The 70,124-nt window shown below is 34.7% G+C and overlaps 7 protein-coding genes and 1 pseudogene across 13 annotated transcripts; 5 read left to right on the top strand and 3 right to left on the bottom strand.

The window, feature by feature from the left end:
* Positions 1-170: 170 nt before the first annotated feature.
* On the top strand, positions 171-3,577 carry LOC118059685 (tropinone reductase homolog At5g06060-like; annotated as a pseudogene).
* Positions 3,578-9,991: 6,414 nt separating this feature from the next.
* LOC118059684 (protein phosphatase 2C 37) lies at positions 9,992-12,132 on the top strand. The gene is made up of 4 exons (XM_035072616.2): positions 9,992-10,599; positions 10,683-11,009; positions 11,282-11,387; positions 11,491-12,132. Exons 1-4 carry the CDS (start codon positions 10,162-10,164, stop codon positions 11,829-11,831), a joined length of 1,212 nt encoding a protein of 403 aa, XP_034928507.1. The 5' UTR covers positions 9,992-10,161; the 3' UTR covers positions 11,832-12,132.
* A 6,951-nt stretch (positions 12,133-19,083) lies between these two features.
* LOC118059682 (protein HESO1) lies at positions 19,084-26,008 on the top strand. 4 transcript variants are annotated; one of them, XM_035072611.2, is made up of 11 exons: positions 19,220-19,503; positions 19,629-19,718; positions 20,960-21,072; positions 21,175-21,335; positions 21,834-21,998; positions 22,580-22,752; positions 22,834-22,929; positions 23,456-23,525; positions 24,518-24,648; positions 24,873-24,983; positions 25,109-26,008. In XM_035072611.2, exons 4-11 carry the CDS (start codon positions 21,197-21,199, stop codon positions 25,703-25,705), a joined length of 1,482 nt encoding a protein of 493 aa, XP_034928502.1. In that variant the 5' UTR covers positions 19,220-19,503; positions 19,629-19,718; positions 20,960-21,072; positions 21,175-21,196; the 3' UTR covers positions 25,706-26,008. The 4 variants fall into 4 exon arrangements, with proteins under 4 accessions (XP_034928505.1, XP_034928502.1, XP_034928501.1 ...); XM_035072614.2 differs by lacking the exons at positions 19,220-19,503; positions 19,629-19,718 and adding an exon at positions 19,084-19,208; XM_035072610.2 differs by lacking the exon at positions 19,629-19,718.
* Positions 26,009-27,786: 1,778 nt separating this feature from the next.
* LOC118059683 (large ribosomal subunit protein eL33w) lies at positions 27,787-29,878 on the bottom strand. Its single transcript, XM_035072615.2, has 5 exons — positions 29,731-29,878; positions 29,532-29,567; positions 28,802-29,030; positions 28,664-28,706; positions 27,787-27,968 (listed from the first exon to the last, which is right to left on the bottom strand). Exons 1-4 carry the CDS (start codon positions 29,760-29,762, stop codon positions 28,665-28,667), a joined length of 339 nt encoding a protein of 112 aa, XP_034928506.1. The 5' UTR covers positions 29,763-29,878; the 3' UTR covers positions 27,787-27,968; position 28,664.
* A 1,261-nt stretch (positions 29,879-31,139) lies between these two features.
* Positions 31,140-37,020, bottom strand: LOC118059681 (probable methyltransferase PMT11). Of its 2 annotated transcripts, XM_035072609.2 has the most exons (9): positions 36,100-37,019; positions 35,515-35,664; positions 35,157-35,427; positions 34,712-34,822; positions 34,158-34,317; positions 32,477-32,734; positions 32,261-32,383; positions 31,915-31,992; positions 31,140-31,794 (listed from the first exon to the last, which is right to left on the bottom strand). In XM_035072609.2, exons 1-9 carry the CDS (start codon positions 36,748-36,750, stop codon positions 31,587-31,589), a joined length of 2,010 nt encoding a protein of 669 aa, XP_034928500.1. In that variant the 5' UTR covers positions 36,751-37,019; the 3' UTR covers positions 31,140-31,586. The 2 variants fall into 2 exon arrangements, with proteins under 2 accessions (XP_034928500.1, XP_034928499.1); XM_035072608.2 differs by having other exon boundaries at positions 32,261-32,734; positions 36,100-37,020.
* Positions 37,021-39,313: 2,293 nt separating this feature from the next.
* On the top strand, positions 39,314-43,826 carry LOC118059680 (BTB/POZ and MATH domain-containing protein 3). Its single transcript, XM_035072607.2, has 4 exons — positions 39,314-40,079; positions 41,406-41,754; positions 42,017-42,293; positions 43,434-43,826. The coding sequence occupies exons 1-4, from the start codon at positions 39,697-39,699 to the stop codon at positions 43,649-43,651; spliced, it is 1,227 nt and encodes a 408-aa protein (XP_034928498.1). The 5' UTR covers positions 39,314-39,696; the 3' UTR covers positions 43,652-43,826.
* Positions 43,827-59,264: 15,438 nt separating this feature from the next.
* LOC118059679 (ultraviolet-B receptor UVR8) lies at positions 59,265-65,203 on the top strand. Of its 3 annotated transcripts, XM_073411862.1 has the most exons (12): positions 59,509-59,636; positions 60,359-60,436; positions 60,518-60,591; positions 60,700-60,784; positions 60,917-61,048; positions 61,138-61,380; positions 61,558-61,794; positions 62,091-62,134; positions 63,133-63,315; positions 63,732-63,822; positions 64,495-64,538; positions 64,797-65,203. In XM_073411862.1, the coding sequence occupies exons 2-12, from the start codon at positions 60,385-60,387 to the stop codon at positions 64,917-64,919; spliced, it is 1,308 nt and encodes a 435-aa protein (XP_073267963.1). In that variant the 5' UTR covers positions 59,509-59,636; positions 60,359-60,384; the 3' UTR covers positions 64,920-65,203. The 3 variants fall into 3 exon arrangements, with proteins under 3 accessions (XP_073267962.1, XP_034928496.1, XP_073267963.1); XM_035072605.2 differs by lacking the exon at positions 60,359-60,436 and having other exon boundaries at positions 59,266-59,636; XM_073411861.1 differs by lacking the exons at positions 60,359-60,436; positions 60,518-60,591 and having other exon boundaries at positions 59,265-59,636.
* A 1,361-nt stretch (positions 65,204-66,564) lies between these two features.
* LOC118059678 (uncharacterized) lies at positions 66,565-68,428 on the bottom strand. Its single transcript, XM_035072603.2, has 2 exons — positions 67,934-68,428; positions 66,565-67,315 (listed from the first exon to the last, which is right to left on the bottom strand). The coding sequence occupies exons 1-2, from the start codon at positions 68,277-68,279 to the stop codon at positions 66,777-66,779; spliced, it is 885 nt and encodes a 294-aa protein (XP_034928494.1). The 5' UTR covers positions 68,280-68,428; the 3' UTR covers positions 66,565-66,776.
* Between the last annotated feature and the right edge of the window lie 1,696 nt (positions 68,429-70,124).

Raw genomic sequence — 70,124 nt, 5'->3', positions numbered from 1 at the left:
TTTATTTTATTTTAAATTAATATATTTTTGTATGTTATTAAATTATTTTAATGTGTTTATCTTAAAAATAATTTTTAAAAAATAAAAAAAATATTATTAATATATATTTTTTAAATAAAAAACATTTTAAAAAATAACATCAATCATACTCAAACAACACACGCAAACGTTGGACGAGCGTAGGTTTCCTAAAGACACACACCAATACTCTGTCAAATCAGAGAGAAAATCAATGGCCGGCAATGGCAGAGAGCAGCAGTTTCAAAGACTCCAGATGGTCTCTTCATGGAATGACTGCTCTTGTCACTGGTGGTACTTGTGGAATCGGGTTCTCTATCCATCTGTCTTTAATACCAAAGTTTAAAACTTTCTCATTTTTTTTCTCTTCATGGATTTTGAAGTCTTCTAAGAAGCACATTTCTTTATAATTCAAAGATGACCGATTATCTGGAATCACTTCTTTTTTAATCCTTGAGCGTGTTATCTGTGCTTTTTGTTAGGAATGCAACAGTGGAGGAACTTGCTGGGCTAGGAGCGAGAGTGCATACATGCTCTGGAAATGAAGAAGAGCTCAATAAGTGCTTGAAAGAATAGGAGGCTAAAGTTTTTGTGGTCACTGGGTCAGTTTGCGATGCATCTTGTCGTGTCCAGAGGGAGAAGCTTATAGAGGAAGTGGGTTGTGTTTTTGATGGCTAACTCAACATTATTGTAAGTAACCCTGTAAAAACTTGGTCTTTGAAACATCTTTGCAGTTTCTGCCGAAATTGGATTTTTTTCGTGAATTGTTTTACTCATCATTTAGGCGTATGGTTTACAGCTTGTGTATGCATTAGCAATTTTGTTTGAAGAGGTTGCTAAAAGTGGCGCTTTGATTCAGTTCCATTGATTCATATCTTTTAGGCATTCATCGGCTCTTTGCCACAAAAGCGATCTTTACATTTCACCCTTGTTGACTTTAAGGTGGCTAGTTAATTGGAAGCCATGATTTTGCATCTTTAATTTTTATGAATAAATTTCTTTGGTTTGATGACGTATGATTTTGTGTCATATGTCTGCTCAGTTCTTATGCTATTACGTCGTGGTAGTTCAATTGGGAATTTTATGGCTTGTGCCTGAAGGAGAAAGGCTTGACTGTTCAACTGGATAAGTTCTGTTCCAAATGGTTCTTGTACTTTTGATAAACAAATGCTGCTTAGATGACCCATGATATTGTAATAATGATCTAATTGTTATTTCTGTCCCTGATGTTGCATCGTTCCTACCAAATATCTTTTTCATTCTTCTTTGTACGCTTTTGGGTGCCTATGAACCCCATTTATATCAGCCGCCGGAGATAATTATCCACTCCTATCCCTCCCATTTGCAAGAATCCGTGGAAAGAGAGTTATTGTTTTCTACTTTTTCCCGAGATTTAATGTGGATGATATGTTATTTAGGTAAACAATGTTGGCAAAGTTATCAGGAAGTCTACCACTGTTTATTCTGCTGAAGAATATTCAAAAGTCATGGCGACTAATTTCGATTCTGCATACCATTTGTCTCAAATTGCACATCCTCTTCTAAAAGCATCTGGAGCAGGAAGCATTGTATTCATTTCCTCTGTTGCGGATCTTATGCATTTAGGTACTGGATCGATTTATGGAGCAAGTAAAGGTGAGTAGCTGTTGAAATCTAGTATCCTTTTCAAATAAGTATGAGTGAGAACTTGGTGGTTGTGAAAAAGTCAAAAGGGCTTTCTTCCAATTTTATATTCACAGGGCAATGAATCAACTTGCAAGAACTTTGGCTTGTGAGTGGACAAAAGACAATATCAGGACGAACTGTGTTGCACCCTGGTATATCAGAACCTCGCTTGTGGAACACGTATGATTTTCTAACCTTCTTACAGTATGATTTATTTATCTTTTGTCTTTTGAGAAACTCTGGGAAACTCTTTTTTGCATATAGATGAATCATTTGAAACAACGCTCCCAGTCTTTCCTTTATGGTATGTTAGCATCCTTTTGAAGTATTAGCACGTCATCATTGATGTCAAAATTCTCATCAAGACCACTGGCATTGTTTTCTGCTATAAGTATTAAGTAGCGAAAGCCACCAGATCATCTTGAATTAATTATTTAATCCAGTCACGGATTGGTTTAAAAGTTAAAGCCATTAATAACATGGAGAATGGTAAGCGGCAGGCAGGTAAGTTAAGTTGCCATTGATATCTAGCATTTGTATCGATCAGGATTTTAAACCTAACCCATTAGCCTTTGAACATTAAAATGGGTTCTTGCTTTAGGAAGCTTGACAAATCTCTTTTATCGTTTTGGTGAAATTCTATGGAATACATTATTGCAAGAAACCACTCATTGCTCTTAAGAACCCCAAGGGTCTACGTAGAGGTTCGTCAAGTCAGGAAGATGCCTCCTAAACTGAATTTCCACGCATTAACTCTTGCTTATAGACCTCTTAATCATTATCAAGGATCAGTTAGTTATCTAAAGAGCCCATATACCTCAATCGCTAAATAAATGTATATAATATATGATGTTGTTGATAAAAATCCTAGTGTAAGTAGGATTCCTTTGTCAAAAAGGATTTCTGTTGGACTAGTTTATTAGAATCCTTGTTGAATTAGTTAGTTAGAATTCGTATTACATTATGATAGTCAGAGGATTAATCTCCGTATAAATATAAGGGACAAAGTATTCAGAATTTATAAGTTTGTTAAAGAGTGTAAATTAATCAATAAAGCTTGAGAGGTTCATCGGAAAACTTGTGTGTTTTATTTCCAACAGATGCAAGTCACAAGATTCATGTCCTTGGTCGGCTCAGATCTTTTATGGTAGGGCATCTTAGTTAGCTACAGTTCATCAGTCTGGCAACACTTACCAAGCAATAACCAAACTGAATTTTGTGGTCTTTTGACAACAATTCAGTTTTTCTAGCATCATTACCCACTCGACATTCTTTTTAGGACGGCATGTCTACTAAACAACCATAATCTTAATTTGGCATAAAGTCTTGAGATGGGAGTGCGTGTGTGATATACATATCATGAAACATGGTGAATCGTTGGAGTATGTCGGATGTTGCATGACATATTAGCTTTAAGAAGAATTTGCATATAAGATTCGAATAACTGATTCCACAGCAACTTTTCTAACTGTCGTATGGTCTTCTCTTTCCAGTTGCTCGATGACAAGGTGTTTTTGGACGGAGTTGTCTCTTGAACCCCTTCCCTGCGCGATGGAGATCCAAAGGAAGTCTCGTCCCTGGTGGGATTTCTTTGTATACCCGCTGCTGCTTACATAACCGGACAGGATATTTCCACTGATGGAGGATTTACAGTGGATTGAGAGATAATCGGCTATTTTCATCGGAAAGGATTGCAGGCGTAACCTTATATTGCTCTGCACATTTGTAATTTCCCAACGTTTCTGTTTAATCAACCAAGGCCTTTTACTTGGAGCGCTGTTATATTGGCAGCACTCAGCCTTCTCTAGTTAGTGGTTGTGATTAATCTTGCTCCAAATTTTTATCTCTAAATTTTTTAGCATTAGCGATCAAAGATATATGGTGTTTCAAGTTTTTTCTCGTTCTTTCTTTCCCCTTAACTGTCAGAGTAACCTGTTCTTCCATCCTTTATGGGATTCGAATCCAAAACCTCTAAGCTTTTGGGTATTACTCTTGGGAGACTTTTGGTGTTCTTTGCTGCCGTTTGAAATCATCATGAATAAGCAAAGATTTTCAACTTGAACTTCTTGGATCGTGATTTCGACGTTCGATCGTCCAATTACATCGGCAAATATAATCAGCCAATCAAGTATCTGTCCTTTTTTTTATATTTTTGGACCGTTGTCGCCCTCGTCGAGTCTTTTTCTGTGGGCATGCTTTCATGTGATGACCCACCTCCACTCTCCATCACTGCCCATTGTTAGCAAACGGGCTCGGGCTTTATCCAGGGACAATGATTTCGACCCTTCTTTTTTTATACGAACTTAATTCCCACATGCCCCATGCAAAGAACATAGAAAATAGTGAAAATAAAGAAAATAAAAACCAACGACTCATCCATGCATTTTTATAATTAAAAATGGATTCTGCTATTTTCCGAAAACTAATATATATATATATAGCAAAACGGACACAGAAACCTTTATGGCTTGCATCATATGAGTCAGATACATTGGATAATCCCCGGTCTCTTCTTGACTAACTTTAAAAATTCTCTAGCCATAAATAATTGATTTATGTCGCCACATGACCTAAAGTTTGAAATACCATATAGTATTCAAGCACGCATTATACATACGTGTCATGAAATACCACAGTTCTTTTGTTTTTAGCATTAGGGCATGGAGTACTTTCTTACGTTAATGTTATTTGGAGAAAGAAAGAGATAAAGACAACAAAGGCACAAGCAAGAAAGAGGAGCATGCCAGTTTGGCAGTTTCCGTTTCTCCGCTTCTGGTTCGTAAATGTAATAAAGCAAAGGAAAAAAAAAATTAGGTTAGGTCAGCGACTGACAGGCTTGCATGCAAGCTTTCTTAGTCACGTGTCAGCTGGTTCGTCTTGCGCCACCCCTCACAGGGAGGTGAGAAATGAGCATTATGCTTGCCAGCTTTTATGTTGCACGTGGCATTTTTATATGGTGGGTGATCGTACAGCCCCGGACCCCAGTTTCCATCTCCATGGAGTCTCCGTCAATCAGCTACCAGACTGAGACTTAAAATCAAAACAGTTTGCAGGACAGGTTTAATTAAGTAATTGTCTGCCGTGCCGTGTAATAACAGCGTCTGATATCAAACTAGCACATTTAGATAAAATATTTTGAGATAGATCACCATAATAAAGCACAGATAAAATCTTAATTTATCGAACTCTAAACTTATAATTAAAAGTAATTTTATTTATTAATTATAATCCTAAATTGATTATGGTGTTTTGTAAATGTTATCAATCTCCTCTAGTGAATGAACTTGTACTGAATTTGGTGTGATAATTTGACGTGTTATACTCAGATGCCGGTTCATGTATTCTTCCTTGTAAATTATAGGATGCATTAAATTTATTCATGCATCCCACATTGATATATTCTAAAATTAATGATCAAATAATGAAATGCAAATGTTGGCTTGTATCTATGAGATGTGCTACTTAAACTGTGACTATAATGACAAATTTTATTTGAATTGTTATTTTAAATAGTTGTTCCACGATTCAAAACATTGGTGTTTTAGAAACTATGTTATTTTTTTAATTTTTTTCAAAACCTAGTCATTCCCTGATAACTTTCTTCTGGCTGTATTGTTTTTCAAAAAAGTTCTTAATAACAGGGTGCTTCTCTTCACTGTTTAAGGTTGGCGTGAACAAGTAGTTGCTGGGATTGAAGGTTCCCCGGATCTTTAATTGTTAATTTTTTTTGGCATGAACATAGCTGGAATACGCCAAGTTATTCCATATATAGCTGAATCCTTGTTATATGTGTGTTTTTATCATTTAACAAGAACATAAAATTTTTGTTTTATTTTTATCAGGATCTTGAGTTATATAATAACTGTCTTTCATTTCTAAATCTCACTCAATTCTTCCAAGGTTTTTAATTTGAGATTTCTAGTAAAAATCGCCATCTTTACCATCTAAACTCCTCTAATTTGCCAGGATTTCATGTTTTAACTAATTTTCGTGAATAATCATAGCGTCTCGATCGATCGCCTCGAGTCCTTATCTTGTACTTGACAGTCTCAATCATTTTTAAAAATATTTCTCTAAATATATTAAAATAATATTGTTTTAAATTTACTTTGATCATTGACATGTCAAAATCTAAAATAGACCAGGAATTTTAAAAGCAAGCCTGGGCACGTGGGGAGCACGACGGAGGGTATCCCATTAGTCAATACTAATGAATTACTTTCACAACATGAGGTGTTGTGCACTCCAAGACGGAAACACTTCCATCTAGTTTTGTTTTTCCGTGTCAACAATCACGACGCCGTCTCATTTTTTGCTCGAACAAGAATCAAATTCAAAAACTTATAATTGTTCCGCCTCTGGTAAGACATAGAGAATAATAATTAAAAAAAAAGTATTGATTAAACAGAAATAAGGGACACAATGCCCCCTTCAAAACTAATAAACCGGGGTCGGCATCAATTGCAAAATGAACAAAACTTGGATGGATGATACCTATCCAAAATCGGGGCACACGGCGGCAAAATGGGCAGGAGTGAGTGCTCGACACGTGTCTATGCTCGAGGAAACGAGAGGGTTTTGCACCTTCCGCTCCACGTCATTAATAGACACGTGTCTGCTCATACAGTTACCAAACATAAGATATTCTGCCGAGTGTACCGTCATTTGATGATGACACGAGGTTCCATACCTTTCAGAATTTCTTTTCATTTTTAAATTGTTTTTTTAAAATATATTAAAATAATATTTTTTATTTTAAAATTTTATTATAAAAATTAAAAAACAATTTAACTTTTTTTCAAAATATACTTCAAATAAAAAATAAAAATATTCAATGCAACAATTTAATCACTACTGAATATATCATGTTGGGTGTTCTATCACGCTCTTTTAAATAAGATAAATAAAGTGTTTTTGTTTTTGTATTTTAAAAATATTTCAAAAAATTATGTTTTATTTTATTTTTTATTAGATATAAATTAATTATTTTTTATAATTTTAAATTATTTAAATATACTTATATTAAATATAAATAAAAAATTATTATTTTAAATCATTTTCAAATAAATATATATTTGCAAAAATAACCTTCGCTAAAATGCTACTACACTGGATCGCAGAGTAGCCTATCACCCACCGCACTGTTTTTCCCTGTTCTGTATTCTGACAGGGGTAGCAGTGATTATTATATATTCCAAGGAAAAGTAAAATGGTACTCGTAATTGTTTATTATTTATTTACCAGTAAGAGGGTGTTTAAAGTTTAAACCAGCTTATCTCTCAGTCAATTTTTATTTTTTTAATTTAAGAGTACATCATCCATGCCTGCTTAATGCATTTATATAAATTTAATAAAAAATTATGGCAGTCCTAATGTTTAGATCCAAAAAGTCACGAGATAAAATAAATCTTCTTATTGCTAGTTAATATATTAAAGTTATATTTATATATTTAGATAATGAGTTATTATTGTTCGTATCGGGCACCCTGTTGTTCAAAACCAAAACTCAACATTTTCTTTCATGAATTATGAAATATTTTTTTTTTATTGAGATTTTGTATGTGACGAGCTTGAAACATGAAATGTAAGATAAAATTAATATTTTCTTACTGCGTTCAACAATATTCACGGGTAGTTTTGTTTTCAAAAGAAAATTTTATATTTTCGATCAAAAAATTATTTAAAACATGCCGACAGAGGCAAAGGAATTTATTAAGGTTTTGCTTCTTGGTTGATATTTGATTAAAAAATTATTTGTTTTATTTGTTTTTTATTATGCTATTTTTAATTACTAGCAATATATAAAAATATGCAGGGAAAGTATTGTGGCAATTGAAAAATATTTTCCTTGCATGTTTTGGTGAGATAAAAAAAAAACATTTATCTTTTTTATTCTTTGATTTATTTTAAATTAATATTTTTTAATTTTATTATTTAATATTAATTTTATTTTTTATCAAGCTATCTCACTCACGCGGACACGTGTTGCAAGTTTTAAGGGTTGATTTGGTCAGTTAAGTTTTTTTGTTTTCTTGTTTAACTTTTTATCATGGTTTCATTTTTTAATGCTGAGTTAGTTAAAACTTAAGCTTTATAATTTGTTTATTTATTTTTTATTGTATTATTTTAGTCTCTTAACCTTGAAAATAATGTTTAGTATGCTAAGTCAAGTTGACTCAAAGGTTTTTTAATTGATTTTTTTAAAATATTAATATTTAATAATTGATTGATTGAGAATTGAGTTTTATAATATGTTTTGATTTATTTTTTATAAAGATATCTTAATTATACGATCAAGATCATGGGTATTGATATCTTAACACCAGTAAAATGATGTTATTGTTTTATATTTTCTTAATGAGAGTTTTATTTTTGAAACTTTGCCTTGACTGTAAAAATTTATTTTGATAAATTATATAACAATTATATAACCTTATAGCATAGTTACCTTCGTGACAGGTAGAGGTCACAGGTAAGTAAAATGATTTTTTTTTTTAAAAAAAAAAATCAATGTTGTCTTGTCATTTATTTGAAAATCAAATAAAGTTATAGTTAAAGAACTGAAAATGATATTAAAAAATTATATTGATTTTTTTTAACATCCTATATAAACTATAGTTATTAAACCCGGACTGGCCTAACATGTAGACTGAGGACCTAGTAGCTGGATTGATTTGGGTACAACAAAAGACCGCCCAATGCAACAACACATCAAAACCCGATCGACCTGACGGGTTGACCCATGACCCGGACAAACCTAGATGAGATATATTTTTTTTTTCAAATGTGGTTTTTCTCTCATGCTTATTTTTTTTACATGTTTTTTTAGTTGGCTAACAACTTTTTTCAAAGTTCATTATATAAATACTAGAAAAATAATTTATTTTTTCAATGTGAAATTTGAAATATTTTGGTACATATACTCCTGTGTTTACAAGAAAAAAGTTTTTTTTCAATACGGGGTTTGAAATCCTTTAATGTATATACTTTATGTTATCATGAAAAAAAATTTATTTTTTTAATATGAGATAAAAAAACCTTTTAGTTTAAATACTTCAACTTAAAATAATAACATGTATATTTTCAACGTGGGATCTAAAGCTCTTTAATGTATATAATCTATGTTCACATAAAAGAAGTTATTTTTTTCAATATAGGTTTGAAGCCCTTTAATAATATACTCTCTGTTCACAAGAAAAAAAATTATGTTTTTACAATGTAGGATATATTTTTTTAATTTAAATACTTAAATTTAAAAAGATAACACAATATTTTTTTAATGTATGATAAAAAAACCTTTTGGTTTAAATATTTTAACTTAAAAAAATAACATAATATCTTTTTAAGGTGGGATTTGAAGCCCTTTAATGTATATATACTTTATATTTACAAAAAAAAAAAATTAAACGTGGGATTTGAAGACATTTAATATATACATTTTATGTTCATAAGAAAAAAAATTATGTTTTTACAATTTAGAATATTTTTTTTTTTTAAATACTTGAACTTAAAAAGATAATATAATATTTTTTGAATATATAATAAATTATTTTTTAAAATTTTTTAAAATTTTTTTTATTTATAATATTTATAGTTTATATCTATATGAATTATTTTTTAATTTTATATCAAAAATATTAAAATTTTAAATATATTTTTTAATTTTCTTAGATTAATTGGAGTTGATATATGAAATCCATGGACCACTCTCTTGACTGGATAAATCTTCAAATCAGATTTGATAACTATGAAATAGACTTGGATCCGGTCTAGCAGGGTTCAGTATCCGTGGAACAAAGAGCAGCGTACCAAGACGCGAATTGCAATAACGTAAAGAAAGGCCGCCTACTTATTACCGTCCTTGTAACCTGCCAAAGCGCGTGCGAGGAGAGGAATCAGACACGAATCTCCTATTCGCTGATCGCCGCCACGTGGTGGCATCCTCGGAATTGTGCACTTAAAAATCGGAACCTCCATTAAACATACCAATCTAAAATTATTAAAATAAACAGAATCATACTCAAAATTAGGTTTCCGGACCTCATGCGTGTCAGGAAAAGAAGGTCGTAACAACAACCAGTGTTGGAATCCTATTGGGCACGTCAGAAGGTTTCAAAAAGGATAACACGTGGTGCGTTACTAGAGGGAGAGAGGAAAATGGACGGTGAAGATTACTATTTTTGTATTCAGTAGATCTACGTCATACCGACTGTACATGGGGATCCTACTTGCCCGTGAAGGTGACGGGCAGCCCTACCCGTAATATTTTAGTGTGGCCCCCAGGTGAAAACATTTTCGCTTTGTCAGTCCATCCTCCTTCTCATTGCCATTTTTATAGCTCCATCTCCCATTTCTTGAAAGATCTCTCGTATCTCTTTTCGTTTCTATCTCTATAACCCTGTTTGAGGAGCTGTAGCTCGAGGATTGTCGGTTTGTTCTGGGTGATTTCATATCTCTATTTATTATTAATTTGAATTAATGGTCGGGATTTGCTGTGGAGTTGCTGGTGAAAGGGAAACAGCTGCACCAGTTGAGCCAAGTTCACGAGCTTCAAGGCGGAAAAGATTAGAACTCCGACCACTCAAGTTAGTTACCGAAGTGGCAATTCCACCGCTGTCGACTCTGGATATTACCCCAGCCAAACGGCAGAAAATGGAATTGTTGCCGATTCCTCTCTCACGTGATTGTGGAAACGCAGTAGAAAATTGCAAAACAATCGAAGAAAATAAAAACCATAGTATCTCGAATACAAGTAAATCAGAATCTGTGAAACTGGAAGAAGAAGCTTCAAAATTCGGCATGACGTCTGTTCGTGGTAGAAGAAGAGACATGGAAGACGCCGTCTCGATACACACGTCGTTTACTACTAAAAACACTTCGTTTTTTGGTGTTTTCGACGGTCATGGCTGCTCACACGTAAGGGCGAAATACCTACCTTAATCCCTTTAAACTTTTGTAATGTTATTGTATGGTGCTGATTTTTTTTGTGTGTGTTTTAGGTGGCGATGAGGTGTAGGGATCGGTTACATGAAATAGTGAAAGAAGAAGTTGAAGGTTTTAAAGAAGAAGAAGAAAGTGTAGAGTGGAAGGAAACTATGAAGATAAGTTTTATAAAGATGGATAAAGAAGTGGAGAATTGCTTTGTTGAAGGAGATAATAGTTCTAATTGTAGGTGTGAGTTACAGACTCCGCAGTGCGACGCCGTTGGATCTACTGCCGTGGTTGCCGTGGTGACGCCTGAAAAGATTATTGTCTCGAATTGTGGCGATTCTCGTGCAGTTCTTTGTCGAAACGGTGACGCTATTCCTCTCTCATCGGATCACAAGGTGAGGTTAACGATTTCCTTATTTATTTATGTTTATTATGAACCATGTTTAGAGCAAGTTAAAGAGGTGTTTCCACTGAAAGATTTAGGCGTGTGGCATGTGGGTCAAGCATTGAGAATTCGGTATATGTTGCTAGCCAGTAGCACTTTTAGGTACCAACGTGTCCCCAGCACATTTTTTTATTATCGGGACCTAAAATTATAGTTAGGATGATTTTGTTTTTTACTTTTAATTTGTTTTCGCTAACTTCAGTTTGTCTTTGTAAATTACAGCCTGATCGACCAGATGAATTGCTTCGGATACAAGAAGCTGGTGGCCGTGTAATTTACTGGGATGGGCCAAGAGTTCTTGGTGTTTTGGCCATGTCTAGAGCCATAGGTAATTAACATACATGGCTCTTGATTAATTAAATGCTACCAAATCGTGGTGGATTTGTGCTTGATTCATCTAACTCATGTTTTGGTGTTTGATTCTTTTTCAGGTGATAATTACTTGAAGCCCTATGTGATACCGGAACCGGATGTGACTTTGACGGAGCGGACGGCGGAGGATGAGTTTTTGATACTGGCAAGTGATGGACTGTGGGATGTGGTGCCAAATGATACTGCTTGCGGGGTAGTGCGAACGTGCCTCCGTGCCCGAAAGCCACCGTCACCACCCGGGTCTCCTGGCAGCGACGCTGCCGTGGCCGGAGCCGCCATTGAGAGTTCTGATAAGTCCTGCTCAGATGCATCAGTTCTGTTGACCAAGTTGGCCTTGGCCAGGCATAGCACGGACAATGTTAGTGTTGTTGTTGTTGATTTGAGAAGAAATCAGCATTAACAGTCAAGTAGCAGATAAGAAAAATATAAGTTAGACCAACGAAAGAAAAAACGGGAAAAAAAATATTGCAAGCAGTTTCGTTTGTTTTTTAATTGTATTTTGTAGGGTTTCCTTTTTAAGAAGGATAAGGAAATTTTACATCCGGGATTTTCTCTGGGGTTTGATGAATGCTTGCTAGGCTGCAAATCTTTGCAGGAATATGGTAATATAGCTGAGGCGAGGAATATGTTTCTAAGTTTGTGTATAAAAATCAAGAGGGACTTTTTATTCCTCAATATGAATCAGTATATCGGTTTTCTTCTCTCGTCAGACAATTTTTTTTTTTTAATTCAATCTTATTTTAAGGATTTGCATCGGTAGTGATTGTCAATTCTCAGTGTGCCAGCGTTCAATGTCTAATCATATCAATAATCGAGAATATGGTTGATATTGAAGGTTGGTATGCCAGCGTTCAACTCCTAAATGATTGATATTGTTAATCTTTCATGAGGCGGAGGAGGAGGCGGCGGAGGAGGCGGAGGGGTCAACTTGGATTGGAGATAAGGCGGATGTTAGTGGATGGATAGATGTTGCGTTCCATTATTTGATTCTAAATTCTTGACAAGATGCGAGGGGCTCAGCTGAACATGCAATCATAAGTAGACACGTTGCATCTGGTCTCAGTTTTGTTCACCATCTCTGCGCTGTCCTAGATTTGTTTAGATTTGATGTTGATGGCCTTGCCATTGCCTGTCTCAAAAACACTCATTCGAGCATTGATTGCTTCCAAGTAAAATTAGCTGTTCAAAAAGTAAAATTATTTTGACTGAATTAGTGAATCAAGCAGCATGATGCATGGAATAAGTTAAGGCCATTTATGTTAATTAGGGCTTGTTGCTTAACTTTTGATGATTCCTAAACCCTAACCCATTGACTAACCTAGCTAGGTACACGGGTCTCCATCGCATTTCTGCACTTTGTACACATGGTCGGCCATGTGCCTTGTCTTCGCCGAGTCAGGCTACACTCTTTCGAACTTGCAAGGTGACCAGAGTGGGATACCACTTTTACTTGTCTGCAGGACATTGCTCGATATGGGTACGGTTTTCTCCTTTGTTTAAAAAAATTTCAAATTTTATTTTATTTTGATATTTTTTTAGTTTTTTTTTTTTGATCAAACATCAATTTTAAAAATAATTTTTTTAAAATTAAAAAAATATTATTTTAATATATTTATAAATAAAAATTATTTTAAAACGCAACTATAACCACACTCATATACACCCAGCTTATAAAAATAGTTTTGCTTGACAATTTAAAGGAAGCTCTTCTCAAGCGGCACAAAATATATATAGGAAATTTTTAAATAAAAATATCAAAGAATCTTATTAGCTTAAGAATTTAATCATTAAATAAATTGTTAAGAATAGTTTTGTTCTACCACCATGTACTACACTACAAAACTAGTGTTACTATTTATTTATTACAGATAAAACTAAAATTCATTGCTGAAAAAAATTATTAACAAATCAACAACGAAAAATATCATATGCAGATTTGTGTTACTGATTTATCAGCTCGATAATCCGTTGTTGTTATTTCCATCGCTGGCAAGTAATCAGCAACGGATTTCTTTGTTGGTTTTTATTTATTTATTTATTTAAATTCATGACAGTTTATTTTTTCATGATTTATTTATATCTCCCAACCTTTCTAAAAAAAACAATCTCCACCGTTAATAAAAACCATGATTAGTTCTCCTTCTAGGACCCAGCAGAGGGCCGGCGGTTGACCCTCCTTTACATCAGCAACCCCGACATCAAACCTCCACCATGTGGCGAGGACCCAACACGATGAACATATCCGTCGTCTCTACAGATACCAATACGGCCAATGGAGTCCATGATTTAAGAAATGATTCTCCGGAGAAAAGAAAAACCCGATTATATTCATAGCAGAACGGTAACAGTTTAAGAAAAGAAAAACTAATTCACAGCCTGGATTATTTTAATTTCTTTTCTGGTTTCAATCAAAATCAACGAAAAACTGAATCATTAGATCTGAGACGAAACACGATCAGTAGTATGAAGCAAAGCAGATAAACAAGTAAGATGAAAAACTTGTATCCGATGACATCAAAATTATAAAGGCTAAAAGCTAGAGAAGAAAAGGGTGACTGTGCCAGTTATAACAGAGGAAGTGCATCAACATTGGGAATATATTTCCTGTTTAAAACATCATTAAAAAATATATAAGAAGCGTTCTAGATCAGTAGAAAAATGTGGACTCGCCACAAAAGATTCTCCATCCATTGTACTGTTGCTCGGTAGAAAGAAAGTCTACATATATAATCATAACAACGACAGTTGATCTCAACATTCTCCTTGCTCTTTGCTCTTTGCTTATTGCTTGCCTCAGTTTTGTATCTCTTTCATGCCTTCAATTCTCTGTAGTCCATGTCTGCACCGGATATTCTGATGTGTGCCAAAAATGTAGCAATCACACCGTCAGCTCATCCCGGAGGGTTTGATTGGAACAGAATCATGTCCCATCCCCAATAGACAGCATGTTTTGATTCTCAACGAGGAGAACAGAAAAGGAAATGAAATTTAGGCATCGGGTGAAATGATGCCTGCTGTCATGAATTAAAAGATATTATTCCGGTGTGCTGCTTCCTCGTTTCGGCAAGACCTGTTGAACTTATGATGTCGTAAATATGGGACTATGTCTTCTTCTTCTTCTTCTTCTTCTTCTTCTTCTTCTTTTGAACGGCACTCTGTATGCCTGTCACGGGCAATTACTTTGTTATCAGCTAATGCCATGAACTAGAGAGACGCCCACCAGCTTTGGAGAGCTTTGCAGCATCATTTTTCGCATCCTCGCTCCTTTCCACGAACTTCAGGCAACACGTGTGGCTGATGATGGTGGCTGAAATCAAGCTTTTACCACATCATTTGAGGCGTCCCCATGTCTTTTTCCTTCCTAGACAGGGTATGTATAGTAGTGGGGTATGATTTGACATCAATTAACTTTTCTTTCTTTTCTTTATTTTCCTTCTCTTTCTTTCTTTGACTGTGTGCTGAACATTTAAAAAATTATACTAGTCCTTTAATTTTTTTTTTTTAGATTTAGTCCTTCTCTTAGTTGCACTTGTTTTATTTAAATTGATTCTTTCTAATTAGATTTGATTTTTGATTTCATCCTTGATTGCTTGATTTTTTTTAATTTTTTTTATAAAAATTGATCCGTGTTCTTTTTATTATTATTTTTTTGGTTGCCAGATATTTTCTTGATTTATTTGTTTTTTCTTAATTCAATCCTTTAGCATTTCTTTTCATTGAATTTTCATATCAAGTTTGTTGACAATTATTTTAATTGTTATTTTTTAAATTGATTTTTTTTTCAATTCAATCCCTGAATAATTAATTTCATTTAAATTTTCCTATAACATTTAAATTCAATTGGTTTTTATGTTGAATTTAGTTTTAAATCTCAATTTTATTCCTTGATATTTGTTTGGTTATGAATCATGCTTCTTTGTTTTTTCAGGTTTGTCTTTAATAAGATCATCCTAATCTCGTGATCTATATCATAGATATGAAAGATTAGCTTAGGTTAACTTTGATTTTTTTAAAAGCATTTTTTTTTCAAATATTTCTTTCGCATGTATTTTTTTTGCCTTGCTATTAATGAGATCATCTCAATTTCATGTCTTAAGTCGCGTGTTTAATTTGTTCATCAAAGTTGGATGTTGGGTCCACTCAAGACTTTTTTATACATATGTTTCCATCATATAAGTAGATATCAATTCCTTACACTTTTCATACGTGTTTGGCCTTTCATAGTATTTTATACGGTGTTAGTTTATTAAGTTATTTTCATTTGTATTTATTGTTTAAGCCATGAATTTTTCAAGGTGAATTTATATTTTATTTATTTAAATAAAAAAGTTTAGTAAATACAATTAGGTAAATATCTCATCTTTACAATTTATTTCTTAGTTATTGTTAATGATTTTTTTTTATTTACATAAAAAAATTATCGATTTATTTAGTTGGATGATTGCATGGGTTTGTCATATGATACTTTTATTTTTTCATGTAAAAAAAGATATTGGAGCAGTATGAATACCTTATATTTTTTAGAAAAAAAAAACCTGCAAGCCAAATTCATTATTTTAATGGTTTTTTTTCTTTTTTTTTCTGTACATTTTTTTAGAAAACTATTATTTTTTTCTTCACACTTTTTGTTTTTAAAAATTTATTCTACATGAACAAGGAAATGATGTTTCATTGTAGCAATTGTAATGTTATTATATTTTTTGGCTACATTAAAAACTAGCATGGGATCTTACATATTTTCTCCAATGCACATGATCTATGTTATATTTTTTTATATATAAGCGTTGATTTTATGATTATATTTTTTACTTGATATCAAAAAAAATATCAATGACACCCACACATTAACTCTTTTGTGCTGAAAAAAAAAATTATTCTACTTGCAGCTAGATGAGTTGAATAGACACGTTAACATTTTTTTTTCCCATTTATTAACACAAATAGTTCTCGTAGAATTTTTTACTAGAATTAGATTTTTCTTTGAAAAAAAATAAATTTGAAAAGCTTGCAAATTTATTTGTTTTGCCAGAACAATTATCTGACACGAGGAAAAGCGCGGGTCCCATAACTAGTAAAATACTATAGCCCGGAACAGGTGTTCTTGTAGATTGAAATAATGAAATTATTATTTTGCTCTTCTCATACAAGATTTATTATTTTTATATTGGGGTGATATGATATTTTTATAATTTCACTTATTATTGTCAAATTGATAAAGGACAAGTCAATTTTTCATTTTTTTTCACGGTAAAATAACTCATTTACTCATAAAAAACAAAAAAAAAAGGGAGAATAACTAACTTTTAAGGGCTATTTAGTTTTTTTTTTTAATCACAAGCACTATAAAATGGCTTAATTACCATTGAAATAAAAAAAATATTAAACTGACGTTAATGAGTTTTTTTGTCTTTTTTTTGTGTTTTTTCTTATCTTGCTATAATCATGTCGACTAGGGTGCATTTTGGTATTTTAACAAGTATAAAATATTACTACTACCATTCGCCAACAGGTGGGAGTCATCCACTCCTTTCGAGTGGCACATGTAACTTTTTTCGCTACCAAAAAATTCAACCAACATGTCATCTGAAGGTTCGAGTGTGGCATATCCAATGGGATGATGTGTGTGATGTTATAAACAGTAATGAATTTTTTTTATCTTCTCCCTCCCCTTTCTCTTACCTCTCATCAAGATTCGCCTCGTCCCACCACAAATAGAAGTTTCCCTCCTATTTAGTTTTCTTTCAAATGTACTCCTTATTCTCTTGATTTCTTTTCTTTTCCATTCATTACATTTGGTTTTATTTGACTTTTATACTAGACACAATCCTCACTCTCATGACTGCTTTTTTTATATAATTTTCTTAATTATTTATTTTTAGTTTTATCCCTCACCATTTTATTTTTATGTCAAATTTAAACTTTATTCTTTCATTTGTAATTTTCTTTTCCTTTAAGTCAATTTTTTTTTTCAAATTTCATTACTCAACATTAGATTGATTGAGAATAAAGCTTCATAATATTTTTTGGTGATATGATCCCAGTCTCATGACCCGAGTCACATGTATGAAATGTTAATGCAAATTGACACGTGTTTTTTTTCATTATTTACACCATTTTTGTTTCCCAATTTCACCGTTAAATATTAGATCTATTGGAGACTTGGCATCTTTATTTTTTTATTTGCTTTTTATGAGGACAACCCGGCTTCACGATCTGAGACATGAATTTGTCATATTATCTTGTGATAGCTTGATGCTTTTAAATCATTTTATTACAGTGGCAAAATTTATCTTTATTGTTTTAATTGTTTTTCCCTCAATTTGGATGTATGTTTTAGAATTTTTTTTTTCCAATCTCATCACTCAATGGTTGATTAATTGAAAATTGAGTTTTATAGTCTCATGGCTATGGAATGACAACACAGATTGTGATCGATCTTTTTCTCTAATCTTTTTTTCGACATGATTTTTTTTCAACTTTATAATTCAACACTGAATTTATTGAATATTCAACTTATTTTATTGTGCTTTATATGAGGAAAATCTTGCTTCATGACCTGTGTCGCAAATTTGCCAATATAACTTAGATTGACTCGAGGTATTATTTTATTTTCTATGTCAAACTTGACCTTCTTTAAAATTGATTTTATTTTTTTTATTTTTATCATTAAACAATAGATTGTTGAGAATTGAGTTTTATAATTTTTTTATATGCGGTTATTTTAGTCTCGTAACTTGGGCCGAAGGTATAAAATGTTAACCTGAATTGACATCAATATATTTCTTTAATCTTTTTTTGCACCAATTTTAGTTTTCGATTTTATAATTCAATATTGAATTTACTAAAAGTTAAGTTGTTTTTATTTATTTCTATGGGGATGGTATGACATTGGTTTTCATGACTTCGATCATGAGTTTGCCATGCTAACTTGGATTGGTTTGATATTTTTTTTTTTGTTATTTTTTCCTTTAACTCGGGTTATTTTGGAATTTAGTTTTGTAACTTTTTTTTTTTGACAATCATTCTTTTTTATGCTGTCATGATCATTACTTTTTTTTTTATATATATAGATTTGTTATGTTGTTTTTTATTATATAATTAAATTAAATCATTTTATTAGATCCAACAAGGTCTACAACTCAACTTTTTTAAAAAACACATCCTGGCCAGCTGCAAAACACATACCACCTCATTATCTTAAAAAACAGTTTGTTTTTGCGATTGAAAAATATTTTTACAAGAAAAAAATGATTTTTTTTATTTTAAATGATTTTTTAAGGTTTTTTAGATTTTTTAATCTATTGATATCAAAAAATAAATTTTAAAATATAAAAAAATATTTTTTGATATCAGGACATCCAAACGATTTAAAAATATAAAAATTATTGATTTTAAGTAAAAAAATTAAATTTTATTAAAATTCCGTACAAACACAGTTCCAGATAAGATATAAAATAACAAAACACCACTTGTAATTTATTCAAACTCCTTTTTTGTTTTGGTTTTTTTCTAGTAAAGATCGAAAACCTGACAGGGAAACATAGGCGGCTACACCAATTTCCAAGTCACAATTTTTATTTTTCTCATAAAAGTAGTCCCCTCCAATAACATCGTGTCGTTCCCTTCCGCTTTTCCATTCCATCAAAAGAAAAGGGAGAAAAGAAAAGAAAAAGAAATCCCACTCAAACATCAAAAGTTAAATTCCAAAGCGCAGCTGTCTTCTTGACTCCTTTTTCTCCCCATCTCAAAGTAGGTCACCATTAAAAAAACAAAGAAGGTACAGTAACTTCCAAAGCCCTCCCTGCTAAGTTATCCTCTCGTCTAATGTCTACTTTACACTCATTGCATGTACGTATTTTTGTATAATCATTACCCTATATATATAAATGGCTGAAAATAACTCGAGGCGGAGGAGGGAAATGTACGATGCCTCTCTCTCTTGGCTAACACAGCCCCGGGGGTGACTCTACAGTTGACTGCAAGAGTCAATCAAACACAAGAAGATAGAGAGAAACAGCAAGGATTGTACTCTTGTTACTGGATTCTGTTGATTTCTAGTGTTATGTCTTATGGTAATCATGTAATGGTGATTTATTTTCTTGTTCATATTTGCTATGGTTCAATATTTATTCAAGTTCTTATGATGTGCGTTTGTGTGTGTGAATTGGGTTTTGGCTGTGTTTGTTTCTAATTTCAGTTACTTGGTTTTGTTGCTGACTTCGATTTGGATATGGGTTTTAAGTGATTTTCATGTTTTGATCAGTCAGACACTCTATTGTGCTATTTGGTAAGTCTTTTTGTTAATTAATGTGCTGTTGAGTACTTAAAGAGGAGGGCTGGGGTTTATATTGTTTGTGATTGTGTTTGCTGGGTTAAAATTAATGGGGTGAATTGAAGCTCCTGTAATTTAGATGACTCTGAGTTTGTGAATATAGGATCAGTGTATCACGTCACCCCTTGTTATGCTGACACTAATGGAGCTTTCTTTATGTCACACTACTAAAATTTACATTGAATCACATGATTTAGAATGTAACTTTGTTTCTTTTTATAGATATCTTCTACTGGAATGCGAAATTAATTTCACCGGCTACCAGACACCATCATAACATGTTATGTTGTATTTATAGGAGGAATATCTAAATCACAAAACAACGTAATCAATTAAAGGGTCCGATGCTCCTTCTGATATCTAGAGACCTTTTATATTTTAAATAAATTAAATCGAGCCAACAACATTGCTGAAGATGTTGCTTCTCTAGTTAAGAATAGGTGCGAGTCCTTTCTAGTAGAGCTATCATCCTACCTAGTTCTGTCAGAGATCTGACCAACCTGCTCAGAATTTGTAGGTAACAAAACAATAAAGAAGAGAATTTTTGGGAGGGGGTGTTAAGTTTTCAACCTGTCTATGTTTATGAATTTCTATTCAATGTTAGGTGTGATTTTATTTGCTTAAAATGCCAAAGAAAAGAAATGAGACCTCTGCTTCTCTGCCGGCTTGTCTGTTTTTGTAATTCACCGGCAGTATCTTTTGTGTGTCTGGTTGTTGTTATGTCACCAGCAGTGTCAGTGTAATCAGTCTTTAACCAGCCATTGCTTATTTTTCTCCCACAAGATGTGTCTTAGAGAGCCATAACCAACACGTAGTTGGAACCCTTTTTTTATATAGAGTTTTCTTTTCTCTCATCCTCATCTTAAAGCTAGGAACTTTCTTTTGTACCTAACACATAGTTTATTGGATTAGGGAACGGGAGATACAATGTTTAGATAGGGAGAAGATCCAGTCTTTTCAATTTGATGTTCTATTCTTTGTAATGTAACCTACATCCATGTTCACACCACACACACATGGATGGTAAAATGTATAGTTTGTGATTGTGGCTTCGCACACCCCACAAACACAGGCACTGGAATCTTTTTGCTTATGATTGTTGCTTGGCACACACCACACAGACATGGGCGCTGCACTCACACACTTCTACTTGTACTTTGATTGCCTCTCATTTCTACTATTTTTATTATGTGCAGATTCCAAAATTTAAATTTATGGTTAGTGCCTGAAGGATCTTCAACGCAAGAAATATTCCAAGATGCCTTTACCAGCACATTAATCTCACTGGAAAGGATTTTGGCATTTCTAGGTGTGTAGGAACTTGTGCCTCCATCTGCTATTTCTTTTTTCTGCTTTATGCTTGATGTTAGCCTTACACCTGAGTTTTTGACATGTGTGACTGTTTCTCCAGCATTATAACTCAAGGAACAACAATGAATACCTACAGGGTTTTGGAGCCTACACTTAAGGATATACTTGACGGGATCCAACCTTTACGGGAGGATTGGGTGGTGCGATTTAAAATCATTGAAGAGTTGGAAGATGTTGTTAAATCTGTGGAAAGTCTGAGAGGTATTTTTCCTGGGAAATGCAAATTTCTTTCCTGCATGCAATACGTTCTACTAGAGATTAATGTAACAAATAGTGGTAGAAAAACAATTGCATCTCATGAAATCCTTAAAATGATCCTCACACACAAAATAGTGAAACAATACGAATCCAAGGAATTGACATTTTAAATTTAAAACTGACCAACTGCTGTATGCTATTTTTTGAAACTTAATATGCTGAGTATGACAATTTAGAATGCCTTTTCTGTTCATCTATGATACTATTGTCCAGAATGTAATTCAAGTTTTGCATAAACACTTTAATGTGAATTTCTTGATGGCTTGAACTTTGCTCAAGGTATTTGAGGTTCCACTGCAATAGTTGCAAATGTGTTTCTGTAACGATAAAACTGCAATACTTGTAAAACTGCTATGAATCCGGTTCTTAAAATATGCATCAAGTTTTATTATCTGTTTTTGGATCAACAATGTGGATGCATGACTTTATTTGTGCCAACAGGTGCTACTGTGGAGCCATTTGGATCATTTGTGTCAAATCTCTTCACTCGATGGGGAGACTTGGATATCTCAATTGTGTTATCTAATGGTCCTTGTATCTCATCTGCTGGGAAGAAGCGCAAACAAAACTTACTAGAAGATGTTTTGAAAGCTTTGAGACAGAGAGGTGAATTATTACATGGTTTCCCCTCATGTTTCCTATTACGTGCTTCATGTAGACATTCATGAGCAATCTATGAGATCCATATAACCATGTTCCCTAGTTTACAACTTGCAATAAATAAAACTTCAATGCTTTTGATTTTCCTGCACATAAGTCTTTTTGAGAGTTTTAATTATCAAAGCTTTGCATTGTCATAATGGTTGATTCTCCTGAAAAATTGAAGGTAACAGCCAGAAACGAGACTTTGGATCAGAGAGCTTGTCATGTGATTTTGATTTGCAATTTGTTGTGAATAATTGACTTAGCCAAAAACTTATATCAGAAACTTCAGTAATTATATTGTCTTTGACTCGCTGAATCTGCCCACTGAAATAAGTTACTTTATTCTGGCCAATGCCGACAATGAGCAGATTTATAAAGTGAAAAGTGATTACGTTGAAGGGTATTTTCATTTTTTATGTTTTCATTTTAAGGATAGATGAAGAGTTGTTTGGGGAATAAATCACTGCTCTTAGTTGTTGGGTTGTTCTTTTACTATAACATCGTTGTTTTATTTCATTACAAGTTACAAAATTGATGTGCAGGTGGATGGCAGAGGTTGCAATTTATCCCAAATGCAAGGGTTCCCATTTTAAAATTCGAGAATGCTTCCATCTCTTGCGATGTTTCAATTGATAACATGCAGGGTCTAATGAAGTCCAAGTTCTTGTTCTGGATCAATGAGATAGATAGGCGTTTTCGTGATATGGTCCTACTGGTACATTCTCTCAGCCAAATAAATAAATAAATATCCTGGGAAACTAGTGCATCTATTTGATGCAATTTAATGTTTGTGTAGGTCAAGGAATGGGCCAAAACTCACAATATAAATAATCCAAAGGCTGGGTCATTGAACTCGTACTCTCTCAGTTTGCTTGTCATATTCCATTTTCAGGTGATCAGTTTTCTTTATATGCATTAAACCTTGTAAGAATAGTTGGAATTAACTCTGCACTTCATTGCCATGTTAGTTTCTTCAACGTGTTTATTATGGATGTCACTGACCTGTTTTACTAGAATTAGGACTTTTTTAAAAGTTCTGCACTTCTTCCAATAACCCTAATTAAATGATTTTTCCAACATTGCTTTGTTATCTTGGTTATTTTCTGCGCATGCCCTTTTGCAATGTCAAGTGTTCTTTTATTAGTTTTCTTTTGCGCCTTCTTGTGCACTTTTGTGCTAGTGGTCCCCTTCCCCTGAACATTTATATACCATAGTTGCAAAACAGTCATTGGACGTGCAGATAATGGATAGATTGATTGTTCTTCTGGCCTTTGTAAATCTGTATTTCTTTCATTCTTTCATGTTCATTGGTCTCCTCTATAGCTAGAGTGTAGCCTACCTCTGTGCTTTACTGGATATATTTCTTTATAGCTGTAAGGAATTATTAAGTTCTTTTTTGTTTATGGTTTTTCTTGCAGACTTGTGTGCCTGCCATTTTACCTCCCCTCAAAGAAATTTACCCAAGAAATGTTATTGATGATCTTACAGGTAATTCTCATGTTTAATCCAAATAAGCTCACACACTAAGCCTTTGCTATTTGCATTTGTTTCTAAAAATATTAATTTCTTCCTTGTTTATGTGATCACAGTTAACGATGAGTCTGGAATTTAATTAGTAAATTTCCTCTCTCAGCATGTGTGTAAGTGGCTGCGAATGCATTCATGCATTGTGGATTTGCACTAGTCTGATTTTTACCTCTGTAACTGTAGCCTGTGCCTTTCTGGCAGTACTCCTGAACAGATGATTCAAGGAGGCCCTCTGGTTCCCAGAGGAGCCACAATTGTTGCTGTCTCCAAGCACTGCACATAGCACGAATATGATATCATATTGTATAAAAGATTCCCCGATCCCCCATACTGCCTTTTGGCTTGTAATTTTATTTGATACAGAGAACAAATTAGTATATTACAGTTACAAAACTTATAGTCCTCAATTTATTTCAAGTTAAGATCCATGTGGTATGGTTGTTTGTGCCAGGTTACAGTTTCTCATGACTTCTGGGAAGTAAATATGAGTCGGTAGCTAGTAGATGAACTCCAACCTGTCTCAGTATTTGATGATGATTTTTTCAATTAACAGTTAGCAATCTACAACTTGGTTTGAAACAAGTTCTTTTTCATAATATAGTTTTTCATTTGGTCTTGCTTCGAAGTCTGAAGCACATTCTGTCTAGCTATCGAGTGAGTTGAACTGATCTTGACATTTTCTTGATAAGGCTTAAAACATGATAAAATGTCTCCGGTTTTTTCAGTCAGTTTTTCGTAATTTTGACAATGTTTTATTTATTGACTTATATCACTTGGAGCTCATCTCATCTTGAAGTTTTCCTAAAATGGTAGTTTCAACTTGCAATTTATTTTGGACATATAACATATGATTTGCATTGCATAAAAACTGATCTGATCTTCTACAAGCATCAGCAGTAATTAATAGCTTGGTTGAAGTATCTCTCTGACCTGCATTCCAATATGTTCTGTAGGTGTGAGGACTGATGCAGAAAGACATATTGGAGAAATATGTGCTGCTAATATATCTAGATATAGATCAAACAAATCCAGAGCAATTAATCGAAATTCTTTGTCTGAGCTTTTCATTTCATTCCTTAGAAAGGTAATAATTCTTGTGTTGTTTTAATTATATTTGCAATTCTATTTGCCTAGGAGGTAATTCCAGCAATTGTAGTACATGATGATAGACATGTTGACTTGTGCGAGTGCTGTTTTATATCTAGATTACCTTTTTTTATATCTAAATTGCTTTTCCCATTTTCTGGGGTAGCTGGCTGTATATCCATATTTTTATTGATGTATGCAAGCTGTTTTGTATATTTGCAGTTCTATGACATAAGTTCAAAGGCCACAGAGCTAGGAATTTGTCCATTTACGGGGAAGTGGGAAGAAATCAGAAGCAACATGAGATGGCTGCCCAGAACTTATGCATTATTTGTAATCCTCTCATTCCTTCAATAAAACCCCCACCCCCAGAAAAACAAAATTCTAAACTAAACTAATGATAGCTGATGTTGTTATTTCCACTGCTGCTGATTGTCTCGCCACTGCTGATATTTTAGATCGAGGATCCCTTTGAGCAGCCAGAAAATACTGCACGAGCTGTGAGTGCTGCAAACCTGATGAGGATATCTGAAGCTATTCAGACAACCCACCATAGACTTGTGATGGCTAACCAGAATCAGATTTCTTTCTTGGACATGTTAGTCAGGCCACGAATATCACGTATTATTGCAGGAACACCAGCTAGTAACTCAAGCTATACTGGTGGTCACCATGTCAGAACTCCAGTTGGGACCCCAGGCTACGCATCTGTTCACCACGTCAGGACTCCAGTTGGGACCTCAAGCTACATGGCTGGCCAGCATAGTACAACTCGTTCACAAATTAGCAGGTCTGTGTATTCACCATCACAAGCACAGTTTCAAACTCTCAATATAAGTCCGGCAAGTCATCCCAGCAATTCGAGCTCCCAAACTCTCAATATAAGACGGGCAAGTCATCCCAGCAATTTGAGCTCCCAAAGAATGGGAAGCCGTTCAATCAATTCTACCAACCAAAGACAGGAAAATCAGACCAACAATTCAACCAGGCCAAGATATGTGCCACATTATCACATTCAAGGGCAGCCAGCATGGAGGCCTAAATCAGATCAATAGAGTTTCCAGCAGTTCTCATATTGAAAGTTTCTACCATGTTGTTGTGAAGAAAATAGTATCGTGCAGCTGTTTGAGCGTTTCCGAAGTATTTTAGTGGTCCCTGGGTTATGTGGTTGATGCCTAGTCACTGGACTTGGCAGTTTATCAGTGTGTGATCATTGTTTGAACCATCACCATCAGCATCCATCTCGGGAAAATATTTTTAGATTGTAAGTGCATGACTGTTTTAAGTATTCGATTGAAATGAGAGATGCCATATCTTCCTGGTATAAACAAACACTACCGGAGCATATCTTTTTACCATTTGACTCCTTTTGACATGCACAGGCATGAAAAACATTTGCTCTAATATATTGCTTCAGGATTCTGGCAGCTGCAGATGGGAGAGATTGTGTTTCCCAATTACTATGAACACAAGATGGGAATTGACAAGGCGTCCTAATTATGTTCAATCATGCTTCTTGATTTGTTGACCCACATGTGGTTCTGTTTGATTTTACCTCCAAACTCCAATTGTGTTGTACCAAAACACTTCTGACTCTATTTCCTTCTTACCAAGAAAGGTATATGGACAGCAGATTCAAAGTGAATACGCAAGGCGATGGTACCATCTCGCCTGCTAGAATGCAAGGTAAACACCACTTCGGTTTCTAAAATTGTTTGCTCAATATCCAAGTAAATACTAGCTTTAAACACAAGATACTGGTAGCTCAGACAAATTGAGTTGAGCGACAACACATTCAATTAGAAGAAAATGAATTATTAACTATGTAAACATTCAATTAGCGAGGTTACTGAAACTTTGCTTCCCTCCTTTCCTTTAGGGAAAGCAGGCTTTAAACTAACCCACGCTTCATTTCCCCATATAATATCAATCTAGGACCACCAAATATCGTTTCCCCTCCAACCCTTTTTGAAGTGTTTGAATGAGCTTATCCTCTGGCAAATTTCTGCCTCGTATTCAACGTCTCTGACTTCAGCCATGCAGTTGCGAACAGGCTCATCTTATTCTTGCTTCTGGTCAGCATCTTTCATGAAGCACTTCATTCGCTTCAGTTCAGCTTGAACCCCTCAACTTCCTTTGCGGCTCTGTAAAGAAAAGCTGCTTCACTAACCACCGGGTCAGTTCTTCAAATGACAGCAGAAACTATAGCTTCAGCCATTGCTTTTCAAGCTGAGAAGAAATAAAAAACTCTTAGAACAGCTGGTCTGATTGATATCTTTGGGTGGATATATCATGTTGGTACCCTTTTTTAAGGAATTGGCATTCGTTTTTTCTTCTTGTTTTGAACTTTTGAATCAATCTTCTACTGATTTGTTGATTCCTTACTAAAATAGAGGAAAGGTATTTATTTGGAGCAGATCAGCAAACTGAAAATTGGAAAGGTAGCCCAGGTCCCATGCTTCAAGTAAAGAAAAGGCATGGCAGGATACTTCGTTGGAGAGCTATAACTCAGGGGAAAGCTACAGCCTTTAGCATGGCCACGGAGACGTACTGCAGCCGGTAAGTTCATGACAAGTTTTAAGGTGTGTTTATCCTAGGAAACAAAGAAGCTATCACAAACGCAGTGTCAAGTGCAGCTGATATCTCCCCAGAATTTCTACTCTAATTACACAACAAGCTATCTTGATTTTCACCTTTCTCGACAAAAAGGATAAAGTTTCTTGTTCACGAATTTTTCAGAATTCTAGCTGTATAATAATTTGCAGGGAAATCTTCACACTTCCATAATGATAAACTTTACCAAGTTATCCTTCCATTTTTTTTTATTGCGTTTTTTACCCGATAGGTGGGACAGCGGATAGCTAAAAAATGGAGTAATTTGGACGTCCAATCATGTGCTCTTTTCTACTTAACTACGGTTTTCTTCCATGAACGTTGCAAGGAAAACATGGACAGCAATTCACCTCAAAGCCTCCTGTTTTTCTTCTTGCAAAACGTGTTTATGCTTTTGTCTATATAATGAATCGACCCTCTGGCCCTATCACATTCGGTTACAGTATAAGAATTATTGCGCGAATCAATGTGCCACATCCTGTTCATCATACCAAAGATCTTAAAGTTTAAATCAAGGAAAAGGTGATCGCAAAACCATTCACATCAAAGACAGAATGGTGGAAAACAGATACTGAAATTAGAAACAAAGTCCGTCAATCATTCTCAGCTCATACGATATTTAAACTTAGCTTATAAAAAGTAAAACGACAATCCCTACAAGACATCGAATGGACCCACGCTGCTACCTGTAAAGAGCCTGAGGAACTGCAAGAGGAAAAAAATAGCAGGCATTAGAATCAAGATAAAAGACCATGAAAAAATGTGACTGAAACAAAGCTAGGACTTTATTAAATTGAGGCGTGAAACCATTGACAGGAATTGAATCCAAAATAAAAATGTTTCTAATGTTATCCGAGCCTGGTTAGCAATGGAATAAAATGAATCCAAAATAATGCACATACAAGTAAAATGCCTGCACTTTCAATCCATCCATAATGCAGCACTGTTCAACCATGTATAAGATTACACACCGCAACAATTCTAAGAATAAAAGCATATTTGACAGATTCAGTGGATAATAACGGCCCCTGGTATTGCCACTCCATTCGCTGAAAAATGGAATTCCAGTGAAGTATTGAAACATTAGCATCCATCTCCAAAAACACAAAAGGATCCATTGTGAGAAAATCATTATTCAAGAATCAAAAGTAACCATGTATAATTCTCAAAATCATTCCCCACAAAGTAATCCCCCACCACGAAGCAACCAAAGTGTTATTTGGTTAGTTAACCCGTCAAACTTCTAAATTAGACTCTTGAACTCGAGAGGCAGGCAAAATTCAAATAAATACACAATAAAACAATACATAAGTCATTAAGCTTAACACATTCAAAGAGGAAAGTAATGATGATTGGCACATTCAAAGAGGAAAGTAAAGATGACATAAAGTTAACTGTACCTCAAATGTTGCTGGGATACATGAAAACTCTTACACGACATCCCTAAAATACAAAAAACAAACGCAAAATCAATACACAAAAATCCAAATACCCAGAAAGGATCACATATCAATCACAACAGCTATTTTTAACAATACCATGGACTTTGGAGGCAAGTTGGACTTGAACTTAGCTCTGACAACACCACTGTTTCCATGAGGCCTTGTGACCTTGCCCCAAATGCAGCGATAGTGGGTCCCATCCCTCTTCACCTTGGCCTTGTATATGTATGCCATGCGCTTACCAGCATACCATGCAACTTCTTCCTTGGTGTTGACTCCCTCAATCTGGATCAGAGATGTGTTTGGGTATTGGTTGGACTTCGACCTAACCACCAAAATAACATTTTAATCTCCAGACCAATCCACATAACAAAAACAAAATCCTAAGTTCCATTTCCTGTGACAAACAATATTCATTTACTGAAACTCGCACGAACAATTCCAACCAATCTATCATATTCTTTTCCCTGACTTGTCAATCAATTAAAATTGCTGGAAATTCGGATATAGTTCGTTTCGTAAACAAATGCAAGCTAAAACCGCAAATCTTGAACTGACATCGAAAAAAAAAAAGTTTTCTTTTGCTTATCTTTTGAACAAAGATCAAAGCGTTTTCTAGAAACTAGCAAATGCCACCTTTGACTATAACTATGAAATCCAGTGACAATATTTCAATTGACATAACAGTTTCTAAATAACCAAACCCCTTGATCTAAATAACCTTAATTTCTTTCTTATCTTATTCAATTTCTCGGAGAAATCATAAAGACATACAAATTAAAATTACACAGAGTATAAAAGCCAAGCTCCAAACTATAGTAATTACCTCTTATAGCCCAAGATTGTTCCTCTGACATAAAGCCTAAAAAACGAACAGCACATAGAGAAAGAGAGATAAACATTAAAGCAATCATTTATTAGCTTCAATCTACAATTTCTTAATTAAACAACAAAAAATTGATTCTTTTTTTTTTCAAAACATTAAAGCAAGTATAAAAAAATATATGTCTGTATAAATCGCAGACCTGACTCGCTCTCCTTGGCGTCCCTTCACCATTTTCAAACTCTGAGGCTAGAGCTCTCTCTTCCTCTCTCGCTAAAAGTGACTTATACTATGAAGCTGCGAGATGGAAACGTAAAACCCTAATTGCTGCTGTTTCTATAAAAGCGTAAACCTTTAGTTGGGCCTATAGAGTTTAGACCCATATTGAAACATTAATTCAGGAAACAGCTCTTTGGGCTTATCATGTCAGCTTTTATGGTGGGCTACCATTATCTTTTTCGTTGGCCCATAAAAATATAATTCACGTTTTTTTTAGAGAACATCAAAGGCATTTTTGCGAATGAGGTGTTTGGGTGAGATAATATGTAGGCATTTTATGCAATGGAATACATGTGATAACTTCTGATGGGGAATGGTGCTCTCTTTTTTTGAGAAAAAATGATTTATTTTCAAATAGTAAGTTTTTTGCAAGTCACCATTCCAATATAAGTTTACAGGGATATGAAACTCAAAGGCCCGGCAGGAAAGGCTTCGGTCTTCAATGCCGATGAGATCTGACGTGTTTGAAATTTGAAGCTGTAGATTTCAAGGATTGAAGGCAGAAGTTTCAAAGTTCCTTGCAGAGCTTTTCCTCAATGCAATATCCTATGGAACTTGTTGGTTTCAGCTGCTGGAGATTGTGGAAGGCCAGAGATCATGCGGTCTTCGATGACAGGAACTGGAATGTTGGGCAAATATTGGAGCAGGCTCCACACCAATATGATGACTATGCTAACAGTCTTGGTCTCTCTGGCTCTGAAAACATTTAAGATACACACGAAGGTAATATCCCTTCTTGGAAGCCTCCTGAGATGAATGTTATCAAGCTCAATCTTGAAGGGGCTTGTACTAAAACCGCTGGTACTGGAATTATTGGAAAGAATTACTGAGTTTATGAAGCTTTGGCACTGAGAGAAGCTATCAGAGTTGGTGCTGAAAGGGGTTATAAACAACTTATAATTGAGGGCGATGCCAAAACACTTATTGATGCTCTGTCCGGGATTATATGTTCACTTGATTTTGCTAGATACTATACGGTTAGCAAGAGGTTTCAATTCTTGTAGGTTCCAGTAATTGGGCGACCCTGATGTGGCCTCTGAAGCCCTGCGATAACTGTTTAATCCAAGCCATGATCACATTTTTTCAGAAATGCTCCTGCAATTGCCAGTCATCTTGTGCTGGTCCCGTAGAAAATAAAGGAGGAGATCATGATCGAAACGGATGCTACAACGTCAAAATCGACAATCGTGATCTCATTTCTCAGTATATGCCATCGATCAGCTGACAATGATTTCGACCAATAAACACACAGACGACATAGGTAAATAGGAAAAAGCTCGTCATTTGCACTGCTATGCTTCATGCAAATTCAAAAGGGTGAAGAAAGAGCACTACATAAAAAATTTACAATTCCAAAAATAAAGAAAGTTATAGCCTAAATATTTGTGTATATTTCTAGATCAATATCTGGTAAAGAATAAACAATACAAATGTTTTCAACTTGAGAAAGTAGGCTGTAGACTCTGTAGTCTGTACTATGGACATTGTGTTTACAGCAATTACATGACAAATATAAAGGGATCTCTTTTTGGCATGACGAGCCGGTTACTACGTTCTGACATCAGGATCTGCACCCACATGGTAAGTCCTCAAAAGACAAGGGATGAAATCCATGAAGCTCAGTCGCCCAGTGGCCTAATCGCTACAGGATCAAAGCAATTCTTTCCTCTTCGAAATCCAGCTTTTCCTAGCCATCTTTTCTCCATTATCTCTAAGTAGTTGATCTGATATTTACAACTACCTCCAGAAAACCACTGCTACCTTTTAGATTGCATTCATTCAAGGACGCAACAGGCGCTTGTCACAAGTCAAGATCCTGTAACTTGCATGAGGACCCTCAGATGTGTCACGCAAAGTTGCCTGCCAGCCCATGGCTTTAGCTATCTGTAGAAGTTCATCCATCACATCAAGAGAGTCGCGAATGTATACTCGGCCACCGGGTCTAAGTATGCGATCCATCTCAAGCATGATTGTAGACATATTGCATCTGATTCAAAGAAATAAACAATGTGAAAAAAGAAAGCAAAGTAAAGAAAAAACCTCCAGCTTAACCTCGATTGTAAGATCTTGGGCAAGTCACAAATTGAGCAAAAAGAACAATCCATACCTTTTCCTTTCAACAGAAAAGAGGCCAGCTGCATGCAATAAATCATAGGTTCTTGGGTATGTATCAAATGGTTCACACCTGATGAATCAAACATCATGTGCAACAGAAGTTCATTCAACTAAGTTCAAGCAATATAGATAGTGAAAAACTTTTAAACAAAATCGAAATAGCATCACATTCATTTATTATCAATGAGAAATGAAACAATAGGAAAGGGGGGGGATGGTCAAGGGTACACAGCATTATTGTAACATGTTAAGTATTTATGAGAACCATCACCCCAGTATCCAAAATGAGGATCCAAAAAACTTTATGCTTTAGCTAATCTGACAGTTTAGAGTGGTACCAATCATGCATAACTCCCAAGAGTCCACGGTCATATAAAACAGGCAAGGTGTTGGATCCGCTAACAGGAACCACGTTCAAAACCCAGCAATCAAATCCTTGATCAATTAATGCAGCTGCGAATCTAACAAAATCAACAATCAAAGCATTAATGTGACAGAGTAAAACAACTTTGTACTGGAACAAAGCAAGATGAGATGAATTGCAAATAGGATACCCTCCAAAGCCAGCTTTCATGTCCATCACATTTCTAAGTTTAAACTTCTTCCAATGCCAAGCACGGACATAGCCAGCTATTGTTTCGGACCAAAACTTACTTTCTGCCTTTAATAGCTCTTTTCTGGCAATGTATGATTCATATTGTATGCTCTGGAGTCTATCAGGTGGAGTGTGCAAACGAGAAGGCCATGTGGGAACATTTGCTCCATATCCATTCTCTGGAAGTCGACTAATGCATGCCTTCAGATCAACATACCTAACAACATTGTGCAAAGAAAGCTATAACAGATGACAAGTACAAAGCTCAAAGAAGAATCAGCAAATTAACATTAGATGCATGAAAGCCTTTATAAAATTCTGTATCAATGTCTCAACAGCAGATACCCTGACAGGTGGGCCCAGGGAACTCAGCTAACAATTCTAAATACGTAACCTATCAAGAAAACGTAACAGTTCTAAACATGTCTTCACTGACTTTTTGCCAACATTAATCCCCCCCAGCCCAAAGAATAAAACATAAGAATTTTACAACTATGATTCACGACAAGTAAATTACATCTACCGACAACAACCAAACTAATTGCAAGTCTACCATTGCAGTTAGAGACAACCAAACACTATAGGCAACTATCCAAGTCAGAAATCAAGCAGCAGCAGTTAAGGCTGAGTTATGTCATTCAGAAAGAAGAAATGAAGACAACAAGCTGGAAAGGGAGAAACATGCCTGCTTACCTTACCTCAACTTTTCACTCAAAACGCCGAATCACCTTTTTTTAGATGGCATCAAATCATCTTTCTTCTTCCTTTTAGTGTATTTGATGAAAAAACAGGAGAGAAGTCTTATGGGACAGGAAATGAATGTTCTATTTTCTAGAGGGATGTGTCATTTACACTCCTAAAAAAGCTCCTGTACTCCTAAATCTTTTAATCACCTAAATGGCAAAATTGTCCCTACAATAGAACACAATACCAAATTTACATGACAAGAGAAATCATAAGCTAGCCATCTAAGTCAAATAATGAGCATTTGAAACTTCTTCCAATGGTGAATAGCACGTCCCTAGTAAAAAAGTGGCAGAAGAGCTTCAACAGAAAAGCATTGCAGAACCTTTTCCAATTTCATATTTTAGTTAATCCTGTACATATTAACAATTTTATTGTTTAAAAGAGAGAATTGCAGGGGATTGGTTTCATGGAAGAGATTACCAGGGTTTTTTTTGTTTGAACAAAGAAGTGCGCAAAGTCCAAAGATGATAAACAATTGCAAGCAACTCCTCCATAGAAACTTGCTCTGAGTGCTTGATAAAGAAGTGTATACAAGGTTAAACATTGCTGTTAAGATAATAAAGGAAGCTAGCTCCTCAAGGGCCGAGGGAAAGGAGAAGAAGAATATACAAGTACATATGGACACCTTTCCAATAAAATTCCTCCCACATAAAGGAAACGAAGATAATAAAAATATTGTAGACCACTGAAAATTGCATTCCAAATGAGAATTGCAAGTTTAGATTTTCTACTTTTCCATCAATTTTTTAATCCAGAAAATATTTGCTTTCCTTTTCTCGAGTCTTTTTCATTCTACTATCAGTTTCTACCTTTCCAGCAAAGCTAGAAAAGGTCATTTTATAAGCCATGACCCATGAAAACCAATCGAACAGTAAAAAGCAAAGCAAGTTTACCAAACATTATCAGGATCATCATCTGGATCACACAATGGAGGTATTGCTCCTGTGTCACGGCTTAGGTAGCAGCCGTTGTTTAGAGGTTTTCTCCATATTGCAATATATCCCTCCTTCTTAACAAGCTCCCAGCAAAGATGTGTGGTAAGGTTAAGCATCTCTGAATATATAGAAAGACACATTAAATACGGTGATGTAACAACCTATCAATGGCAGGAGAGCACAGCATAGCTAATAAACTGGTTCAATCAATACGTGGACCAGCATCATTTAACCAATCTTTAATAATTTAGTTCCAAGCATTCCACATATTTCTCTGTGAGGTTGATATGCTGGATTTTTTGAATGGATAAGTCCATTATTCAAGGATAACTAGCCATTGTCACATTAAGTCAAATGCTAAATTAATTTGGTACATTTAGATTACTGGAACTGAACTGGAGAAAACAAAATTCATGTGTGGATTAACTGAAGGGCAACAAAACAAGTAATTAAGAATGCAAAACCTTTGATTATTTAACTGGCAATGTCTCAATGAGAAACTGAATGGATACCTGCCCACTGTTCCTCTAATACTTGTTCATGCTTATAAACTGGTTGTGCTGCCCAAGCAAAGTATCCTCCTGCCCGGAGCATTCTATTGACCTCAAGGAGCAAAATTCCATCTTCATGATGGTGTTAGGAAAAAATGAGAGATTATCATAAGAGATGCCAGAAACATGAATCCATCAGGGTGAAGGCAAAAATTGCAAATTTACTAAGCTGCAGAACCTTGAATCATGAAACGTTCATTAGCACATAATAATCTCACACAACTGGGCTGAAGGGAAATGAAATGGCAAGGGAATGGGAATACATCACACAGTTAGAGAAGTGCAGAGCAAGAGCATATAAAACTGCCATCTATTTTTAGATTTCTATTGGCAAGAGGCAAACATGTAACTAAAATTTTTTCCAATAGTTTTGTGATCAAAACTAGACAAAACAGGAGAGTCTTACCATCACGAGTCCAATTGATTCTGCATCTTGAACAATGTATCAATTCAAATGCTTGACTCGGATATAGTAGACGGTGAGTAGCAAATGCAGCCACCATTGCAGGTACACCACGCTCAAGAGCAAATTGAATCTGATTCTCGTGAACATCTTTGGGAGCAATAGACATGGTCATAACATTCCGTGATAGTGAATAGGCACCAAAACTTGCCACGCCACATCCAACATCTAGAATCATTCGAGTATGATGACCAAATGTAATATCTGGGACCATCTACACATAGCCAATGAGATGTTAAACAACAAATAAACAGGCTACGCATATCTTTCCTTCCCAAGACTACTGATAAAAATAACATACCTGAGCAATCTGATCCAAATATTTATCTGCCCCGTGTATGAACTGTGTACCACCTCCGGGGAACTTAAACTTCTCTTTCTCTTTAGAAATCCAGTTCTGCCCCCCTTTGTCATCAACTAATCGTGTATGAGGAACATTGCTATACCATACCTGTATGAAAATGGAATTTTAATTAAGAATCTCAAACGAAAAAATAAGCTAAAATAAAAAAACGAACAGTATTTGCAAACAAAACCCCCAGAACAGACTGACTACCTTGAATCGGCAAATGCAGTAAAGTAAATCACAAACGAAAAAACAAAACCATATTCCAGATATTTCACACAGCTCATGACAACATAAACAAAATTTATTCCTGATGTAATGAAATTTATGTGAAGAAAAGTGGAGAAACCCTAAATAACTACTTGTTCACTCGAGCTAAATTCATAAAAAGTAAAAAGAATTAATTCTCTTCCATTTCCCCCATTGTCAAAAAAAAACATGGAAGAATGATCCAGGCAAATTCTAGTGATAAATTTATAGTTTCTTTTCTTATCCTCTCCATTCTCTACAACAAAATAAACCCCACTTCGATCCCAATACCTCATCACGACTCCGCGGCCATGGAATCGGCTGCCGGTATCCTTTAGGGGGAGGAACCAAGCAATTCAGTCCCTTCCCCTTCTCTGGACAGTGCCTTTCGAATCTCTCCCCTTTCTCCGTCAATTTCAACCTCTTAATAGCCTCCACATTATCCAAACACGGTATATACTCTCTCATGCTCCCTGGACACAACTCATATTTCCTAACCCTAACCTTGAAATTCGTACTTGCACTCTCAATTCCAGTCTCATTCCCCCAATTCTCCGCAATATCCGGATCAAACTCTCCAACCTCGAAATCATCAGTCATTTTTCCATCCGAATCAATGATCCCAAACGTCCGGTTGGGATTGGACAGTGGAGATTCATCGGGAGGTGGGTAAATGGAGGGTGGAGTCGGGGTTATGGCTTGTTCTGTAGGGGGGTGATCGGATTGGATTAGGGGAATTAGAGAGGTGATGTTGAACGACTTGTCGTTGTTAGGAGAGATGGAAATGGAGTTTTGTGGTGTGGAGAAGAAGAGGAGTTGTTGGTAGCCACTGTTGGACCAGTGTTTGCCTAAATAGAAAAAAGTGATTGAAATTAAAGCGAAGGCTGTGATTTTGAGGATTTGTGGGGTTTTAATGAAATCTGTGTTGATGAGCGGTTTCATGATTGATTGGTGCGGTGGTGGTGATGGCGTTGTGGTGGCGAGGGTGGTGGTTTCTTTGGGATCTAAGAATACAGCGAGCTAGGCTCGCACAGGCGCGAGAGTGAGCTAGCGAGCGTCGGTCGGTCGGTGATCTGGAGACGTAACGGGTTGTGAATAGGAGGTGAAGGGAAAAGAGAGTGAGCTGGCAACTGGCAAGTGCTGTGTTTAATTATCCGAGGAGATCCAAATTATCCACTAAAAACTCAATTAAATCCGTCGGGAGTCGGGACTGTAAATTGATGTGTGCAAATAAGCGTATATTCTAAGTTAGACCCTGTAAAACTAATTATTTAATCCTTCTGGTTTGGGAAAATATATGATTGATCTTATATTTTGAGATTTATTTATAATGTAGTCCTCGCATCAGTTTCATGTTATTTTCAATACTTTTATATGGGTCAATCATTCTTATTTTATTATTTTTTTTTTGTTATATTTCCTAATTAATTAATTAATTCATATTTTACCTTATTTTCCTATCTTATTTTTCAATATTTTTTTCTATCTTTTATTCTACGAGGTTGACAGACTCCTCAAGAAAGATGAATTATAATATCTCACATCGACGGGTAAAGATTTAATAACTGACTTTGTTAATAATGATGATTGCTGACTTGTCAGATGTGTTTTGAGCCCATGCGTGATTACTAAAAACAAATTTATAGTGGCAATAAGACCCAAAACAGGCAATATTTGACAGGTTAAGCCGTGTTGGCAATATTAATTAAATCAAATTAGTTCAACTCTCATACAATTTAATTCAAAATACATGCAAGGTAAAGGCCAATTTAAGAGGGCTCAAGATTGGCCAACATGATTTAATGAGATAATAAAGTTTTAATTAAGCAATTACTTTTTTTGTCTTTATTTTAAAACACTCAGTTTTTTTAGGGTGTTTTTGGTGGTTGTTTTCTATATATACCAAATAAATGACATATAGCAACAAGAATTTTCTTTTTCATGGAGGTAATAAATATCATCAAGAGGGGTTTTTATGCATATAAAATATCACTGTATAAATAAATAAATAAAACTGATGAATTGTCTTGGAATAACACGAGTCTATCTCCTATATTCTTAACTTGGTAATGGGTTATAAAAAATATTCGCATAACGCTGTCGTTTATTGGCACATGAAAAGCTCAATTAACTTTGTTAAATGCTAGTTTCAAATTCTGATCTAGTGATCAAAATTCTCTTGTTGCTAGAAAACAGCAACAAGTGCACATTCTGTTATATCAATTTTTTTTTCGACATGCGGCAAAGGCCTGGCACGTAACTAGTTTGACGACTACACGTGACAAAATCAATCCACAAAATTTATCAGCTTGTTAAAAGGATAGAAGAAAACACTGAATTGTCGAAATTAACCTTTCCACATTGAGTTTTCCTCACTTAAATTGAGCAGTACATTCACGATCTCCCCCTCCCCGAGGGATCTTCCTTTTAACTCTGAATTTATTGTGATGATGTCGAAATTTCTCTCTTTTTAAAATCAAATAAATTTGGACCATTTGAAATTAATAAGCAAACGAAGAAGATACAGGCACATAATTTTTGATCTCACTATCAGTGTTTAGAATTTAAGATTTTTCACACATCCCATTAGAAAAACGCCAGCGCTCATCAAAGATTTTCAAGCAATATCTTGAAAAATAATTAAACAATATTCCTAGCTGAATTTTATCGAATTCATTAATTAATATGGTTATCTGAAACAACCTGTGTATATCTAAACTAATTTTATGAATTTTAAAGTTAATGATTATATAAGTCTATTTAAACCGGTAATATTTAGAAAATAAATCTAAAATTTAACCAATTATATTTTTCAAGTTAATTTTTATAATTAAATTTTATTCTTACTAGAGAAACAAGCTCTTATTACGGGCTTATGGTAGTCGGGCTGATTACTCATTCTTCTGGACCAGCTCAACGTGGGCTTCACTTCATTATTCGTAGTTCCGACAAAAGAAGTGAAAAACGGCAAGAAGCAGAGAACATTCAAGTAGCTTCCTGCCCAGGCCAGCACACGTTTTCCAAACGTCCCCATTAAAAAAAGGCCCAACGGTCCAAACACAAAACCTTTTTTAAAATGTCTTTTATCTTTTTTAAAAAAACATCATGTGTTTTTAAATGATTTAGATGGATTAGTATTAAAAATAAAAAAAATTATGTTAATAATTTTTTTTTAATTAAAAATATCAACGTGTTATAAAAATAAATATATATTTAAGAATGTGATGCAAATCATATTTTTTTAAAAAAATTTAATTTAATTTTTTTATATATTTTCAGATCTTTTTAATATAATTTTTTAAAAAATTAAAAAAAAAAATTAATATATTTTTAAATAAAAACCAATTTAAATTACCCATATTACCATAATTCCAAACTTCCACACGAATCTTTTTAAATTCCTCTTGGACAAATCTCTCGAGAGTTCACGCTAACCCATTCCCAACCCCACCCGTACAACAAAAACAAAACCGACAACAAATTAAAACTCTCCACGTCTCTCCCTCCCTCCCTCCCTCCATACAAAATCCAATTAACTTTCACCTTTTTATATTCAACTTTTTATCGTTTACAGGCCTCCACCGGTCTCTTTATAACCTCTCCTCTTCTCCCCGGCCAAATTCACCGGTCTTTTCCTTCAATTCCCTCCTATGTACCCCCCAGCCTCTCTACAATCCCTCCATTTCCTTCTCTTCAAACCCTATTTCACCATGAATTAATTATAGGGTTTGTCCTAACCTTTAAAAGACCGTAATTCGTCGAAATTATCCTGCGATTCCTTCAATTGAAGTTCTATTCTTCCATATTTTTCTATCTTTTGATTCATTTCACTCGAATTCATCGCTAAAAAACTAACTTTTTTTAGGGTTTCTATGTTTCGATGAAATCATGGACGATTTCAAGGCAGATATTGATAAGAAGTCATGTTCGAAGTCAATAAACGAGACGGTGAATGGGTCTCACCAGTTTACGATAAAGGGGTATTCATTAGCGAAGGGAATGGGAGCTGGGAAATGCATACCGAGTGATGTTTTCAGTGTAGGTGGTTATGATTGGGGGGTTTATTTTTACCCAGATGGGAAAAACCCTGAAGATAACTCGATGTATGTGTCGGTTTTTATTGCATTAGCGAGCGAAGGAACGGATGTTAGGGCTTTGTTTGAGTTGACGCTGGTGGATCAGAGTGGGAAAGGGAAGCATAAAGTGCATAGTCATTTTGATCGTGCGTTGGAGAGTGGACCTTATTCGCTGAAATACAGAGGGAGCATGTGGTAATGTTTTTTTCCCTTCAATTTTGTTCAGTTCTGTTTCTTGTGTTTTGGTTGGATAATTTTGGTTTTTTGAAAACTCTGTTTTACGTGGATGGTTAAGTATTAGTGGATTTTTATCAATGCACCTGTAGTTTGTAGGTTAAGATGGGATTTTTGGACTTTTTGCATGAAAGTTAATTCATGTAATGAGAAAAAAAGATATCATCCATGTCGGCAGGAGGTTGTTTTTGGTAATATAAATAGCACACGCGTTGAATTTGATTGGTGGCAGATTGTAGTATGATTTCATGTTCACATAGTCGACGTTTATATTCAGAAAATTTGTTCTTATGGGATACTGCTATGTGTTTGACTGCTGTGTAGGAATGTGGGATTTTAGTCAGAGGAGTAATGTATTTGGAGCAGTATGATAACGTGTGTTAGAAAATGACAGTTGCTATTGTAAAATGGAAGCTCTGCTTACAGAAAATAGCATGTGATAGTGCTGCTACTAGTGTCTTGGGTGAGGGTAGAAGGTCACATTATGTAATTATTATTATCTTGATGGGAGATCTAGACTTAATTCTTAGGTAATATCACTAACAAAAGATCTAATGTTCAATTACGTATAGTCTTAATCCTTTTGTCCTCCAAACAGGTGGCATATGATTATTTCTCTGAAATGCTCTTTTGTTGTGCTCCCTGACAGATCCCAATTAATCCATGATAACATGCTCTGGAAATTAAGATCCTTCTAAGAAAAAAAAACCTATATTCCCCAATAGCTAAAAGATTTACACGCCCCCCCCCCCCCTTCTTTTAGCAAACTAAGAATGATATAATGCCATAACTGAAAACATCTCAAAAACAAGTACCACCTTACAAATTTTTAAATTTCTTTCTATTAGCCTGAAATTTAAGTTTCCCACTGTCACATGCAGATGCCTATAGCTTTGAAACTTTAACCTGCATGTTGTTTGGGATTTTGCTTTGTGCATTGCTATTGTACATTGTTGGGTGAGCAGATGAGTTTAGTGTACCTTCAATGTATTGTGTTCCTCAAACAAGCATATTGATCCCTGCCCGTGACACTGGGAACTTGGAGATATCCACGTGTTGTTGCTCTGAGTTGGTTTCTTGTATTATCGGTAGTTTTGCCAACCTAGCTAGCCTTATTTTCATCATGTTTAATAAAATTTGGTCGTTTGCATTTTGTGCCTGTAAATTTCACATAGGAGTTTAATCAGTTCATGCTTGTCTCTTCTTTGTCCTTTTCTTTTGGGGAATCAGGTGGTATTGGGGCTGGGACAATATTTCCTCGCATAACACTTTGTTGATGCATTTCAGGGGTTACAAACGTTTCTTCCGAAGGACAACCTTGGAAACTTCTGATTATCTGAAGGACGACTGCCTTATCATGAATTGCACTGTTGGAGTTGTCAGAACACATCTTGAAGGACCGAAACAGTACTCCATTTCTGTTCCGCCTTCAGACATGGGTCAGGGTCTTAAAGAACTCCTGGAGTCTGAAGCTGGCTGTGACATAGCTTTCCAGGTTGGTGATGCAACATTTAAAGCTCATAAGTTGATCCTTGCTGCTCGTTCACCTGTTTTCAGAGCTCAGTTTTTTGGACTTGTTGGGGATCCTAAAATGGATAAAGTAGCAGTGAAGGATGTTGATCCTTTGATATTCAAGGTAAGCTTCTTTTTCTAACTTCTATCCACCACCATTTGAAGAAAAAGAATAGGAAAAGTGCCTTCTTTGTATGCTTTTTTATGTTTCTTAAAAAAAAGAGAACTTTTGTTTTCTATTAGATTCATCGTATCTAACAGTTGCATTTCAGACCCCCATTAGGTTTCCTAGTGTTGAATTTGTTCTTTATGCAAAATCAACACTGTTATAATCACTTGTTTTAAAGAAGCAGGTGTGACTTGATTGGGCTCTTCTGTGTATTCAGGCAATGCTTCTGTTTATATACACGGACAAACTTCCTGATGTACATGAGATAACGGGTTCAACATCGATGTGCACATCCACCAATATGGTACAGCATCTGTTGGCTGTCTCTGACCTTTACAATTTAGATCGGTTGAAATTGTTATGTGAATCAAAGTTGTGCGAGGAGCTAAGTGCCGAGACAGTAGCAATAACATTGGCGTTGGCTGAGCAGCACCAGTGTGTGCAACTCAAGGCCATCTGTTTGAAATTTGCAGCAAATCCAGAGAACTTGGGAGGTGTGTTTGTAGGTTATGAGCGGTGCAAATTCAAGTTATATCAGTTTTTTTGTTTTGCATTGTTTGATCTGGATAAAAATACGTGAGATTCTCATTCTTATCCAAAAAATATTGAGATTCTTAGCACCCCAAGAATATAGAGTTTCTTCAAAGTTGTAGGTGTTTATATTGGTTGCTTCTTGAAATGGAAATATATTTAGTTGCACCTTGCTTAAATCTCAACAATGCAAGTATGTCATTGCAACACCTTGATGTGAAAACTAATACGTGCAGGAATTCTTTTTTCCTCCTTTTTGTCTAAACTGAGCAGGGCATTCTATATCTGAGAGTGCTGGTGCTATTACTGGTAGATATGCCTGTGTATGCGTTTTCCTCCTGTGGACATATTTTTAGCCCCTCTATTTGCTTTATTGAAATACTAGCTATTAGTGGAGAGTAAGACAGGAATCCTGGAAGTTCCATGTGTCATTTGGCATTTCTTTATATAATGCAGTGTATGCTTGAGATAAATTATCAGGGCCATCTGAGACAATAGGAGTTTTATCATATGGCTGTATAGAGATGAATCAAATTCTGTTTTTTTCTTTTCTTTTCTTTTTAGGATCAGGTGTACTGCTGCTATCCATATCGGCCATTTCTTTCTTTTGAACCTTTTGTTTTTAATGCCTAGGGAGAGGCATTAGAACATGATTGTTCTGGAGAAATTTGTTTTTGCATGAGTGAGTGTGGAAAACCCAGGCAGAATGCCAAAATTTTGCCATGGTTTGAAGTGTATGTTCATGGCAGTTCTCGCGTTGAAAACAGTAGAGTATGCTACTTCACAAGAAAAGGCAAGAAGAATGTGTAACATTATAAGCCACCAGATTGGTAGAATCCACCAATAACTTCCACATTGTCGTTTGATTTGATGGCTCATAATTTTTCTTTTAATCCAGTCTTTTTTTCTTATGAAATAACACCACAGAAAACAATATACCATTAAAAAGAAAGACACCCTTTGCTATTAATTTGTTGCATTCTAACTTGAGTGCATTTGCCCATGAAGCAAGAATGAAGTCGATCATTTTATTATATTGGTTTCTCTTTTGCATATTTCTATATTTTGCTGAGAATTTGAACCTCATTGTTTCTGTCTTGCAGAGGTAATGCAGTCAGAAGGGTTCCGGCACTTAGAGGAGAGCTGCCCTTCAATGTTATGTGAGTTGCTGAAGACATTCGCATCAGGAGATGAGAACACGAGTCTTCTGTCTGGTAGGAAGAGGAGTGGCAGCAGCATGCTTGGGCTCGATTTAGCGACTGATGGGGCTCCAGAAGAATCAGCAAATCCCAATGGCAGGCGTCTGAGGAGGCGGTTTTAGATATAGATAGTTGCATGCAAATTGTAATTCTGTCACCCTCTACGAAATGTGATCTAGTGATAGAGTGACAGACGTTCTAAGTTTCGTCCTGCCATCCTGTATGTGAATATGATCAAAAGTGTTAGTAGTTATTGCTGGTTTTGCTAGAAAATGCCTGTTGGTTTTGTTTTTACAATTTGTTCTTTTCTCTCTCCCCTTTGAGTAGTCCAGTGTTGGCATTTAACGTCCTTAAACTAAAATCCTTGAGCTCGCCCTTTTTGTCCAAGTCTATCTCGAGTAGGAATTGGTCTTGTTCTGAAAAACCACATTTTCTGTTCCTGTTTTGAAAGCAGTAGCTGGTTGCTCGTCAGTAAAAGATACAGAAAAAGAAAATTGTATCTCCATCATGGCAGGCTTCCGGTCTCTGGTACCTTTTCTTCTCTCGGCACGGAACAATGTTATACTAGTTTTATTATTATTGAGAAATAATAAATACTAAATTGAGAACAGTATCTAATGGTGAGATTTCTGAGAGGAAAATGAGCAAGTGACGGTCAATTTTTTCTTCCAGTTAGTAGTGACTCTGTCATGTTCCTCTTAAAAAGACATCCATAAACAGTTTTTACTCTCATTAAGAAATATTTACAAAAGAGAAGACTCGTGATGATTTATTGGATCATTGGATTTGCATCCATATCAGCATCCGATAAATAATGTATCGACACCATTACAGATCTGGGTTCACATAATATATGAGCACAAGATAGAGGGCTTTGACGAAATAAAGCCAGCTGCAGAAGCTGCAACACAAGATGACCCAAACCTCAAAACTCTACACAGAAACTCGACTATCTTAAATTTCGTGTTGCAAGGATAAGCTGAATGCTTAAAACCATAGCAAGGAGATGAATTTCTAGGTTTTTCTTGGAGAAGATCGTGATCAGGCCATAAAAAGGCCTTCGATTGTGATCATGTTTAATTGCAAATTAAGTTAAAAGTTTTTACATAATAATATCTTTTAAAAAAAAATTAGTGATATAGTATATTTTCACCCTGTCGCATTTAGAAATAATAACATTTAAACATGTTGCATTTCTAAAACATGACAACTTAACATGTAGTGTCATTGTTAATTATCTATATCAACCGGTTGACTGATTAATATAATTGTATAAAATGATCAATTGTTTTACATATAAAACATAATTTTATAAATTTTTTCTTTCAAATATGTTTTACAAGTGTCAATAATATAGTCAGACATGTGATAACGAGTAATTTTGAGCAGTCAAGTGTGAATTTGTCGTAACTAGATGAGGATCTGCCTCAAATAGATTGTGTGGATGGTCTAAGAAATGTATTTATGGACTATTGAGACAGATGACCAAGAGAAAATCTGGTCGCACTAGATTTGAATGATGGCTCAAAAAGGTTATAAATCTCGATCTGATCTTTGGATTGCACTTAAGTTTTTATATAAGTTTCTAGATATTGTTTTCAGAAATATCATCTTGAGCCCCTGTTTTAATAGTTTTATGATTTTCTTTGTTATTTTGGAATTGATCGACCTATTTAATTGGCCATTACAAGTCTATTAGTCTTGAATTTAATTAATATCATGTTTGTGAACCATAATAACAATTAATATTTTATCTTGATTAACAACCCTAACATTTAAAAATATGTTATTTCACCCCCAAAAAAAAATATTTGCTGCTAAGTTAATTTACCATTTTTTTTACTTTGCATGCTAATTGCACAATTAGTCCTAGTACAGGCGAGCACGTGCGATGGCCAACATGTACCGGGAAAACAAAATTTTAACACATGGAAACAACAATGGCAAATGTCTCGATTTAGTACTACACAACAATGGTTCCTTCTCTACAGTGCCTTTATATCTAGAATCTAGATTGTATCGATTTAATTTCCACATGAAAGATCAAGTTTCTATCCTTTAATGCCACCCCTTTTGAGCACAATTGAACCTAGACTTTGCTGAAAACAACAACTAGGCCCATTGGTAAATCAAAGAATTAAAGAAGGTGGTTTTATTTTAAAAAAAAAAAAAAAAAACTTGCGTTTAATCTCACAAAAATCCCGATCCCTTGCTAGAGAAAACTGCTTTTCCTTTGGCGTTTAATTGGTCGAAAATATACATTGCCATCTCTCTAAAATGTACAAAAAATTACATTCCCCACTCTTATGCAGCACAGAGCTGGTTTATTTTCCCTCCAGCACGTGTACTGGCCACTAGCCCTGGAGCTAAGCTTGCATCATTTGCAGAACTCCATCTAATTCATTTAGGAGCTCACATAATCCATGTCAATGCATCCGGAAGTTTACAGACAGATGAAAAACAGCACTTTGATCCAGCTTCTTCTCCTTTGCAAGTAATTACTAGCATGAACAGGAAGGGAAGGAGGGTAAATTGAAATTAAAGGAAAAGGAAGGGAGGTTAAAATGACAAAAACTTTCCATCTACACGGGAAACCCTAAACCACAATGGTGATAGAGCCTCCACGTAGTCAGTGTCTCCCTCCCAGGTGATCAAAGTTGGACCCTCTGATATAATACATGTCTATTCTTTAATCATTTGATGGGCTCACTTGTGTGTTTGTGGTGACCAATCCTGAGGCTAGAAAAACATCATCGATAATTTCTAGGAATCAAGATCAGTTGGGTGGTCTTGATACGGTTGTAACTATTTTGGATAACTGATCGTGTGGCTCGGCTGAGAGGTCCAATCATTGTGAGTAAAGGGCCCATGATTGAGTGGTGATTTTACATTTGGAGGCCCAGCAGGGTGACATTCTGGGCCGAGAAGAATGGGTGGGAAGTTTTGCAACACACGATGTTCATTTACCTTGCAAGGACTGCGTGGATTTTATGGCCGTACAGCAATGTCATCTAATAATATAGGGGATTTTTAAAAAAAAATTGCTTATTAAGTTAAAAGTGAAGAATTACACTTTTTAAATTTGTTTATGTTATATAGTATATTTTCACCTGGTCGCTTTTAAAAATTACGACATTTAAATATATCATGTTTTAAAGTACGATAACTTAATATGTAACGTCACTATCGATCATCTCGCTTAACCGGTCAGCCAGTTGATCTACTTATATGAAGCAGTCAAATATTTCACATAAAAAAATATAATTTTACAATTTTTTTCTTCAAAATATATTTTATGAGTGTCAATAATAAAGTTAAATTTACAATAATGATTGATTTTAAGTAGTCAAAAATATCCGATTTAAAAAAAAATAGCACGTTAAGTTAAACATTTTTGCAGAATGACATCCTTTGAAAACAGATTTAGTGATGTAACATACTTTCACCCTGTCGCACTTAGAAATAACTACATTTAAACATGTGTTTCTAAAGTGCAACAACTTAATATGTAGCGTCACTGTCAATTCTCTATCTCGACCGATTGGTTAAGTTGATTCAAATGTATGAAACGGTCAACTAATTTTCGTATAAAAAAAACATAATTTTATAAACTTTTTTTTCAAATATGTTTTATAAGTGTTAATAATGTAGTCAAACTTGTGATAACGGGTGATTTTGAGCAGTGAAGTATGAGTTTGTCATAACTACATGAAGAGCTGCCCTATGTAGATTACATGGATGGCCTAGGATATGTATTTGTGGACTATTGGGGCAGGTCTAGGCTCAAGAGAAAGTTCGGTCATGTTAGACATGAATGATGGTTTAATAGAGCTATAACTTTTGATCCGATAATTGGATCACGCTCAAATTTTTACACAATTTTCTAGAGATTGTTTTCAAAAATATCACTCCAAACCCCTGTTTTGAAAGTTTTATGATTTTTATTTTTATTTTTTAACTAATTGACTGGTTTAACTGGCTATTATAAACTGATTAGTTTTGAATTCAATTAATATCATATTTGTGAATCATGACATTAATTCATATTTTATCGCGGTAATGAATCATGACATTAACAAATATGTTATTTCACTAAAAAATTTTGCTACTACGTTCATTTATCATATTTGTTTTTTACATGCTAATTGCACAATTTGCCCTAGTATGAGCGAGCTTGTGCGATGGAACGAGAAAATAAAATTTTAACACAAGGAAACAACAACGGAAAATGTCTCGATCTAGCACTGCACAAGAATGGTTAATTCTCTACAATGCCTTTATATCTAGATTGTATTCATTTAATTCCACATGAAAGATCAAGTTTCAATCCATCTTTCTGTAAATTCAGTCTATTCAAATCAACCGTAAGCGTCATGTAATTTACATTTGACCTTTTTTATCCCAAAAAATACCCATGATATCTAACAAATGACCAGCCCAATACAAATGGATCTGTTGCTCGTGTGCCTAATGCCAATTTCACTCATCCAAAAATTATCGTGTTAGGCGAAAGTGATACTTATGGGATAAAAAAAGGTCGTATGCACTCCGTTTAGTTTGGATGGAAAACGGTGAACGAAGACAGAGAAAGAAAGATTTGTTGGAAAGTGACAATTTATTTAAGGATTTAATTAGCATAATTAGGAATGTAAGGAGATAACCAAGAATTCCACCTTGTACAAAGGCACGAGTCATTTCCCCACCAACAGAGGTCCTGATTTTGCTACGCAACAAGCTCAGCTCAGGCACGTCGTGAACAGTCTTTAGTAACACGTTAGCCTGTTATTAGCTTGGAAAAACAATCAGTCAAAGGTTCCGAGCCATTTATTCGTTCAGTGGTCTATTGCGTGCAGATCTGTGAAACCACGAATCGAAGCAGTCCTCTGGACCTCTAGATTTGAGCCTCATATGCCATCAAGCATGGTATCCCACATGAATCGAATCAGTGTTCTCAAATAATACGTGTCTGTCTTACAATCATTTGACGCGAATGATCCTGTGGCTGGAAACAGAGGTCCGATCATCATGGCATGTAACGAGCCCCAAATTACTGATGCAGGGGAACAATCACCCATGTTGGTAGTTGATGTCCTCTGAAGTCTGAACTGCTGGGTTACAATCATTTGACGGGGTCATCAAGCTTGTGATATTTATAAGCTCGGTGATGGGCCCGTTCATTGTCTTCTTTGCGACATGTCTGCCTCAGGTTTCTGGGAATTCCAATAATTCATCCTCTTCCTTTATTTTGTGTGTTCATGTTTGAAAGTAAAAAGGCGACTGTGGCGTGAGACAATTTTATGTGGTATCACTGGCAGAATGTATCTTGAGGCTAGAATTTGCGAAGATGGCAACCTTGCCTCCAACTACAATCAGCCTGGTCATTTTGAAAGGAACAGGTGCGCATGCACTTCATTTTCTAATTTCTACACCCAACAGGGCTTGTTCTTCGTCAAAAAAAACAAAAATTTTCGGGGGGATACAGTTTTTAGGAAGCTGAAAATTCATACGAAGTGCTCGAGAAACTTCCCTGAAGAAATATTTTTTCACCAATTTTCCTGGGTTACTTAATCTACCCTTTAGATTGGTAGGAGTTGCGGAATAGTGTAGGAAAGCTGGTTGTACTAAACTATAATGCCACTCAAATAAAAAAGTATTTGCAGTGGAAAAATCTAGACATAATGGAGATGCTAGTCATTCATAAATACCGTGCAGAGTTTCTTGACAAGAAAAGTAGTAGGTAAGAATTCAATGGATACATTAGTTATGGCACAAAACTGGGATATTAAAATCAAATTCTTTCTCATATTATGAACACCAAGAACATCCTTGAATTAAAAAATATTATTATGGGTTCTGAGAGAGATGAAACCAGTATGTGTAATGGAAAGAGACGAACCATTTCCAATAATAATGTCATTCGAGCCACTATATAGAGCATGAAATGAGAGATTGCTTAAGTCAGATGTAACATGGTGTGGAGCACCATTGTTCAAGAACCATGATGAATATCTTTCTGCGCATTACGAGCCCTTGGCTTGCATGGAGAGCCAAGATGACTGCTTGAAGCTGTGAGATTATTGTTGAGTGTGTGAATTAGTATCAGCTGGAATGATTGATATTTTTTTGCAGCGTGACCTTGAATTTTATAAATTTAACAGTAACCCAGGAATGGCTTGATTTATATTGCATTATTTGGATTTTTAAAATAAAGTAGAAGATCTAAACACATTAATTTTTTTTTTAAAAAAAAAAAGTTTCGTTTCATCGGATTTAAAGAGAATAGTTTTTTTCTCTTACTCCAGGCTACTCGAAGGAGGACAGTGGCACTCAATTAAAACTTTTTTAAAAATATCGATTTTGAGAAAGAAACTGAATTTAGCCCATAACCCCGAGGATAAATTATAATTAAAGGAAAAGGAAGAGAGGTTAAAATGACAATGCTTCCCATCTTCACGGAAAACCAGAAACCACAATGGTGATAGAACCTCCACGTAGTCAGTGGCTCCCTCCCAGGTGATCAAAGTAAGACCTTCCAATAACACGTGTCTGTTCTTTAATCATTTGATGGGCTCACTTGTGTGTTTGTGGTGGGCAATCCTGTGGCTAGAAAAACATCTTTGAAAATTTGTAGGCATCAAGATCCGGTGTTGGTCTTGAAAGTTGAAAGGTCATAACTATTTTGGATAACTGATCGTGTGGCTCGGCTGAGAGGTCCAATCATTGTGAGCAAAGGGCCCATGGTTGAGTGGTGATTCTACATTTGGAGGCCCAGCAGGGTGACATTCTGGGCCGTGAAGAATGGGTGGGAAGTTTTGCAACACACGATGTTCATTTACCTTGCAAGGACTACGTGGATTTTATGGCCGTACAACAATGTCATCTAATAATATAATATAGGGGATTTAAAAAGAAAAAAGAAATTGGCACACATTAAGTTAATAATAGTTTTATGACATCCTTTCACAGCATTTAGAAATAGTGATCACTATTTTAAAGTGGGATGACTTAATAATAGTTTTATTATCAATTTTATGGTTCAACCAACCGTCTAATTGATCAAATCATATGAAGCGGTTAATGATTTCACATAAAAACATGATTATATAAATTTTTTTTTTTTCAAATATGTTTTATAATTGTCAATAATATAATCAAGCTTACGATAACAAATGATTATGAACAGTTAAGTGCAATTTTGTCATAGCTAGACGAGGATTTATTCTTGATAAATTACATGGATGGCTTAAAAAATATATTTATAAACTACTAGGGCAGGTCTACTCTCAAGAGAATGTCAAATTGCACAGACCCGAAAGACAACTCAAAGGGCCTATAACTATTGATCTGATCATTGAATCGCGCTTGAATTTTTACATAAATTTATGTAGATTGTTTTTAAAAATACTGCGTTGAGCTCTTATTTTAGTAATTTTTTTATTTTTCTTATTATTTTTGAATTAGTTGACCGGTTTAATTAATATTTATTAACCGACTAGTTTTAAATTCAATTAATGTCGTGATTATAAATCGTAACATCAATTAAAATTTTATTATGGTCTAGAATCAAACTATGATATTTTATTAAAACTTTTTGATGCTATGGTAATTCACCAATTTTTTTCACCTTGGAAGCTAATTGCCGAATTTGTCCAGTATAGGCGAGCATGTACGACGGGCTACGTGGATTGAGAAACTAAAATTTCAACACATGGAAATAACAATGGCAAATGTCTCAATTTAGTACTCCATAACGATGGTTAATTCTGCAGGGTGCCTTTATACCTGGATTGTATTGGTTTAATTTCCACATGAAAGATCAAGTTTCAATCCATATTTCTGCAAATTCTCTCTATTCAAATTAACCGTAAGCGTCATGTAATTTACATGCGACCTTTTTTATCCCAAGAAGATTGTTTAAGGAAAGTGACAATTTATTTAAGGATTCAAGGAAAATTTGTTTGTTAGAAAATAGTTTTTTTTTTAATAATTTGTTAAAAAAGTAAATTATTTTTCAATATTTAGAAATATTATGAAAAATAAGTTGAAAAATACTTTATAGTATTTGGTTATATCATGGAAAATGAGTTGAAAAATAATTTATTAATATTTTGTTTTTTAAAATTTATTAAAATAATAAAAAACAAATCTTATAAATTAAAAATTCGAATGAAAATTAAAAAAAATATAATCATAAATTATATCAAAAAAATAAATAATAATCAAAATAATAGAGATCAAATTTTAAAAAAATTTAATAAATAAAAAAAATTTAATAAAAAAATAAAAAAACAAATAACAATCATAAAAACGAGAACCAAAGTTAATATAATAATCAAATTTTAAAAGATGAAATTAAAAAAATATATATTCGAAATAAAATATATATAATAATTAAAAATTTAATTTAATATAATCAAAAAATAATATGATATTTTAAAATTTTATAACTCTTAAAAAATATTTTTTTGTTCAAAAAAAACTTTCATGAAAATAAATCAAATTTTATTTTAATTACCATTAACTAATTTTTCTAATTAAAAACAAACATACAAAATTTAAAAAGTAATTTTCAAAAAATCATCCGTCTAAATAGCATAATTAGGAATGGAAGGAGATAGCCAAGAATTCCACCCAAAGGCTCGAGTCATTTCCCCACCAACAGAGGTCCTGATTTTGCTACCCCACAACCTCAGCTCAGGCACGTCGTGAACAGTCTTTAGTTACATTTTCCTCTTGCCGTTATCAGACTAGCATGTTATTAGAGCATCTTCAATACAAAATATTATTTTTAAAAGTTAAATTAATAAAATAATATTTTAAATATATAAATATAATTTTTTTTTATCATATCTATTTCAATTAAAAAAACCATTTGAAGAGCCATTTATATTGAAGTGGAAAAAATAAGTCTTTTATTAATTTTTAATAAGTTTGATATTATTTTTTTCCTCATGGATATATTTAATTGGTTTAATTTCTTAGTAACTCCACTTTGTTGGTTTTGACTCATTGGAAAGATATATATAAATAACATCCGTGGGAGAAAAAAAATATTTTAATATTTTGTTTGATTTTCCTTGGGTGTGCAAAACAAGTAAAGAAAAATTAAAATATTAGTTTTTATTTTTAGCTTTTTATTTAGCTTTTTTATGGGTATCGCGCGTGTTTGACAATGTGGTAGCGGTTGTTTTTTAAATAGCTTTTCGTGCCGAAATACATGCCAATGATGTTTTTTTATTTTTTAAAAATTATTTTTGACATCAGTACATTAAAACGATCCAAAAAATATAAATCAAACTTAATTTAAAAATAAAAAAAAAATTCAAATTTGCACCAAACGCAAGTTCAAACGCAGAGACAAACGGTCACGTTTGGCCTCTGGTTATCAGAAGAGTTTGGAGTCAAAGGTTCCGAGCCATTTATTCGTTCAGTGGTCTAGTGCGTGCAGATCTGTGAAACCACGAATCGAAGCAGTCCTCTGGACCTCTAGATTTGAGCCTCATATGCCATCAAGCATGGTATCCCACATGAATCGAATCAGTGTTCTCAAATAATACGTGTCTGTCTTACAATCATTTGATGCGAATGATCCTGTGGCTGGAGACAGAGGTCCGATCATGGCATGTAACGAGCCCCAAATTACGTGGTTGATCTTCAGCTTGCCGTGTCAAGTGGGTGTAGCAGTCAAATAAAAGACCAGTAATTTTGTTCAGTAGCTAGATGTACGGAAACATGAGACTTAATTCAATGTTAATATCTTTCCTTTTCTGGGGTTTAATGGTCAAGAGTTACATCATGCGAATTGATGCAGTAAACAAACAAAAAAAACACAGCTTTCATCTAAATTGAAACCATAAATCAATGGAAGAGGAAGAAGAAGATCACTTCTAAAGCCTAAAAAAAGCTCGAAGATACTGATGCAGGGGAACACTCACACGTGTCGGTAGTTGATGTCCTCTGAACTGCTGGGTTACAATCACAATCATTTGACGGGGTCATCAAGCTTGTGATATTTATAAGCTCGGTGATGGGTCCGTTGCTTGTTTGCGACATGTCTGCCTCAGGTTTCTGGGAATTCCAATAATCAATCCATCCTCTTCTTTTATTTTGTGTGTTCATGTTTGAAAGTAAAAACGCCCTGGAGCAAAGCTTGCATCATTTGTAGAACTCCATCTATTTCATTTAGGAGCTCAAATAATCCACGTCAGTGCATCAGGAAGCTTACAGGCAGATGAGAAAAAAAAAAAAAAAAAGAGTAATTACTAGCATGAACAGGGAGGGAAGGAGGATAAATTGAAATTAAAGGAAAAGGAAGGGAGGTTAAAATGACAAAACTTTCCATCTTCACGGGAAACCCTAAACCACAATGGTGATAGAGCCTCCACGTAGTCAGTGTCTCCCTCCCAGGTGATCAAAGTTAGACCCCTCTAATAATACGTGTCTGTTCTTTAATCATTTGATGGGCTCACAGGTGTGTTTATGCCTTATGGTAAGCAATCCTGAGGCTAGAAAAACATCATCGATAATTTGGAGGCACCAGGATCGGGTGGCTGGTCTTGAAAGGGTTGTAACTATTTTGGATAACTGATCGTGTGGCCCATGATTGAGTGGTGATTCTACATTTGAAGGCCCAGCAGGGTGACATTCTGGGCCGTTAAGAAGAGGTGGGAAGTTTTGCAACACACGATGTTCGTCCACCCTGCAAGGACTCCATGGATTGTATGACCGTACAATGTCATCTAATAATACAGGGGATTTAAAATATAAAAAAATAGCACATTACCTTAAAATTTTTGGCAGGCTAGCACCTTTTAAAAAAGATTTAGTGATATAATATATTTTCATCTTGTAATATTTAAAATTTATAATATTTAAATATATTTTACTTTTAAAGCAGGATAATATGTAATATTACTGTTAATTCTCTAATTCAACCGATCGGCCGATTAATCCAATTATATGAAGTAGTCAACTTTTTCACATGGAAACATAATTTATAAACCTTTTTTTCAAATATATTTTTACGAGTGTTAATAATATAGTTGAATTTCTGATAATATGTAATTATGAACTGTCATATGTAAATCTTCCACAGCTGGATGAAGACCTGACACAAATAGATCACGTGTATGGTCTAACAAATATATTCATGGACTAACGAGGCAAATTAGGCCTAAGAGAAGGTCTTGGTTGTGCCGGACTTAAACAATAACTTAAAAGGGCTATCACTTTTTATCCGATTACTGGATATCACTCAAATTTTTGTGAGTTTTCATAAAATCATTTTCGTAAATATCCCCAAGCTTTGGTTATGATATTTTTGTGTTTTTTCTTGTTATTTTTAAATTGTTTGACCGATTTAACTGTTATTGTAAACTGGTTAATCGTAAATTTAATTAATATTGTGATTGTGATTGCAAGCCTAAAAGATCATAGCTAACGAACGAACAAGGTGTGGCATTGCAGCTTTCAAGAGATGTAATTATTGAAGGGGGGAGTTCGAGAGGTGTTTGAGCAGTGATATTAATACTATCAAGGGCTATATGAGTGTTATTTATGTTGAGAATGGGTGTCAAGACAAAGAAATTAGCCATGGCTTGTAAAAAAAAAAAAAAATAGAAACAAGACATGAAAATTTGTTGTTTCTTTGTCTGATATAATATTATATTAAAAAATTATCTTAATCTAAAAATTTAAATTGTTAAATAAAATTTTAATATTTAATAATATGTTATTATATGACCGTCACCCTCAATTCTTATATTTAAATTATATGTCAACACTACTTTGTTTATAAAAGTTTCAAACACAATAAATTCTCACAAGGTTTAAAAACAAACTCATTAAATTATTGTCTAAATTGCACCTTAATTTGTTTTATTTATTAGATGTCATCAATTAATGCGTCTTCTCAAATGTTTGCTTCATTAATTGAGAGGAGGAGAGAATGGAAGAAAACAATATACAGATAAAGTTTCCTGTCAACTTGAAATGATGAAAAAAGACGTGGAACTGCGAGAGCCCCTCTACGGATCAATCAATGAGACGAGCACCGCTCTCTACTCCTGGCCAAATAAATCTCGAAATAGAAAATAGAGGACGGGACAGGAAGATTCTCTCCACCAACACGATACTCTCCCGACCAATAGCTGCCGGGGTTTAGGAAGGAAAATATCCAAGAGATTGGATGACGTGTGCATCTTGAAAAGCTATTAGCTCGTGACAATGAAGTGCTTTCTTTTTCCTATCAGACAAAATGAAGTAGAGCTTGTGGTTCCAAAGCATCTCCGAACTCCTGCCGACGAACACTATATGTCTTAACAAACACATCTGTTTTAGCCCTTCGCACGGACTAATCCAGTCAGAAACAGCAGTGTTAGTGCTCCCAGCAAAATACATCTCGACTAAAATATTAAAATTATTTTTTTAAAAAAATTAAAAAACATGGCTGGATCGCCCAAATAAACTGTTCCTTACTCTATCTAAGGAATTTTTCATGGTACCAGCTTTTTCCAGGAAAAAAAGAGAGAAAAAACTTGAGCATTAATTTAGATTGTTCAAGCAGCATTTGAAGAACTGAAGTTGTGTTTTGTTTAGATTAAAAGATAATCACTTGTTGTGAAGATATTAAAATTCTCAAAAAAATTCTAAAATTCGAATATACTCTTACAAAAACACGGTCATTAACGCATTATTAAGCACATGTTCTTTATAAATTTAACAAGGAAGGTGTATTGAAAAAATATTATTTTAATATATTTTAGTATAAAAAATATTTTAAAAAATAACCACAATTATATTTTTAAATTGTCCTTTAAACACATGTTTTTGATAAATTTAACGAGTGATGCGCCTGGAAATAAGCTTGTAAAAAGGCTTGGCTGTGTGTATCCATTAATTTTTGTTTCAATATAATTATAATGGGGTAGTTGATTAATTTTATCCCTTTAGCTGTCTAGTTTTTACTCTTTACACAAATTTAGAATAAATCTAATTTTTATGAACTCACTCCGCATGAGTAATGGAATTTCTAAAGACGGCCAGCCTCGTGGGATACGCACGTCTAACGGATCACGGCTTGTAGTTTCAGAGATTCTATCCCGGCCGTTAGTTTCAATCTTGTTACGAAATCTACATGAATACCAAGCGGCTACAGGGAAATTCATAGTAATTATAATTCACTTGACACAGTGGCAAGTGAATATATCATACAGTGCAAGCGAATTATAATTCACTTGCTACAGTGGCAAGTGAATTATATCACTGGCTACTGTGGCAAGTGAATTATATCGCTTGCCACTGTAGCAAGTGAAGGCGTGCGCTAGCACGCCGAAAGGAAAGTGTTTTCCTTTTCTAATAGAAGGAAAACACTTTCCTTCGAGTTAATTCTAGGCGGATGGAATTCAGTTTCCTTTCATTATTTTCTTTTATCGCCGCAACATAGGAAAAGCAGGAAAGTGAATTCCAGGAATTCACTTTCCTCTTAATAGTGTTTTTTTTTCCTTTTTTTTTTTACTGTATCTGTGTTTTTGTCTTTTTCCTACTTTCATAGATAAATATTTGATTTATTAAAACTTAAACTTTATAATTTATTAAAAATTTATTTTATAGATAGTTAGTTTGGTCTCATTACCAATATAACGAGTTTAATAGGTTAACTCAATTGGCTTGGAGTTTTTTTAATCTTTTTTAAATTAGTTTATTTTTAATTTCATTATTCAATTTGAATTAACTATGAATTATGCATGATTTATTTTAGTTTGTTTTCTATAATGCTATTTTGGTCCCATGACTCGAGCTCGGGGTTTAACAGGTTAATCTAATTGACTTAATGTTTTTTTTAATTGATATTTTTTTAATTTTATCATTTAACATTGAACTGATTAAAAATTATGCTTTATGATTTATTTTTCATAAAGTTATACAAGTCTCGTAACTCGAGTAATTTTTTTGCAAGTTAACATGCATAAACTCAAGTCATTTTATTGTGTCATGTTTTTAAATTGATTGTTTTTCAATTTTATCTCTCAGCAACGTGCTTCGTAATTTGCTTTGATTTGCTTTATAATGAGTTATTATAGTCTCATGATCTTAGTCGTGAATTTGACAATTTGACCTAAGTTATTTTTTATGTTTACTTTCTATGAGGTTTTTTCAGTCTTATGACCTGGTCACGGGCTTGGTAGGCTAACTAAAGTTGTTGTTTTTTACTTTTTTGCTCTTCAATTTTATTATTACACTGGGTTGATTAAGAATTAAGCTCTATAATTTATTTTAATTTACTTTAAATAGATTTACCATGGTCTCATGATCTGAATCACGGATTTGATAGGTTAACTAATATTTTTTTTAATTAATTTTTTTCAATTTAATTCTTCAACAAAATTTTCAGGTTAACTTGAATTAGCTCTGATGAATCAAATATATTATATTATTAATTTTGTTTTTTTGTAAATCAAAATATATTTTTACTGTTTACCTGCATTATTTGTTAGCACTAAAAGGTGTAAAAAAAGTTGAAAAGTAATCAGCAACACCTAAATATTTATTTTATACATCAAAAGAAAAAAAAAAATCAGACCCGTATCGTGCCATCGACATAGAGTGTATGATTTGGTATTGGTGTCATGCAAAAGGTAGGATTGAAGAGGGAAAAACACACTTCTCTCACAAGGGTGTCTGTTCAGTTACTTTAATCATACTGGATCCCTACTGTGCTAAGTGCGGAACAATGTTCTGTCGATCATTTTATAGAAACTACGTGAATGTTCTTCAAACAAACTAGATTCATGTTCCTTATTTCCTGTCAACCCGTTCGAATTTTTTATTTTTTTTTAAATAATAACTTCTGCTATCTTATAATTTAGTTGAAATTTATATAAGCTATATTATAATTTAGTTTATATTACAAATATTGATGGTATTGTAAACTGTAATATTTTAACAGCTGATAGGCAAATATAATTTTAATTAAACTATGGAATGATAAGGATATATATATATATATATTTGCATCACAGGTACAGCGAGTGAGGATGGATATTCATCCGGGCTCATTTCTTTTTAAAAATCAATAATAACGTAGGAAAGCTCGCTCGCTCGCTTGTTTTCTTTCTTTCCTTTTCCTTTTATTTTTAAATAATAGCATATGATTTTAAAGCTCAAATCAATAAATTGATTATAAAAAGCTACCAGAAACCTATACGACAGTGAGTTTGAAAATGTAGTTATACCTATATTTTTTAAAAATTTAAACACTCAACATAATTTACTATGTTAATCTTCTTGATGAATATAAATAAATCATTGTTTCCAAAATTTATATTAACAGCACTAATATCTTGTTTGGCTAGTATCACAATAATATAATAGATACTATGAAAAAATATACCAGCAAAAAAAAAACCAATGATTACATCAACCGACCCAAAAATGACGTGGCACGACCCTTTCACAAACGTCCCACGCTAATAACCCGACACGTGAGACAGTAATGATTGGACTTCGTATAGAAAGGAAGCACGTGTCACTCGGCATCAACTACTGCACGCCATCTTTGAGTTTTTTTTTTTTCCTCGTTGAGTCCTGACCTTCCAGAAACTTCCGAGAACTCCTGGCCAGAATTTACTGAGCAATCTAGCGGATAGCATGAAGCCACGTGTCATAGTAACCACGTGAGCATCCTACGTGGTATCTTCTATTTTCTTGTAAATGACACGCCCCATTTTATGGCTACCATTATTACCGCACTCTCCATTACTTACCGAACAAACTCTCAAATGCAAAGACACAAAAGCTCAAAAACATTTTCTCCCAAAAAATAATAATAAAAAAAAATATAAAAACAGTAGCAAGTATTGTTTTTTGTTGTTGGTGTTTTCATCTGTGTTGCCTTCTCTTTTCTTATATAAAGAATGAATGGGGAGGGAAAGGAAGAAGCAGTGAAAATGGAGGTGAACAATGAGAGATTGGTTTTTATGTGGGGTTATTTACCGGGTGCTTTGCCGCAAAGGTCGCCGATTTCGTCTCCGCTTGCTGTCAGGTCGACGGTGTATGCGTGGAAGGATGTTTGTGGTGGCGGTTGCGGTTTCGCCATGGCCATTTCTGGTGACGTTTCTTTGTCTCTTCAGTTTTATTTTATTTATGTGTGGAGTTGAGAGGTTAGACCTGGGAATGGGAATGTGATTGACTTATCTTGGTTATTATCTTGTTGGTAAAAATAGAGAGTTGTGGATTTTTTTATTACATTTGATTTTCGTTCTGTTTGGTTGCCGAGAAAATGTGGGAAAAGGGAAGAAAGTAAGGTTGTTTTATTGTTTGTTTTAATGCTGTTTTGGTTCCTGGGAAAAGAAAGCTGAGTTTAATTTGGCTAAAATGGGGATAATGAACTTTGTCAAGTGAGGTTTTTTACTTTGCTTGGTACAAATCCTGATTCCTGCTTCTTTCCTTTTCTTTTTTTCGTTTTTTAATAGTTTATTTTGTTTGTATTTTTCTGTTTAATTTCTTTCAGTTTGCTAAAATGAGCCGAACTAAAATTATTTTTATACAATTTGAAGTTGAAATTAATTTGCTTCTGAAATTTAATTTCGTGTGCATTGTTTTTCTTATAATTTCAGTTTTCAATGCAACAGTGTTTACTTTTCACATTTAAGGAAAGGAAATTTAGCTTTTCTTGGATGCAAGACAAGTCTTTTTTCCCCCTTTTTTATTTAAACATTTCCATACTGATTAGACTTTACACTGTCAGCTTGCTGCAATTTGCATTCAATTGCCATTTGAAGCACTTTTCATTTCTGTTTGACCCCTTCTTGCTTTCCTCTTAATTGAAGTTTGAGATAGTGCTCATAATTAGATTATGGACATGCAAAAAGGCTACTATTTCTCGCTTCCCTTCAAAGCTAATAAAAGCATGATTCAATTGTTACGGTCAACTGATTTTTCTAATTTAGAAAATAGTGGTGTTTTACTCATGGCTGTTGTTTAATCAGAGTCTGGAAAGCTCATTACATGGGGTTCAACAGATGATCTAGGTCAAAGCTATGTCACATCCGGGAAGCATGGGGTAGTGCTGCACCATAAAACACTTCAACTTCATTCCATATGTGTTGATTAATTTTACATGTTGTAGAACTAACAAACAAATTTTTTTCCTTCTATTTTTCTTGTTAAGGAAACTCCCGAGGCTTTCCCTCTCCCAACTGAGGCTTCCATTGTAAAAGCTGCTGCTGGTTGGGCGCATTGTGTAGCAGCTACAGGTAAATAACTGTATATGCAAGGGCAGTGTTGAACTCTTTCTTTGATTGATAATTGATCATGTATCATATTACTCTGCCTAAAAACTAATTAAGCTTCTTTTTTCTTTTTCTTTTTCTTTTTCTCAAGCACAGACACTGGAGAAGTCTATACATGGGGATGGAAAGAATGTATTCCCTCAGGGAAAGTCTTTGGAGATCCATCAGGGGTGGGAGGATCAGCAAAGGATGCGTTTGAAAGACAGAATCTGTTTTTTACAGAACAAGGCAATTTCCAACTAGCTACCTTTTCAAACACTGTGCACTAAGTAATTTATCTTCCTGCAGGCTAATTTGTGAACGGTGATCTTTTGCAGTCAGCCCTCGCTCGCAAGGTTCGAGGTCTAGCAGTGGAAGTGGAAACTTGTCTGGGGTTGATGGTAGAGGAAGTGGAGATGAAAGTACAAAGAGGCGGAGAATATCATCAGCAAAACAAGCAGCCGAAAGCTCATCTGCCGGAGATGAAACACTCTCAGCATTGCCATGCCTAGTAACTCTTAACCCAGGAGTGAGGGTTGCCACTGTTGCTGCTGGCGGGCGCCACACTTTAGCATTGTCAGGTAAGTCCTGTCCTGGAATAGTACTGTGCTGACTCTGTATTTTGATGTGTAGTTCTCTCTGCAACGAGATCATGGTAACAAATTGATAGGCAGTATGAAGCTTGAAGCTATGGAAGACTTTTATGTAAAGCAACTAAGCAAGACACTTGATGTATCCTAATTTTCCCGAAGTTTCAGATATAGGACAGGTGTGGGGTTGGGGCTATGGTGGCGAAGGGCAGCTTGGTTTGGGCTCCCGGATACGTATGGTGTCCTCTCCTCATCCCATACCTTGCATTGACTCTGCTTACGGAAAAGATAGAGCTGTAGTGCTTTCTCGAGGGGGCATGACTTCAGAGGGACAGAGTTTTAGAGTTCCTGGAAGTCATGTTAAGGGAATTGCTTGTGGAGGTCGACACAGTGCGGTAATTACAGGTACTATTGTCTGGTGATGTTCTTTTTTTATTATTATAATGCTTTTTTGAATTTGTTATTCAATATATATAAGCTCAAGTAACATAGTTTAGGAGCATTAGAGCCGTGTACTTGATGTACTTGTATCGGTAAGTACAGCAACAAGATTTACGACCTAGACTGCAAACTGTCTATGGCATGAGTTTGACTTGCATGGTTAATGCATGCCTGTTTTCCCTTTATTTTCCCCCATTTTATTCTGTATTCAAAGACCTCCACATGACCAATTCATACTTTTGGCTTCAAATCTATTACAGATGCTGGAGCACTACTTACTTTTGGCTGGGGACTTTATGGACAGGTACTCTGGTCTAGTAAATTTTTGGCAGTCAATGAGTCTCTCCTGGGGTTTTCTATTTTCCTAAAGTAAATTTCTTGTGTTGTGTGTGAGCTTGTCCTTGCATTTTCATTAGAGAAATGCACGTTTTCTTTCATCATATGTTGCTTAGCAATGCGTCTCAGTCAATATGATGGTTCCTAATCTGACTGTTTATTTGAATTTCGTTCTTGCATAGAATCATCACCAGTAAAAGATATTTGTAAAACTTTGAATTCTTAGTTGCTTGTCTTTCATTCGTGTATGTCTCGATTGGTTGAACTCCTCTGGATCTGTTTTAACCCCTCGAATATTAAATGGTGGGTCTGTTATTTGACTGTCAAACCTCATTTGAATGACTTACTTTCTAACATTTTAGCCACTAAAAAGTGCTTTTGATGGTGAGAATTGGCCTATATTTGTTATTGCCGCAATTTTTTTTATTGCGTTGGACTTGTCTCTTAAGAGAAACTGCAGAAAAAGTGTGTAAAGTTGCCATAATTATGCAAAAAGTGCCACCAAAGGAAAGAGAGGATGCACGTTCAATCTTTCTCAATTAATTAGAAATAGTGTAGTTGATGGCAAAGCTGCACTGGATCTAAATTACTATTTTTTTTCTCTCCAATCTTGAAGTATTAGATGCTATAGCGTTTATGCACATTAAAAATCAATGTAGATGTTGAAATTGACATTCACTCCACAAGGGATTATCTTTGCTGGGGAGTTACCTGGGCCTGCATGCGTGAGGGCTTACACACAAGTTAAACTTTAACCCAAAAGCCTAGACTGATCGGTTTCGGGTTCATCATATATATAAGCACCTCAAACTTCTTATTCTAAACTGATGTGGGATTCCCATCCACATACTCTATTTCTTTTTTAGCTCTTACATATTTGTGTTTTTCTTGTGATTAATTTTACTGCTGCGTGTTTTGGCTTGTCATGGTAAAAGGACTAAAGTCAATTGTTATTGTTTTTTCAAGTGTGGTCAAGGAAGCACAGATGATGAGTTAAGCCCAACTTGTGTATCTTCTTTGCTGGGCATTAGGATAGAGGCAGTTGCAGCAGGGTTATGGCATACCGTTTGTGTTTCTGCTGATGGCGATGTCTACTCATTTGGTGGGAATCAGTTTGGACAGTTGGGAACTGGTGGTGACCAGGCAGAGGTACATTACAAATATGACTGTATCGCTCAAGTTCTCTTTCCCTTGATTGCAGGATAGTAAATGGAAGGACTGGTATTTTGGTATGATAAAATGTGCATTATAAGATCTCAAAAATCCAAATGCATTTATCATCAACAGAACACAGAAAAAATGTAGTTTGAAAATAAAAAATCATTAATTACTCTTCATTGCCAATAGAACACTGGGAAAGGTGGCTAGACTCTTAGAGTTTCAAAGTTTCAGTTTGGGCACTGAAAGATCAAAGCACTGCTACTGCTACCACTGCGCTATATCTGAATCATTATCACTGTTCACTGATTACATATACCTCGATCATATCTGCTATGTTAACATATGTTTTGTTCTTGAAGAATTCTCTGTGGTTAACTTCACAATCTATTGAATATGTACATCAGACTCTCCCCAGACTCTTGGAAGCTCCAAGCTTGGAAAATATACATGCGAAAACAGTTTCTTGTGGGGCTCGGCACAGTGCTATAATCACAGGTTTGTGGACTATTTTTAGTCCTCCTTGTCTCTTTGTTCGGTAACAATTATGTCATTCCATTAATTTCCACTGAATATCAGACAAACTGCTTAATTTTGTGTGTGCGTGTGTGCATATTATTTGAGTTAATTTTCAATCTCAAATCATCTCCTTTGATCTTGTTGGCAACAAACTGAGTGTTGGTGTTTTGATTGGGTAAAGCGAAGTCTGAAAGATTATCAAAATTATAAAACCACCAATGTGAGTGCCACATAGATGAATAAAAGGACACCTCTGAAAGGAATAAAAATATAGCCAATTTGAATGAGGATTTTTAGCCTCGAATGTATGCAAAGATGATATTACTTTGTTTTGTAAAACCTAACAAAATAACTGATCAAGAACCAGACCAGTTGAAAGATTGTCAGTGGTGAATGAGAAGGCGTAACTGTTGGCGGAGGTAAAAAATAGTGCAATTTTGTGTTAATCTAGTTAAATTGGTGGAGAGGATAATTTCTAATGTCAAACGTAGCATATTTTCAAACAAATTAATAATTACTTCTTCACCATTCTGATGATTATTCCTATACCATGTTTTAAACTTGCGACCCATATGCATGCTCTTAGAATTATGTTTGGACACGCATTTCACGTAACTATGAAGGGTGACTTTTTACTTTTGTTTCTTGAAGAGGATGGAAAAGTATTCTGTTGGGGATGGAACAAGTATGGCCAGGTACTCATTCTTAATCCCAATCAATCATCTTATTTGGCGAGCATCTGGAATGGCATTGGATTTTAATTTGATTAATAGGATTCGTATCAAGCTAAATAAGCCTCTGTTGTTGTTTATAAAGTTTACCATGCACTATAATTGATAGGGAACTCAGGTTCACGTCATTATGTTCCAGTGTTGTGGTGTACATGTAGCTGCAAAATGTCTGCAAATTTAAGAACATAATTGATTTTTTCGACGTCTGGGTTTGTGAAACAGCTTGGCTTGGGTGATGTGATTGACCGCAACATTCCTTCTCAAGTTACCATCGATGGCTGTGTCCCTAAAACTGTAGCATGTGGCTGGTGGCATACCCTTCTTCTAGCCGAGTCGCCTACTTGAGTATCTGACTCTGACAAACCTTTGCACAGTTTTGTTAGGTTAGAAGTCCTTTCAGAAAGCTGATGTATCATTAAGATCCATATATGCGTACTCGTATGCTCGTTCTTATTCTTTCGTGGATCAGGTTCACCGCAGCTAGCTCCGTCTCTTAAAACTACTAGAATGGCATCCTGCTTTCAAGGTGTAAAAAATGATCTAGCCAGGTCCCTTGTGTATATTTTATTTAGCAGAATTTGAACATTATACTGTACTCAATGCCATGAAAAGTCGAGTATTGTTGTGTATGAAGTGTTGTGGAGTTTGTTCACTTATGCAAGCTTGCTATTGTGCTTCTGACGCATGTTATGTTTTATACCGCACTCAAGGAAAGCGAAAAAAACCAGTGCCTGAAAAACATCAATTCTTCCTTCGATGAATTGTCTATTGCATGAGCACTGGAGAGAAACTTACATCTCTGACGAGTTTCAAGTGCTATGTGTCGTTATATTTTTCTTTTCTTTTCAATTGGATACATGTGTTAGTTGTTTCCAATAATTACGGTCCTTTTATCTCTTCGATTTGGAAGTTATGCGCAACCAGCACATGATATTAGTATCTCTAGAAATTATGGATTTCCTCTACAGTCCTATGTAGTTCCTTGATTGACAAATTTCATACAGAAAACTAGTTTATGACAACATTTGTTTCTACTTTTCATAATGCAAGCAACCGAAATTGATCAAAGTCTCCCTCTCCAGTTTCTTCTGATTCTCTTAACAGTTAGAAAATTGTCAAAGCATTTGGACTTGCTACAGTTCTTTGTTTCGTTTGGTTTGTCCTTAAATCAACTTGTCCGTTGCATTGTAATACACACACACACACACATGTCCATTGCATGTTCAGATGGGGAATGGGTTCATAACCACATTACTGTTCCATCACTTTCTTCGAACCTAGAGACTGTTTAAATCAACTTGTCCGTTGCATTGTAATACACACACACACACACACACACACACATGTCCATTGCATGTTCAGATGGGGAATGGGTTCATAACCACATTACTGTTCCATCACTTTCTTCGAACCTAGAGACTGTTATACTACAGCTCGTATCCTTAAAAATTAGATAGCGTGTGTGTGTTAGATAGGGTTTGAGTTTCTTAATTAAAGTAATTATAGGTATTTTCGAGATTGCATAACAATATTTGAGGCCAAATACAGAAATTCGGAAAAGCAAAGTGCAGAAAACAAAAAGGACCAGCCAACTTTAGCTGATAGAGTCGAGTCAATCCAATCAGGAATGGTAGTCCGGCTCAGTTACTTTTGACTAGTGTTCCTCGCCGGGCAAACCTTTTTCTCAAGGTCATGGATAGAAACAGAACCGTGTAATGTGCAGCAATTAGCTAAACAAATGCTAATAGACAACATATCATTTGGTGTCTAGGATGCTTTAATAGTTGAGATTAAAGTGACAAGAGTATAAACAATAATCGAATATTTTCTCAAAAAACTGCACTTGTGTCCAGGAAAAACAATATTGTTTCCTATTTCTCATTAAATATCAGACTAAAAATATATGTTGAGATCAAACTCATTTGCTCTTCAGCTCTTTTTTCAAGAATTTACTCTTCCGCACTTTATAAAGTAGTCCGAGGAGCAACAATAACAGCAAAGAAAACATCATGCTTTATAAAGTAGTCCGAGGAGCAACAATAACAGCAAAGAAAACATCGAAATCCAGTCATGAACATTAAACGACTCTTTATCTGATAATAAATTCCCAAGGTTGAAGAACAACAAGCATTCTTCAGGAAGACACATTAAGAAGCATAGAACCATGCGTACCAGAAGAACTGCATAGCAATTCTGAACAATCTAGTTTGTTCTGGGTGTTGCCCATTCGACTCGAAGAATTAGATTGTCATAACCATATCCGTTGAGCTTGTTTATTGCCCTCTCAGCATCTTCCTTGCTTACAAAGTTGACAAAACCAAAGCCCCTGCTGACACTGGTCTTCTGGTCAATAGCAACATAGACACGACTCACTGGACCAAATGTGCGGAATAGTTCAAGCAAATCAGGCTCCCTAGTGTCCTCTGATAAATTAGTAACCCGAACTGAATTTTCTTCATTCCTGCGCCTCATATCTGATCCAACGGTTCTCTCTGCACCTGCCCTCATGCTTGGCGGGACATAAGCACCCTTGGTTGCTCCAGTGGCAGCCATAGCTGTCTCCGTTGCAGCAGGTTTGTCGATAAAGGTTTCAGGTGGTTGAGCAAGATCCTTGTATGGGCATCGTGATGTCCAGTGATCACCTTTCTTACCACAAGTTCTGCAAACCATGAGAACAGCCCCTCCTTTACCTAGCTGAGCCAAGTTATCTCCAGCCATCTTGGTTTCATCTGCTTTGGCACCTGTTGGCATGTCAATGCATTATTAAATGAAAAAAAACAACCAACCCTTAGATTCTTGAAAGAAAGTAGTAATCCACAAAAATACTGTTAGATATAGTCTAGAAGGAGCTAAAATCCAGATGTGAGAATTTTCCAAACAACACAACCATCACTCTATAAACTTTCATAGAGGTCAAATCCAACGCTGTTTCTTTGTGATTGAAGTTTCCTAATGCATGCACTGGAAATGAAGCATACCAGGCAAAAGCATCGAGAACACTAGTGACACACAGAATGTCACCTTTGGAGAGATGCCATCAAATCAGTCCTAAAGCATCGAAACATGCTCGCTAAATTCACCTGTGAAGGCTACAACACCTATTCTATCGGAAGTAACCAGAGCAGCAATAGATGCAAAGTTTAAACCCCGCAACTGTTGAAAATAAGCACACTCTACTAGCCAAGACAGCACTGAATAAAGATGCGTTGCAGAAAGGATGCCAAACATATATATAAAAACATGGCACTGGAATTACTGTATAAAGGAAACCGATAGATTGAGTAATTAAAACGCATACTAATACCACAAGAAAATCAGATCAAATATAATGTTTTTTTTTAAGAAAATAATAGAAATACCATGAGCTCTAGGCCTTTCAAGCAAGATTTCTTCAGTAGAAACCATGGTAAGCCTGCTACCAACATCCTCATGAATGGCATCTCCGAACTTGGACCAGTTTCGCCTCTCCACGGCCCGCTTGCTCAACCGAGCCTTGGCGAGCTTGCGAACTCGCGTGGTGGTAGTAATTTTAACCTTATTACCATCGTCGTTGAATTTATACTCAATCACTTTTTTTATCCCGTTCTCATCAGGCCCAATCACTTGTTTGGGAGGTAATAAAAAGTCTAGATCTTCCCCGTCTTCCTCGTCTAGTTCTCCCCAACGCATCTTGGCTGGCTTCGCTGATTTGTCTCCTGCAGACATGGTTGAGGATTTTTGTGGTGTTGGCCCTCTGGTTTTTATTGGAGATGATGCCTTCTGTTTCTGTTTGTAGCAGAGAAAAAAATGAAGAACGTAGGGTTTGGTTTTGGTTTTTGATAATGTTTTCTTTGGGCGTTATGCGACGTCGGGTACGGGTATGCAGAATGCAGAGTGAAAGGGTGTCGTTTTGTGTTGTTTGGGGATATGTAATGGGCTTTCTGGAGACAAGGAGGAAGTTAGGCCTTGTAATAACTTGTAACAATTTGTTTTGGATATGGGCCTATAGATCATCAAAATATCTAGGCACATTGATTGCCAGGTTGCAATGCTTGGACTTGGAGCAGAAGAAGATAGATAGGATTTGGGCCATTGAAAATTCTCTTACCACCCCCGAAAATCACGGATGGATTCTATGCAGAATCCGCCACACGATTCATTCATTAGATTGCCGATAATTTTCCAAAATCCTATTCGATTAATAAGATTCGATTTCTTACATTACTTTCCTGGTAAAATCAAATTAAAAAAATTATATAGTACCATTTCTTTGTTAGTTTTTCTTTTCAAAAATAGTTTATTTCCTGAAAAGTGAATTGGTTTTTGTTTGGTAATATTATAAAAAATAAATTATAAAATATTTTTCATTATTGTATTGTGTCATTAAAAATAAGTTGTAATATAATTTATTAATTTTTTATTTTAAAAAAATATTAAAATAATAAAAATCAAATCAAAAAAATAAAAGTTTAAAGAAATATGAAATCAACAAACAATTTCATAAATTATTTAAAATAAAATAAATAATAAAAAATAGATACCAAAACTAATAGATAAAAATATAAAGAGGATGAACTTGAAAAAAAAAAATTTCATAAATTATTCTAAATAAAACATACAACAATCAAAATAATAGATATTGAATATGATAGATAAAAATTTTGAAATAAGAAAATGATGAAAGAAAAAAATAGCAATAAAAATAATAAAGATTCAAGGTTGGTATAAAAATAAAATTAAATCAAATTTCAAGGAATTGAAAAAAAAAATCAAGATAAAATATATAGCAATAAAATTTAATATAATTAAAAATAACAATATATTTTTTATTTTTTTCTCATCTCTCTAAAAATTGCTTTTCACTAGAAAAAAAATATTTCTTATAAATCAAGTCAGATTTTTTTTTGTTAGGAAGTATTTTTTATTAATCAATTTTTTTTTTATAGTAAACAAACACGTGAAAATTTCAAGAGTAATTTACACAAAACTACTTTTCACAAAATTAACGAACCAATTGAGGACACGTAATTTAATTTATATAATATCAAACCAAAAATTGATTTTAGTTTTTAATAATAGGATATATGAAATTTGAGTAGTTTAGGGGTGAGGTTTATGTCCACACTAATCGATTAATTTCTTAGTTTTGATAATTCAACCTACTATTCAAGACCAAGGTGGTTGAAGGTGGGTGTCTGATGCATGCAAACGATCATCTTTGATGATATCAAGGATTATCCAATAAATAAGTTAGTGATTTTTTTTAAAAAATATATTTATATTATAAAAAGATACCCTGTAAATAAACACGCAGCAGAGAATAAAGATTCAATATATTTTTTAGTTAATAGAATCATGATTTATTTACAGCCAACGAGTCTTTTTATGAAGATGATGGGTTAAATTGTAATATTATTTTAATAGTCTTGACAAAAAAAAAAAATTTACATGTGTATTAGTATTGATATAAAATATTACCAACATGTATACTAACAATAAAAAATATCTTTGACATATATATCAACATAGATGAAAATATTATGGATTTAAAAAAAAAATTCTTACACCTAA

Source organism: Populus alba, chromosome 10, assembly GCF_005239225.2.
Source record: "Populus alba chromosome 10, ASM523922v2, whole genome shotgun sequence".
NCBI lineage: Eukaryota > Viridiplantae > Streptophyta > Magnoliopsida > Malpighiales > Salicaceae > Populus > Populus alba.
Note: the sequence above shows the minus strand (reverse complement) of the source record. Positions and strands in the feature narration are given on the sequence as shown.

Bases quoted from the DNA above. Each gene is read 5' to 3' on its own strand.
- LOC118059684 (XM_035072616.2), top strand. From the start codon at position 10,162: ATGGTCGGGATTTGCTGTGGAGTTGCTGGTGAAAGGGAAACAGCTGCA. The intron at 10,600-10,682 runs GTAAGGGCGAAA...TGTGTGTTTTAG, and splicing joins ACGGTCATGGCTGCTCACAC to GTGGCGATGAGGTGTAGGGA. The intron at 11,388-11,490 runs GTAATTAACATA...ATTCTTTTTCAG, and splicing joins GGCCATGTCTAGAGCCATAG to GTGATAATTACTTGAAGCCC.
- LOC118059682 (XM_035072614.2), top strand. From the start codon at position 21,197: ATGAATACCTACAGGGTTTTGGAGCCTACACTTAAGGATATACTTGAC. The intron at 21,336-21,833 runs GTATTTTTCCTG...TTGTGCCAACAG, and splicing joins ATCTGTGGAAAGTCTGAGAG to GTGCTACTGTGGAGCCATTT. The intron at 21,999-22,579 runs GTGAATTATTAC...ATTGATGTGCAG, and splicing joins GAAAGCTTTGAGACAGAGAG to GTGGATGGCAGAGGTTGCAA.
- LOC118059683 (XM_035072615.2), bottom strand. From the start codon at position 29,762: ATGGTGAAGGGACGCCAAGGAGAGCGAGTCAG. The intron at 29,031-29,531 runs GTAATTACTATA...TTTGGTGGTTAG, and splicing joins ACAATCTTGGGCTATAAGAG to GTCGAAGTCCAACCAATACC. The intron at 28,707-28,801 runs GTATTGTTAAAA...TTTGTATTTTAG, and splicing joins ACTTGCCTCCAAAGTCCATG to GGATGTCGTGTAAGAGTTTT.
- LOC118059681 (XM_035072608.2), bottom strand. From the start codon at position 36,750: ATGAAACCGCTCATCAACACAGATTTCATTAAAACCCCACAAATCCTC. The intron at 34,823-35,156 runs GTAAGACTCTCC...ACCATCATGAAG, and splicing joins AATCAATTGGACTCGTGATG to ATGGAATTTTGCTCCTTGAG. The intron at 31,993-32,260 runs GTACCACTCTAA...TTGATTCATCAG, and splicing joins TTGGGAGTTATGCATGATTG to GTGTGAACCATTTGATACAT.
- LOC118059680 (XM_035072607.2), top strand. From the start codon at position 39,697: ATGGACGATTTCAAGGCAGATATTGATAAGAAGTCATGTTCGAAGTCA. The intron at 40,080-41,405 runs GTAATGTTTTTT...GATGCATTTCAG, and splicing joins AAATACAGAGGGAGCATGTG to GGGTTACAAACGTTTCTTCC. The intron at 42,294-43,433 runs GTGTGTTTGTAG...TCTGTCTTGCAG, and splicing joins AAATCCAGAGAACTTGGGAG to AGGTAATGCAGTCAGAAGGG.
- LOC118059679 (XM_035072605.2), top strand. From the start codon at position 59,444: ATGAATGGGGAGGGAAAGGAAGAAGCAGTGAAAATGGAGGTGAACAAT. The intron at 61,049-61,137 runs GCAATTTCCAAC...GATCTTTTGCAG, and splicing joins TCTGTTTTTTACAGAACAAG to TCAGCCCTCGCTCGCAAGGT. The intron at 61,795-62,090 runs GTACTATTGTCT...AATCTATTACAG, and splicing joins ACACAGTGCGGTAATTACAG to ATGCTGGAGCACTACTTACT.
- LOC118059678 (XM_035072603.2), bottom strand. From the start codon at position 68,279: ATGTCTGCAGGAGACAAATCAGCGAAGCCAGCCAAGATGCGTTGGGGA. The intron at 67,316-67,933 runs GTATTTCTATTA...ACATGCCAACAG, and splicing joins TGAAAGGCCTAGAGCTCATG to GTGCCAAAGCAGATGAAACC.